This window comes from Phoca vitulina, unplaced genomic scaffold, assembly GCF_004348235.1.
Source record: "Phoca vitulina isolate PV1807 unplaced genomic scaffold, GSC_HSeal_1.0 scaffold15, whole genome shotgun sequence".
In the NCBI taxonomy this organism is placed as follows: Eukaryota; Metazoa; Chordata; class Mammalia; order Carnivora; family Phocidae; genus Phoca; species Phoca vitulina.
Genome location: NW_022589718.1, coordinates 13,514,812 through 13,586,900, shown reverse-complemented (window position 1 = coordinate 13,586,900; position 72,089 = coordinate 13,514,812). Strand labels below are relative to the sequence as shown.

General features: G+C 39.7%; 2 protein-coding genes across 2 annotated transcripts; one reads left to right on the top strand and one right to left on the bottom strand.

Annotated features, from left to right (window-relative positions):
• Positions 1 to 23,933: 23,933 nt before the first annotated feature.
• Positions 23,934 to 41,917, bottom strand: SARAF (store-operated calcium entry associated regulatory factor). The gene is made up of 6 exons (XM_032413476.1): positions 41,632 to 41,917; positions 33,763 to 33,941; positions 31,014 to 31,431; positions 28,748 to 28,877; positions 27,967 to 28,115; positions 23,934 to 26,129 (listed from the first exon to the last, which is right to left on the bottom strand). Exons 1-6 carry the CDS (start codon positions 41,732 to 41,734, stop codon positions 26,104 to 26,106), a joined length of 1,005 nt encoding a protein of 334 aa, XP_032269367.1. The 5' UTR covers positions 41,735 to 41,917; the 3' UTR covers positions 23,934 to 26,103.
• Positions 41,918 to 47,334: 5,417 nt separating this feature from the next.
• LEPROTL1 (leptin receptor overlapping transcript like 1) lies at positions 47,335 to 65,343 on the top strand. The gene is made up of 4 exons (XM_032413475.1): positions 47,335 to 47,457; positions 52,908 to 52,983; positions 54,701 to 54,887; positions 55,699 to 65,343. The coding sequence occupies exons 1-4, from the start codon at positions 47,442 to 47,444 to the stop codon at positions 55,813 to 55,815; spliced, it is 396 nt and encodes a 131-aa protein (XP_032269366.1). The 5' UTR covers positions 47,335 to 47,441; the 3' UTR covers positions 55,816 to 65,343.
• The last annotated feature ends 6,746 nt before the right edge of the window (positions 65,344 to 72,089 follow it).

The window sequence follows — 72,089 nt, the reverse complement described above, 5'->3', positions numbered from 1 at the left end:
CCCTACACAGAGCCCAGAGCTAAAGGGCAAAGGGAAGGCACCATCCAAGCAAGGGAGCAGGCCAGGCTTTGGTTCAAGGTTTCCTTTCTGCAGACTGTAGGGAAGAGTAGCTCCCAGAAAAGAGGAGGGTTCGGGAATGCTCTGTCTACACCAACAAGGTCTGGCAGGGCCAAGTGCCTAAGCACACGGAAGAGCATCTCAGCAGCCCAGGCAAACCTAAAGTGGGTCTGGGCAGTCAAGTGCTGGCAGGGGCAGGACCAGGAGGTTGGCCTCCGGGTTCCAGTGCCAGAGGTGTGGGCAGACGAGGAAGGAGGAGGCTCTTTCCGCTGACTCACCTCCTCCCCCTGCAGCTGCTCTCCCTCTCCCACTCTGCCCGCTCCACTCCCACCTTTTCCCGGTTTGGGTTCAAACCTTAGCAACTAGCTCCAACAGCTAACAACACCTGCCCACTCAGAAACCTGGCGTGCCATCAAGGGACCGGCACAGAATCTACTATTTTGACACAGCACCTTCCGTTGAAGCCAAGATGTTTGAGAGAAAGAAAGAGCTCAGTGGGCTGGCTCCTGGCAACATGGTCACCTCATAAACCCGCATTTGCATTTGCCTTCCCGGGTCCCCACCCCCTGCCCCAGTCAGTGGAGCGCGCATGGACTCTGGCAGATGCACCAGGCGCCCACAGCAGATGCAACGTCACTCTCCTTGCAGGTTTCTTGGCACCTTCTGGCCCTTCATGAGCCAGCACCTCACAGGAGCTTGCTTCCTTGTGCGGGATCCAGCCCCTTCAGTATAATCATCCAGGACGTGTCACTCACCTCACGAGAACTGGGGGCCTGCGTTTCCTAGGTCACAGGAGCCTCTGCCTCACCGCCTACAGCTCCTGCCAGGTCACAGAGACATGAAGGACGACGAGACAGAGGCCGAGGTCATACAGGCCTTAAGGAGGAAAATGAACATCCCCAAACAATGGCAACAGCCAAAAAGAGGATCATTCACCCCTCTGAAAAAATAGGGCTTCAGAGCTAACCACTTACTTGTCCCACCCTGGACAAGCCAAATGATGCCCCATTTTCACACAGCTCTCCCCACACTCATCAGCTGTCTGGTTAAAAAAAAAAAAAAGATTTTGTTGTTGTTGTTTTTGTTGAAACGGCTATTGAATGTTAGATTTCAGGTCACTGGAACTTTCTGTGTATGAGGTCAAGTGCCTGACCTCAAGGCACCTATGGGTAGCTGGTTCATGAAGCTCCAGGACACTGGGCCTGTTTTTGTTTTAATTAAGAAATGCCTTTTTTTTTAAGTTAAATTAAATCTAATGAGACCCTATTTTCCAAAGGTGGTAAAAAGTCTAGTGTCTGTCATGTAAGAGCCCATGGAGCTTATAGGATCCAAAGAGATTCCTGATCATAACCCCAAGATGAAACACACTGCTTTTGCTCCTAATCCAGGATGTATACTTCGTGTATTCAGTGGCAGGCAGTTTTATTCCCTCCTCTATGCCAAGTTCAACCATGAGGGAGAATCCCTTAATAAACAGTATTCGGATAGTCAAGCAGCCATTGCCTTTGTATGTCTTTCCATCTCTGAGATGTTCAATTCAAGTGAGTTCAGCTCTTCCCTGTTTATGGAACTCACAATCCTCTTTCTAGCCCCAGGGGACTTAGCCACTGCGTCCCAAGCTTCCAGTCCTCGGCTCAAGTAGCACCTCCTGATGCTCAGCTCAGACAGAACCTCACTTCTATGTCTCACAGCCCTGTCATAGGTCTTCGTCATAGCACTGATGACTCTCTGAAACCAGTGGATTTATTGAGTCTGTGTTGGTTGTCTGTATTCTTCAGAAGAATATAAATTCTATGAGAGGAGGATCCCTGTCAATCATATTTGCTAATATATATCTAATACCTAGAAAAGTGCCTGGCACATGTCAGTGACAAGTATCTGTTGAATGAATAATTGAATATGTCAGATCTTCAACTTCTTCCTTTTCTTATACTACCCAATGTTCTTCTGCCAACAAACCCTATCCCTAATGGATCTAGATCTTCAAACACAGCATAACTCAAGGATGTAAAAAAAAATGGGAGTCTTTCCATTCTTTCAAAACAAGTCCATAGCAGGAGAAAACCCAATTGTTCTATCACTTATTAGACATATACATACAAATATATATATAATGTCAGGATTATTTTTAGGATTGATCAGGACTGAGCTGGACCACATCACAAAACTGATCTGAATTCAACGATCTGTAGAAAGATGATTCGGACTGGCCTTAACGTTGCTTTCCCATCGGTTTGTTACCCAACTAGCCAACGAGCAGTGAAAAGAATATACACGAGAATAAAGATACAGATGAGTAGAATACTTCCTGTTGCCTTCCTAATTCCTCACACTGAAGGCCCCAGAATTGAGTGGTTTCATCAGGTCAAGTAGAGTAAGGAATCCACCAAGACAGAAGAACCCAAAATCATTCACTGACTTTCACAGGAACTTCCTAAACCATATGGGGAAACTTCTGCTGCATGGTTATATTCATCTGCACTTTATTTCCCACAGTACCCATGGGCCAGCTTCAGGTGTGGGCCACTAGGCCTGGCCACAACCCACTGTAGGGATTATAGTAGAGAATAGCTTGGTATCTATTTAACTATCAGATTATTCTTTGAGTCTTGATCTATGGTTTAAGCAAGGAAAGTAATGTGCTATGGAATATAGGAAGAAAAAGATGTTTTCAAACTTAAGAAGTGGTTTTGTTTAAAAACTTGGAGAAGATGGGGCCCCTGGCTGGCTCAGTCAGTAGAGCATGTGATTTTGATCTTGAGATTGGAATTTGGAGCCCCACACTGGGTGTAGAGATTACTTAAAAATAAAAAATAAATGTTAAAAAAAAAAAAAAAACTTGGAGAAGAATAGAAATTGAGTGTGCAGAGAAGAATAACTCACAAAAGCAAGCCTGGCTCAAAAGGAGGCTGTGGATAGGAGTTTACATTGAGAGACTAGAGCCATCTGGTGGAGAATATTGAAAGCAACTAAGAATAATAATCAGTGAAAATCTGCTAATGAAAGCAAATCCCAGAAATGGTGACTGGAAGAGACCCTTAATTTTCACATATGATGAAATTGAGACCCAGCAAATTTAAGTGCCTTGCCTAAGCTGAAAGAATTAGATAGTGGCATTATCAAACTGGTCATCCTTGGATATGATTTAAGCCCAGTATGAACCAAAAAGTGGAGAAACTGGTTTTGAAGAGGCTCAATTATCAAGGGATTTGTACATGACCCTAAAACTTTTCAACTCTTGCCTCTCCCTTAAGCCAGGAATCTATAAAGGAACAATCATGATCACTTAGTCGATCTTGATTCTCCACCTGGTTGATCTCCAAGATCACATAGCCAGATTCCCAGCTATGTGTCTCAGCCTCACTGCCCACTCCCCCTCCTTCCCCAACAGGGAGGGAAACAGAAGTGGCAGCACCCCATCTAGGGTTAGGTTTGCACCCTCCAGACCACCTCTTGTCATTAGTGGCAATGACGAGATTCCAAATGAGGCAGTCCTACCTCAACTTCAGAAGAATTATGAATATTTACCTTGTTCTCGTTTAGTTTAGGAAGGTTCTCATTTAGTTTAGTTTAGATGTCTTTGGGCCTGACACTTGCAAAATGGGTCCATTGTGAACATGCTTTTGTACACATGTGGCCTTAGGTTTGTTGTTAACATAAGTAGGGCATACAGATCTCTGTGCAGAAAGGGGTAAACACTATTACTTATTTCAGTAGAGATAGTCTCTGAGGCCCAGTCCCAAAGACAAATACGAATAAGCAAAAGAAAAAGACAATTAAGAAACTAAAACACTCAGGATTCTTAGCTACAACCCATGAAATGCTCTCAGGCTCATCTAAGCAGTAAAGGAACTTGCTGAAGGATATTAGACAGCCAGCGGAATTACTGGGAGGGCTGGAAGGCCAAGCACTGAGGCTCCATGAGCAGGAACAACACACAACTACGTTGTGGAGGCTTCAACGAAGTACCTTTGTCACACCGCTCTGAGATTTAAAAACTCCACTATCACATTCCCTAGGGAACCAGCCAACTGTCACCACACTAGCTAAAAGATCATTATACCGTGTAGCAGAGCTACTATGCATTTATCAAAAACTCATGACTAGATTATATTTCTGATACTGTTAGGTGTGGCATGTGCCTGAGTTCTGGCCAATAGAATGTAGGCAGACAAGAAGTGTACTGCTTCCAGGAAAATCCTGTAAAAACCTCCTACCAATGGTCCTCTCTTTCCTCTTCCATTGCCCAAGTCCCTGAGAGACCACATGGAAGGCTGCTCCACCAAGAAGTCCCACATCAGACATTGATATGAGTGAGAAGTAAATGTATATTGTTTCGGTGCTGAGAATAAGATTTATCTGTTATAGCAGCTAGCGTTGCCCTAAAGATACCACTCACATTGCTCACTTCTAAAGTAAGTCTTACATCAGCCCCTCTGATTGGAAGAATCTAGGTTATGTGCTATACCCTAGCTGCAAAAGAGCCTGGGGTTGCAAGTTTTCTGACATCATTCTTGTGAAAGCAGGATTCTGAATGTGCACAGTTACCAAGATGTAGAGAGATTACTTAGAGAAATTATAAATGAAGCATGACCCCTATAGAAAGGAACAAACATTCCACAGAAAATGAAGCCCAAATGGCCAGTAAATATATGAAAGGATTGTCAATTTCACTAGTCATTGTGGAAATCCATTTTACACCAAAAATAGACCATTGTATAACCATTAGGTTACAAAACTTTTTAAATTATTTACAAATTGGGTAATGATGTGGAGAAATGGGTTCTTTCTTATCACCTTGGTCAAAGTGTCAATTATCAAGCAAAGCTGACATTATATAATATAGTTGAAGATGTACATAACAACACAACCCAGTAAGTCTGCTTCTAGACATATATCTTAGCAATGGAGAGTCTCACATCAACAGATAAGTGCTTCAGCTCAGAAATGACACACATATTGCTTTTACTCATATCCCATTGGCCAGAACTAGTCACATGCAAGGGGCAAGGAAAAGTATTCCTCCTACATGTCAGAGGGGGAAGAAAACTGGAGATCACTCAGTACTAGAAATCTCTACCTGACTTTTCAAAGAACATCAATGTTGAAGCCTTTCTTGCATGCATCAGCAAAGAAAGCCTAACGACAAGACCTTCTCACAATGCTGAGACTTGTGGTTATTGAAGGGTTGCAAGAACTTTTTACTGAAACTGAATCCATAGTTGATGAAAAGGAAATTTTTGTAGAGTTAAATTTAAGAAAGGTAAAAAGTAAATTCCAGTGATGAGATCAGAGGGATTCATCCCTTGCCCATCCTATAAACCCAGTCTGTGATGACACCCTGCCATCTGTTGCATCTGAGTGTCCCAGTAACCTACATGTAAAACCGATTCTCAAGAACTCTTGATCAATAGTAACAGTGTCTTGTTTATTTAGTGTGATCCATTCCAGGAAGGCATCTTGATATCCCTATGTTGAAAAGCAGCCAACTGGTAGCAGCGATTAGGCCTATGAAGGATATAGATACAATCATCTAGATAGTCCAAGTTCAGACAGGTCTGTCCTATTGAATCCACACAATCTCCTAGACAATTTAAGCAAACAAACCAGCAAAATCGACGGCCTTCTACCTCAATTACAATTCAAATTAAGGTGATGTTTTCATACTTGGTTCTCACAACAGCACCTAGCTTAATACCCACCTGGCACACAGATAGTTTGTTAAATGAATGGATCAATCCATCAATCAACCTGGATAATCATATGCATACCATCGGTATCTGCTTTACAAGCTAAATTCCAGGATAAACGAACAGCCAATAAATTCACTACCAGAGCTAAATGGTTGTATATGTACAAAGATTTTTGTCCAAATGCCAAGGGGAGATGGAGGAGGAAGATGGGAAACATCCCAGCTGGCAGAGCTCAACATATCCCATTGCCAAAGGAAGCACAGAGGCAGAAATTAATCTTGGTGCCAATCTGGTGAATTCAGAGGCTGAAAGATTTCATCCCAACTCTCCTCATGAATGACTGAGGTGAATCATTTATTCTTTGTTCCTGTTTTGCCATCTTTAACAAGCAGTGTGAGACAGAGGGAACTAAAGTTCTCATCAGCTTCCAAGGCACGCAGGAAGGAAGAGCTTATCTGGCTGAATAGTAAGATCCCAGCTTTAAAAGCTCAATTTTCCTGCTTGAGGTAAAAATCCATGCAGATAAGAAATTACAAATTTACCTGTGTAAAGCATATATTACCCCCCTCCCAGGCCTCAGTGATTTAAGTCCAAATCCATCTTGATCTTTGCGGGCAGTGGTCTCTGAACAAAGTTTCCACAAGACCGTGGAAGGATTACAGCCAAGCAGAACTACCTAGATATTAATGAGTCATTGCCCTAGGAGAATGCAGGCAAGAAAAGAGATGCTGTTCCTATGATAAACAGCAAAGGGAGGATCCTGGGAACATCCTTACTCAATTCAGATGGCACCTACCCAAGTGTCTGAGTAACTCAAATTTCTTCTCAGACGCCTTCTTCTCACCTTTTCCCCTCTCTTAATTTAGTTTGCTACTTCTCATGGCTCCAGATTTTATGCTATTAGAGTTTTCCTCACTCGAAGTCAGCTAAAAACAACTCATATTATTATAGTTACCACCTACGAAGGACTTACCATGTGCCAGGCCCTGTGCTAGTGCTTTACATTACATCTCTCTCTTCACACACACCCCCATTCCAAGAGAAGCGTCATTATTCCCTTGTAACAAATGAGGGAGCTGAGGCTCAAAGATGTTTACTGGAGGATTCGAGGATTCGAGGATTCGAGCTCACAGGGCCAGGGAGGTGTATAGCTACACCTCAGCTGTTCTCTTTTAAAGGTCATATCAGATACTCTCTTCATTCTCATTCCTGAGTTCAGGAATTGACTATTATCCTTCCCGAGTGCATTTGCACTCTGAAAGACTTCCACCCCATGTTAGGGGTTTTGTTTTCTAAAATGAGTTTTTGTCTTTTAGGGACATCCACTAAAATATTTCCAGATGAAATAATATGATGCCTACATAATCTTGAGGTGGTAACAGATGAAGCAGCATTGGCCAAAGTAGATACAACTACGTAAGTTGGGGGGTTATAGGATTTTAAAACATATTGCTTTATAATATATTGGAATTCTTCCAAAATGCTGAAAGAGAGAAAGAAGAATGAAGCTGAGTTGAAACGACCAGCACACAAAATTTAAAACAGAATCAGAGAACATTGTGTTCTGAAAATTGAGCTAGCAAACATTCACCAAAAAATGGATGATAGTAGTTATCAACTGAAATACCCCAAGCTTTTAGATTGCAAAAACATTTTTTCCCTGGCCCATAAAAGGACATCATACAAAGATAACTGAAGTATTCATCACATACAAATGATACACATTTATCACTGGTTGGTTGTGGTCCGCAGAACATTTAGAAAAGGGGTTGAAACATTAAGAATGTGTCCATCCTATCTTCAAGGAATAGTGGTTCTTTCCGGAACTGGGGTCTGTATAATAAAGGAATGACCAAGTTCTCACAGTTCAGTGACAGAATCCCCCAAGTTTTTCGAATCCTGACTCTGACTCTATAGATCAAGTAACCATCTGGTATTAATTTAGTTTCATGAAAGAGGCAATATACCATAAGATTCAATTACTGAGTGACATCAGTGAAAATGGCAAAGAAGGGAAATCTAAAAGTCCATCTCTCCATACAAGCAAAGAATAAACTGGCGAAATTTGTCAGAATCAACTTTTTCAGAATACTGGAATTTAATCAGCACACAGCAAATAGGGGGTGTTTAATCGAGGAAAAAAACAGCTGAGTCTTGGGAAGAGCAAGTTGCGGCATTTGTAACTTACCCTGGCCCCATCCTCCACCCCAGCTTGGCAGTGGTCTTGAAGACAACAGCCCACATTCCCAGTGTTGTCACCTAGTACTGGAGGGAGCGGGGCAGATCTTAAAGATGGTTGTTTATTTTGACTAGTCTGGTGGTGCCCTGAAGGACTAGCTTAAAGGGCTTGCCACTATTTCACAGAAGTCAGAACTTTCCCAGAACTGAGATAGCTACCTAGAGGGAGAAGGTTTGGGGGGCGGCGGAGCATGTTTGTTAAAAATATTTAAAGGAAAACATATTAGCTGATGCCATCTAGAGTAAAGGATAAAATTTGGAATGAACAAGAGACAAACTGAAAAGCTTGGGAGCAAAGGCTAGGATACAAAATGCTTTGGAGAATAAGGGCTTTGAAAAGGTCCCATGGGGGCGCCTGGGTGGCTCAGTCAGTTAAGTGTCCCTCTTGATTTCGGCTCAGGTCATAATCTCAGGGCTATGAGATTGAGCTCCATGATGGGCTCCACCCTCAGCAGGGAGTCGGCTTGAGATTCTTTCTCTCCCTCTCCCTCTTGTTCTGCCCCTGCCCCTACTCATACTCTCTCTCTCAAATAAATTAATAAATCTTGAAAGAAAGAAAAGAAAGAAGAAAGAAAGAAAGAAAGAAAGAAAGAAAGAAAGAAAGAAAGAAAGAAAGAAAGAAAGAAAGAAAGAAAGAAAGAGAAAGAAAGAAAGAAAGAGAAGGAAGGAAAAGAAAAGAAAAGAGGAAAGGAGAGGAGAGAGGAGAGGAGAGGAGAGAAGAGAGGAGAGGAGAGAAGAGAAGAGGAGAAAAGGTCCCACATATTCCTTGGAATCTAGAAGGACACACAAATGTGTAGGGCTGAACACATGCTCACAAAAGACCGGAGAAAGCTCCAAGCTCTCACTTCTGGCTGATTTTCAGGCTCTGCACAAGCAGGAAACAAAGGCTAAAGCAGAGTTATAAACTGTCTGGCTGAGTGTTGAAGGTATGCCCAACACATGCAGAGCCCATCTCCAAAGAATGGGAGATTTTTGTTCGGATTCTAAGCGTTTAAAGACATCTTTGTAGAATCACTAAACTAACAGAATAGAGATTTCAGTAGCCATGCATGACAAAGAATACAGACTCTACAAAATAAGTTCAGGAAAGTCACTAAGCAAATAACAACTACTACAACAAGCAGCAACAAGATACTGTAGGGGAGAATAGGAAGAAGAGTGGGGAGAATCTGCTGAGTAGAATTGCCATGTTTGAATATTCAACACATTCAGCTTTCAACAAAAAATTACAAGGCATGAAAAGAAGTAAGAGGGGTGCCTGGGTGGCTCAGTCGTTAGGCGTCTGCCTTCAGCTCAGGTCATGATCCTGGGGTCCTGGGATTGAGCCCCACATTGGGCTCCCTGCTCGGCAGGAAGCCTGCTTCTCCCTCTCCCACTCCCCCTGCTTGTGTTCCCTCTCTTGCTGTGTCTCTCTCTGGCAAATAAATAAATAAAATCTTTAAAAAAAAAAAAAAAGAAAGAAAGAAAAGAAGTAAGAAAGTCAAAAAATAGGATATAAAGAAAGTAATAGAAACTGTCCCTGGGGAAGCCCAGGCATTGGACTTACTAGACAGAAACTTTAGATTAACCATTTTAAATATACTTAAACAGGCAAAGGAAATAATGTACAAAGAAGTGAAGGAAACCATGAGAATGATATCTTACCAAATAGAAAATATCAATAAACAGCCAGAAATTATTTTTTTAATATTTATTCATTTATTTGAGAGAGAGAGAGTGCACAAGTTGGGAGGAGGGGCAGAGAGAGAGAGAGAATCCTCAAGCAGACTCCCCACTGAGCATGGAGCCCCAACATGTGGGGGCTCAATCCCAGGACCCTGAGATCATGACCTGAGCTGAAACCAAGAGTTGGACTCTTAATCAACTGAGCCACCCAGGTGTCCCAGTAAGCAGCCAGAAATTATAAAAAGGAGCTGAATAGAAATTCTGGAGTTAAAAAATAAAGTGCGATAATGAAATGAAAAATCAGTGTCATTACTAAGGAAATGCAAATCAAAACCACAATGAGATACTATTTATACCCACGAGGATAGCGTGATTTTTTTTAAAAAATGGAAAATGGCAAGTTTTGGCAAGAATGTAGAGGAACTGAGGGGCACCTGGGTGGCTCAGTCGTTAAGCGTCTGCCTTCAGCTCAGGTCGTGATCTCAGGGTCCTGGGATCGAGCCCCGCATCGGGCTCCCTGCTCCCCAGGAAGCCTGCTTCTCCCTCTCCCACTCCCCCTGCTTGTGTTCCCTCTCTCACTGTGTCTCTCTGTCAAATAAATAAATAAATTCTTAAAAAAAAAAAAAGAATGTAGAGGAAGTGGAACCCTCATACATTGCTGGTAGAAATGTAAAATGGGGGTGCCTGGGTGGCTCAGTCGGTTAAATGTAGCTAAATCTTGGCCTCAGCTCATGGTCATGATCTCAGGGTCATGAGATCGAGTCCCACGTTGGGCTCCACACTCAGCATGGAGTGTGCTTGAGATTCTCTCTCTCCCTCTCCCTCTGCCCCTCCCCCTGCTCATGCTCTCTCTCTCTCTCTAAAATAAATATTTTTTAAAAAGAAATGTAAAATGGTGCAGCCACTGTGTATAAGTTTGACAGTTCTTCACAATTACCATACAACCCAACAATTCCTCCCCTAGGTATATACCTAAAAGAATTAAAAATGTATGTTGAAATAAAAATTGTACACAAGTGTTCATAGCAGCATTATTCATAATAGCCAAAAGGTGGAAACAATTCAAATGTCATTAATTAATGAATGGATAAACAAAATGTGGTATATCCATACAATGGAATATTATTTAGCCATATGAAGGTATGAAGTACTGATGCATGCTACAATATAAGCCTTGAAAACTAATGAGAGAAGCCAGACGTAAAAGATCACATATTACATGATTCCATTTATATGAAATGTCCAGAATAGGGAAATCCACAGAGACAGAAAGCCAATTAGTGGTTACCAGAGACTGGTGGGAAGGGAAAGTGGGAAGTAACTCCTTAATGGGTGTAGAGGGCTTTTCTGGAGTGATGAAAATGTTCAGAATTAGATCGTGGTGATGGTTGCCCCACCTTGTAGATATGCTCAAAGCCACTGAACTGTATAATTGAAAATGGTTAAAATGGTGAATTTATGTTGTATGAATTTTACCTCAATTTTTAAAGAGTGTGTGTGTGTGTACCTAGTATTAAGCTATCGAAGCTATGGTCAGTCCATTGACTGGATGTGAAGCCCAGCTCCACCAGCTAGGTGAATAAGGGAAAAAACTTAACCTCTCTAAGTCTCAGTTTCCTATGTAAAAAATGGGATAATAATAATAATGCCTGTCTCATAGAGCTGTTTGGAGCCTTTAATGAGCTAATGAAAGTAAAGAACATGTCAGGGGCCCTAGAACATAGTAAGCACTCAAGAAATAGTGCAAAACATAAATAAATGCTCAGATATCAGATACCTAGGTAGGTAGAGGCAGTGAGAGAGAAGGCAGGTAAACAGACTCCTAGTGGGAAGAATGTGCTCATCAACCCACAGGAACTTTCTTGTCTTGAAACTTAACTAGTAGGAATTTGTAATTTTTCAATCATTCTTTTATATTTGCCTAGAATGACTCAGCCCCCTAAAGGCATAACACCTGATAAAAATGACAAAATTAAATCATGGAATTAAAATGTTGAGAGCCTGTACACACACACACACACACACACACACACACACACACACACACGAGAGCCTCCCTGACATAACATACTAGTTCATCTTTAATTAAACAGCATCAGCAATGACTGAGGAAAACTATTCATTGCAAGGCAAGAGAAGTGTTGTGAATTTCCATTTTGTGCAATTCACCAAAATTACAGCTCCACATAACTTTCAGCCTCTTTGCCCATACAAATCTTTCCAATGGCCAACTCAAGTCCCACCTCAGGTGAGCCTTTCCAATCACCCCAGCTTTAAGATACGACCTCTTCCACTGAGCTTCGCAGGAAAAGAAGGGAGGGAAGAAGGAAAAGGCAACTAATTCAAAAATCCCAATCTCCTATCATAACCCTTCCTTTCACATTCACTTTCTCAAGTTCCTCCCATCCCAGTTGTCTTCAATGTCCCCAGTACATTGACACTTCCGTCACTGTATCCAGCGCATCCCTCCTCATCCAACTTCAATTCTAGTGTCTAACACTGCATTTCTCTCTTGCAAATACCTTTAATTCCTTGACTTTCTCCTTCCAAATTAAAACCCTAACTGTGCATGGATCTAATATCACTTACCTTCTCTGTACCGCAACCTGAAACATTAGTTGCTGCTGGAGAAAAGCACCCAACTAGGCAGAATGGTAACAAGTCAAATTCATAGTGACCAACTTCAGATTTGCTCCACCATGCCAAAAATCTTCCTAATTTTCTCTACTAAAGCCCTCTCCTGTTTTCCATTACTATTTCATACCTTTCCACTCCACTAAAACTCTGACTTCCTCCTTGCCTTCTGCCCTCAGCTGGCGATCATTCCTCATACCCCATGCCAAGCCTTGTGTTTCAACCACCAATCCTCCATTTGCAACTACTATCTTCTTTTTCCTTCTATTACACAAAGGAAGTGCCTTTCCCTTGATGAAATGCCTATTTCTCCATATCTGCTCTGGACTGAATCTTCTCTCCACTCGGAGCCTTACTCTATACTCGGATGTTAATAGAGCTAGTTCTGAGTGATCCTGGGTGATCTGATTTCGTTGTTTTTTTTTTCTTTTGTTTATCTTTATTACATCCGTTTCACAGATGACTTATATAATATTTTTAAGAAGAATTTCAGAGAAATTGTCATCTAAAAGTTCTGACAGGCTTGGAGATGTGGTAATGCCCCCTTTGTGCTTGGAGTCAGCTTTCAGCCACCATTCAGTGTAGGAACAGAAAGTAAATCCCACCAGCCAAGAAGGTAGATGAGCCAGTCTTGAGATCATATTAAGTGCTACAGAATGTAATAACTATGTCTTGACAGGCCATATATTTCAAGCCCCTCCCATAGCCGATTTAATTGTCACTAATTTTCTAACTTACCTTAATCATAAAAACTGAGTCAGAGAGGTTACCTAATCACTGATCTCTGAGAGAGGAGTGAATTTAAAAGGAGGCAGACAGCATTTGAGAGGCTGTGGTGTGGGAGGGTTTACCTCCGCAGAGCCGCTTTTCTTGTCAGTGAATCACACAGCCAAATCACAGGAGAAAGTGACAGAAACTAGGTTAAATTCCAACTCCCAGTGTCAGGAGGTTATTCATCAACCCTACAGCATCAGCTCTCCGTTTGGCAAGGGATGCTGCTTCTAATTATGCATTACTCCCTGTGGGCCACCCAACAGGACCTTTATTTTCTCCACAGTTACTAATCAGCTATCCACAGTTAACAAGAAGATCAGATCTAGAAGTATGTAAATTCATTCTCAATTCTTTCTCCTAATCACTCAGCGGGACACCTTAGGAGCTCTCTAACGAGGTGCCGGGCGAACTAACAAGCTGGCTAGCTGCTATTCTTAATGATCACTTCCAAAATGGCATTTTTTTTTTTTATTTCGGATACATAGGGCCAGTTCAATACACTGAAATGTATAACTTTCCTGCAACTTTCTGGTAAAACTTTAACTAAATTAGGCAAAGTTAAAATCGAGTGACTAAACTAAAAAAAAAAAAAAAAAATTGAAGAAGTGCCCAGTCAATGGGGAATTCATATGGGCACAATTCAACACCTGGGGACTTTTAGGATTGTCCCCAGAGAATGAGCCCTCATCTGTATTTCTGTCTCTAAAATGCCTTCCTTCTGACCGTTCTTCCTCTAACAACTGCAGATTAGTATTCATACTCTAAAACGAACCGTATGAAGTTACCGATCTTTGATGATTTTTGACCTAAAATCATGGCAATTTCATATAGTTCAGCCTCATGCAGAGGCCCTCAGAGGCTTTTTGGAGGTGGTTGAGTTTTTTCAAGCATAAAGGTAAATAATGATAATAATAATTGTAATAACTAACGTATTCTTGAGATCTTTCTATATGCCAAGCACTATGCTGATATATATACTCACTCATTCAGTGCTCACAACATTTGAACACTCTCATCTCACAGATGTGAAGACTGAAGCATAAAGAGATCAAGTAAGTTGCTCAGTGTCAGAGACTGGCAAAAGCTAGATCCAAACACAGGCTTTCTGACTGCGCAGGTATTAACCACCGCACAGTCTTCCTGCAAAGTTTCTATTGATAAATGGGGAAATAAAGTAAGAAGCTCCCACTGGTTCCATATACTTTGCTAGCCATTCAAAGATCTCCTTTTTCACTTAGACCCTCTAAAGGATAAAGTGACACATAGATGCTAATGGTGAGTCTATCGCTTGTAACAGACTTCTTAAGCTCGGATTTGTAGATTTGATAAGCTGAGTTATGTGGTATTGCTTATAATTAAGAATCTACTGAGCTCTCCATTTGGTTAAGAGACCAGAAAATAAAAGACAGAGAGAAAGAGAGAGCACATGTGTAAGTACATGTGTCATGCACCATGCATCTGTGTGAGTGTGTGCTATTGATGTAAATTAGTCTGCGATAAATGGTATAAAGTCCTTTGACAGATTAAATAGAACACTGAAAATTTCTAGTCTTATTAGTAGGACAGACTTAATATTCTGAAAACACCTCCCACCATTAACACAGGGGAATACCAGGTGAAACATCCTTTTAAATGTATAGCTAAGCTCACGGAAAAGTAATAGAAATTCCCAAAGGCCAGAAAGGAAGAGGTTACTAAAAACCAGAGCAGTATATGATTGAGCTGATGTGGCAGCTCATCTGGATTGGTGAGCTTTATCTCCACTTTGACTAATCTAGAGAACTGGGTCTTAATGTGCACTTGGTGGCAAATCAAAGGGTCTGAAGACTCTCAAATAGGGAGTTGAAACTGGGGTCCTGCCTACTCTCCCTCCCTTAAGAGTGGACTAGAAAATCTCTTTCTACCAGCATAAGGAGATGGTGCGGAAGCTTGTCTCTTTTAACCTAGATTCTAAGTAGGGGGGGACAAAAGGAGTTTCCTTTTGTCCAATTATGGATCAATGCTACATGAGAGTCCGGGAATTCTCAAGCCAAAAATAACGCATAAATAAATCCCCGGATAGACAAGTATGTAATATGTATGTATGTATGTATGTATGTAACAAGTATGTAATAAAGTTCAGGTGGAAGGAAATCAGGCCCTCAGAACTTCAGATACTTAAATAATTGATAAAATGAAGACTATAAAATGATTAATGACATTTCAGAAAGGAATTAAAACATGAGAAGATAAGACTATGGAAAAAAACTTCTAGAAATGAAAATGTAATCGTTGAAACTAAAAACCCATTAGTCAAATTAGGCAGCATATTAGACACAGATGAAGAAGGAAACAGAACTAAGAAAATTACTCAAAATGTAACAGAGATAGAAGAAGGAAAATATTAGAGTTTAAGAGACACAGAGGATAAAATGAGAAGATAAATATATGTCTAACAGGAATTCCAGAAAAAAATAGATGTGAGAAATAATATTCAGATACATATGGCTGAGAATTTTCTAAAATTAATGAAACACATGAATCCTCAGACTGAGGAACCACAAAAAAGTACAAAGCAATTAATACGGAAATAAATCTTTTTTTTTTTAAGATTATTTATTTATTTATTTGAGAGAGACACAGTGAGAAAGGGAACACAAGCAGGGGGAGTGGGAGAGGGAAAAGCAGGCTTCCCCCCGAGCGGGTAGCCCAATGTGGGGCTCGATCCTGATCCCAAGACCCTGGGATCATGACCTGAGCCGAAGGCAGATAGATGCTTAACGACTGAGCCACCCAGGCACCCCGGAAATAAATCTTAATACCTCCTCACGTTATAGTAAACTGCAAAACACCAAAACAAAGAAAATATTTTAAACACCAAGAAAAAGAATAGAATACCTTTTCCAGCCCTCAGACTGAGATTTAAACCATCTGCTCCCTTGGCTCTCAGGCCTTCAGATCCAGACTGAATTACACAAATGGCTTCTCTGGGTCTCCAGCTTGCAGACAGATCTTGGGACTTCTCAGCGTCCATAACTGTGTGGGCCAATTCCTCATAATTGTGTGAGCCAGTTCTTCATAAGGAGCCAATTCCTCAATTCCTCAATTTTTCAAGCAGGAAAAAAAATGCTTAAGCCCCCAAAACTGGAAACTGAGAAATCTGTGTCCTCAAAACATATGCAATAGTGAAAGATATATAGATATAGATAGATACAGGCACACATATATACATATATTTATGTGTGTGTATATATTATATATTTACACTTATATATATCCTATGTATATTTACATATATATATATATCCTACTGGTTCTGTTTCTCTGGAGAAATTGGACTAAGTAATCTACCATTTAAAACAATAATAAAAAGTGGTAAATTTGCAGGGGAACAAAACATTGTAGAACTAGAATACTAAGTACAATTATTGGGAGTAATTTAAGATTAAAGGTTTTTTGCATACACAGTTCTGGAGGAGGTTGATTTTATTAATTTCCAACTTTCTTTTTTTTTTAAGTTTTATTTATTTAAGTAATCTCTACACCCAGCATGCAGCTCAAACTCACAACCCTGAGATCAAGAGTCATATGGTCTTCCGACTGAGCCAGCCAGGGGCCCCAACTTCAGACTTTCTGAAATCAAGATGCAAGTTAAATGTTAGGAGATACTGAATGCATAACTTCTAGTTTGCTAAGAAGAAAAATCTGAATGCCTACTATAAGACTGTCACCATTCTAAGTAATGTGGATATAGTATAGAACAATATAGACAAAAATAGAAAATGTATAATAGAAAAAAATAATAATAAGGTAAATTAATTAATAACTTAGAAAATAATACATGCTCTGGGGGAAAAAAAATGCAACAGAGTAAGGAAGATGCAAAGTCCTAGGGCAAAAATAGGGACTTAAAATTTTTAAATGGAGGGGAGCCTGGGTGGCTCAGTCGTTAAGCATCTGCCTTTGGCTCAGGTCATGATCCTGGGGCCCTGGGATCTGAGCCCCACGTCGGGCTCCCTGCTCCACAGGAAGCCTGCTTCTCCTTCTCCCACTCCCCCTACTTGTGTTCTCTCTCTCGCTGTGTCTCTCTCTGTCAAATAAATAAATAAAATCTCTTAAAAAAATTTTTTAAATAGAGTAGTTTGGCTTCATTATTATTGATCAACAAATATATTTAGTTTTCCATTTCCAGACCCATGCTAGGATTGTACTTCCCTACCATTTACACATTAGGTATAGCCACGTGACTCGCTTTGGCCAATGAAGAGCCGAAATGGCACGTGTCATTCCTAGACAGAAGCTTTAAGAATAGTGCATGATTCCCCCACATGCCTTTCCCTCTGCTACAGCAATTGCAGAAGAACATGCCAAATGGAAGCTCCCATCAGCCAGAATGCCTGAGGAACTGTGATGAGCGGAAGCCCTGCCAACCTGTGTAAGACGCTCGGAGTGAGCTATGTGTTGATTAAGCAAATGAGACGTGGGGATTGTTTGTTACTGCAGAACATGCTAGCCTAACCGATGCAAGTAGTTAGCATAGACCTCACTGAGGTAACAGACCTTGGTAGCTTGAACCTGAGTTGCAATAGTGGAAAAGATGAGAAGTCATCAGAATCTGGATATGTTTTTATACAGAGAAAAGAGTGAAGTCCTCTGTGACTGAAAATGTGAGACCAGTGACAGCAGACCACATGGGTTCTAATAGTATGTCAGAGACATCATGTGTGAAAAACCCATTCTAATGTAAGCAACCCTTATATTCTGGTAACAGTCTGGGAGGAAATAAATAATATCTCTAGCAGGTCTGCAACAGCACAAACAACCCGCTAAATATTAAAAGTTAAAAAGAGAGATTTCACCACCCACTATACTTTGATTAGTGGAGCATTATTGCCCTCTAGTGATGAAAGAAAAAAATGAACTTAGAAAAAACCAGACAGTGACAACCAATGCTGTTGAGTTGAAATTATGGGCCCTCTTTGTGCCATGACAGGCTACTTTATAACAACTTTTAGTTAGGAAATACCATGAGCAATTCTATATCAGGGAAGATAAAATCTGGCATTGCTTTGCAAAGTTATCCATAATTTTCAAGAAAGCAAGAATCCTGAAACCCATTAGTTAAAGTACAGGACTACTGTGGGGATACAAAGTAGTAGTATTCATAGTGATAACAACCATACAAATCTTTTCTTGTCTTCCATAAAGAAAGATTATGAGGTTTAATGAGTATAGCTGGAAATTCCCGAATTTAGTTTTTTGGTTTTTGTTTTTTTAGTCAATCTCATAAGTGCAAAATGGTGACAAACTTCTTGCAGGCAGTTCATGTGAAGCAGAGTGGCATTTTTTTCTTATCCTCCTCATAAGCTGAATATGAAATAGTAGAGAGCTGTAGCTACCAAAAAGGCTGCAAAAACAAAATGTTCATTCACATTAAAGAGGTAGCATATCCACTTAATTTTATACTGGTATAACCAGCATGATTTATTTAATCCACTTGAGGAACAAATATGGTTGCATCTCTTATTTTTCCTAACTAAACTGGACTGGAACCCCGGTAGTTTAGATTATTTTTAAAGTAATCTCTATGCCCGATGTGGGACTCAAACTCATGACTCCAAGATCAAGAGTCACGTGCTCTACTGAGCCAGCCAGGAGTCCCTCCAATATTTTAGATTAGCAGGAGGCATAATACCTTTTGAGGGACCTCACTTCCTCCCCCACTGCTCATTCAAGAATCCCAAGGACATTGCCCAGAGTGGCTGAACATATTTCTCAGATGCCTTCTGGAGAGCAATCTGGAGAATCTGATCCATCCACCAGCCGACCAGATTTTACCGTCATTGGTGCCACATTCTGAAAACCACCCAGTCTAATGTATTCTTTTCCACTGCTCTTTTCAGTCCCTATTCCTGTGGAGGCCACAGTGGCGCCCTACTCGTAGATTTCCCAGGTTACAGCTCTCGTTTAGACCTGCACCTTCAGCCGTTTTTCCAAAGCACACTCATTGTGCCCTGGTGTAAGTAAGATCTGGGGCAATTCTAGTTCCAGGCATAGCCACAAGTTAATTCAGAACCCGATTTCCCCCCAAGACCATCTAGAATTTCGTAATAAGCCAGAATCCCTAGTCTAAAGTCATTCTTCTCTACCTCAGTAAGAGCTATCTCTAATCATCCAGGAGGTATGATCCATGAGGAACTCCAAAAGAGAGGGGTGAAAAATACGGCTACATTCTTTTCGAATAGTCACCTTGGTCTCCAAGAAAATTACTTCCTCTTAAGCAAACTTTGATCTCTACATATTAAAAAATATTAAAAGAAGTAGCCTTCATCAAGCCATTTTTTCAGCAGTGACTGTAGCCAGATGAATTTTGGTGAGTGGACTCCTCTGTTGCTGGAGATATAGCTGTAACAAAATAGGAAAAAAAAAAAACCCTCCCAAAAAAATTCCTGCCCTCATAGAGCCAACAATCAAATGAAGGAGACCAACCGGCAGCTTTCCACACCAGTGGACCCCCAGAAACTTCACTGTCAGATTTATTTCCCACCCTCTGACACACACCTCTTACTAAAACATCTAGAATAGTCTCTACTTCTTATTTACCAGGTCCAATCAGCGTAACATCATCATCATCATGGACTAATGTGATATCTTACGGAAGGGAAAAGTGATCAGGGATCCTGCAGACTAAACTATGACATGGGGCTGGAGCGTTGATATACCTCTGAGGTAGGACGGCGCAAGTGTATGGCTGGCTTTGCAAACTGCTTCCGGTGGTCACTATCAAGGTATGAAGGAGAAGTATTTGTGGGATCCAGTGCTGCGCATCAGGTACCAGGAAATGCAGTAATGTACTCAGGGAATGGAACCACATCTGGAGCAGTGGTTGCAATGGCGTCACCACCTAATGATAAGTATGGAAATTCACTATTATTCTCCAAGAGCCATCTGTTTTCTGCACAGGCCAAATATGCACGTTGAATGGGAATGTGGTAGGAATCACCAGACCCGCATCCTTCAAGTCCTTGATGGTGGCACTCATCTCTGCAGTCCTCCAGAAGTGCCATATTTCTTTGTTTTTTGTTTTTTTTTTTTTTTTTTTCTTGAACAATAGGAATTTGTTTCACAGTTCTCAAGGCTACGGGCCTGAGATCAAGGGGTTGGCAGGGCCGAGCCGCCTCCACAAGTGTGAGGAAGAGTGATTCTTTGGCTTCCCTCCTCGCTTCTGGTGCTTTGGTGGCAATCTCTGGTGTTCCTTGGCCTATGGCAGCACGACTCCAGTCTTCACTGGAGTCTCCCTGGGTGCACGATTCTGTGTCCACATTTCTCCTTTTTATGATGACATGGTCATATTAGATTAGGGGCTCACCTAATCCAGTAGAACCTCATTTTAATTTAACTAACTACATCTGCAACAACACTATTTCCAATTAAGGTCACGTTCTGAGGTACTGGGGGTTAGGGTTTCAACCTATGAAATTTGGGGAAACACAATTCCACTCATAACACATGTTAAATGCATTTTTCTAGCTTTCTGTGTCCCTCCATTTCATCTCCCCATTCCCACTCTATTCCTAGCCACTATCATTTCTCACTTAGATGTTTTTCCTTCCCACTAGGGTCCCCACAAACCCTCTCGGGCCCTTTAATCCAGTGTCCATATTGCACACCTTTGGTTTTCCATTTTGGAGGTAGAGGCAGTTCTATTAACTTCCATTTGGGTCTTTCTTACAATAACATTCCTCACTCTCCAGGTCAGGGAATCGATGTGGAGATTCTGGTAGCTACTGTGTATTCCAGAGTTGGGTAAATGGTCACAGGATACACTTGGGGACCCAGTGGACTCACTGAGAGATCTAAGCTAAAACTCCATTAATTACCTGCTCTGGTGGGTGACCACAGTAGCATTTTGGACCTCCTCGAATTAGTGTCAACTCAGAGACAGTGTCCAGTAATCCCCAAAATATCTGATTATTTCCCTTTCCACGGTGCACAGTCTCCCTAGTAAGTAGCCATAGGTCCTTTGGCGGAAGGTTGGGGAAAAGATTAACAATATAAATTTTGGCAGTGTGGTAGAGTTAGGCTTCTGTTCACTCAGCCTAGAACTCTTCCACTTACACAGATCAAGCAAGAATTTGGTAGACTGCCCACCTATTTCTTCTCTAGGTACACCAAAAACCACACCAATGCCCTAAATCTCTGTGAGTTAGATAACTCTGTTACTCTGTTTATTACTGTAACCAGGCCATGTTGTCTTTGGCAACCAAGTGTCACCACTTAGCCCCTGCTACCCCGGGATCACATTAACCTCACTTCATTTAGGGATCCCAGTTTGATGGAAGCAGTCCCCACTGTATTTTCTGACCTACAAAGAGCAACCACTGAGCTCAAGGATGCTGGAGCCCCACACCCAAATTTATTTCTGGAAGTTAAATTCTGAAAGGTGCCTTCCTCTGGACTCTCCCAGAGTGGGTGAGTAGGTCTGACATGATAAATCCACCCCAACATTCCAATCCCGTTAAGCTTTTGGATCCCTTCCTCTACGATATACCCTCCAAGGCAGTTGTGGCATTCTGACTTTAGTGTGGGCCACCTTTGAGTCCATGGTCAGCCAACTAACCAAACTGTTAGAGCCCTTTCAAATCCCTGGAGCTAAGATACTGAATCCAGAATTTGCTTAGTGGGCCCATATCAATAAATTTGGCCTGACTCAACTTCCTATTTTTCCACAATTATCTTACACCCTTAAGATCCATTCCCACATAGTCCCCAGATTTCTATCTGTATAGATTTGAAGAATTATGCCGTTCTTTTGGTATGCAATGCACCTCATGGGTTAAACTTTGTACTTCACACTTTGGTACCTGCGGGGACATGAGTCTATGTACAGTTGAAGAAGCAAAGTAGGGTGGTGAGGAGAATCAGTAATGCCTTGCAAGGAACACCTCAAGAGAGATCATAACAGGTGTTTCAGGCAAAGTCGGATTAACATTCTCAGGGGTGGAAGGGCTACTTCTACTGGCAAGAAAGACTCAGCAGAACTTAGGGATTTGATGGCCCGAACTTTATTGGGATCTTCCCACATGTCCCCATTCCACTTTTTAGGTTCCCATTCTTTCCCACTCAATGCCCCCACTTTAACAGTAGACACTGCTTGAGGTTGGAAATTCATTTGTGTTGTAATTCAGCCACTTATGGGATAAGACTAGGTTTGGTTTTCAGAAGTCTCAGTCCTGTGGCTAAGGAGGTTAAGGGTTTCTTTCAGAGAAAATTTAAAAGGCTTTCAGGTCATTAATGTGAAGCTTCAGCTGGGAATTTGAAGCACTGAACTCATCCTTTTCTTTTTTCTACTTTGTCCATCTCAGGAGCAACCATTACACTCATTTGACTAAAATGTAATAAGGTCAGATTCGAAGGGGTACATGCACCCAGATGTTTATAGCAGCATTATCAACAATAACCAAACTATGGAAAAAGAGCCCAAATGTCCATTGACCGATGAACGGATAAAGAAGATGTGGTATATTGGGGGCACCTGGGTGGCTCAGTCAGTTAATCATCTGACTTGATTTTGGCTCAGGTCGTGATCTCAGGGTCATGGGATTGAGCCCCACATTGGGTTCTGTGCTCAGCGGGGAGTCTGCTTATCCCTCTCCCCCTGCTCATGCTTTCTCTCTCTCTAAAATAAATAATTTTTTTAAATGTGGTGTGTATATATATACAATGGAATATTACTCAGCCATCAAAAAATGAAATCTTGGGGCACCTGGGTGGCTCAGTCGTTAAGCGTCTGCCTTCGGCTCAGGTCATGATCCCGGGGTCCTGGGATCGAGCCCCACATTGGGCTCCCTGCTCAGCAGGAAGCCTGCTTCTCCCTCTCCCACTCCCCCTGCTTGTGTTCCCTCTCTCGCTGTGTCTCTTTCTGTCAAATAAATAAAATCTTTAAAAAAAAAAAAAATGAAATCTTGCCATTGGCAACAACGTAGATGGAACTAAAGTATACTATGCTAAGTGAAATAAGTCAATCAGAGAAAGACAAATATCATGTGATCTCAGTTTTATGTGGAATTTAAGAAAGAAAACAGATGAACATACAGGAAGGGGGGTGGGGGAGGGAAGGAAAGAGAGAAACCAGCCATAAGCGACCTAAAGATAGAGAACAAACTGAGGGTTGATGGAGGGTGGTGGGATGGGCTACATGGGTGATGGGTATTAAAGAGGGCATTTGTTGTGATGAGCACTGGATGTTGTAAATGATGAATCACTGAATTCTACTCCAGAAACCAATATTGCACTGTATGTTAAATAAAATTTAAATAAAAATATAAAATGTTCTAAGTTATCATATGCATGGTCACCCAGAATCTTGCTTTTCATGTTATCAAAATGTGGTACTTTGTCTATCTCCACTGCCACGACACACCATGGACTACCAGCATCCTCTTTACCACTGGCCAACAGTCATCAGTGTCTTTTAATTTAATCAGATTAGAAAAAATAATCCAGAAAACCCAGAACCAGCCAACACATACCACAGCAATCATCCTGTTAATATGTCTCCCCAGGAAGTACCACCAGACACTCACCAATACCCCAGCTAGTCTCTGACTACTCTCTCACTGCTGGGGATAATCTCTTAACTGTCCTGAGGTCCTTGTGCCATGGTCTCCATAGACCTGGAGGGAACATCTGACAGAAATATTGGCAGAATTCAGTCACATGACCATGCCCTAGCTGCAAGGGGCAGGAAGAAGTAATATTTGGCCTCCTTCTCTAAAGAGCTCAGAGTCGTAAGAAAGATCTACACTTAAGAAATAATTACAGCGGAATGTACTAAGTACAACAGTAAAAGTGTGTACAATGTGTTATGGAAAAACAGTAGATAAACTTGAGCCAGTCTTGGAGGACAGGGGTCAGAATCCAAGAGATCAAGGAGCTTCAGAGAGAAGCATTCATGAAACTACAAAAACACACCTAACTGGTTAAATTACCAGCAATCCCATCCTAACATCTGAAGTTCTGCTGAACCCTCATGTGAGTAAAACTATAAAGGCCCCTCTCACCTCTCCTTTCTCCTTTTCATGCCCACCCAGCCAGGTCCATGAACCTCCCAACTTCAGGACCTAATTTCCCCTGGTGCCATCCCCTTTTGGGGGCCATCACCCCACTAATAAGACCCAGTTGTACTGTCCTTCTGAGTCTTAGATTTTGAAGATGATACCTCAGAATCTTTTCCACAAATAACAAGGAAATGTAAACATACAACAATAGAGGAGGAGCACCCTAGTGGAGGTTGGGGGCAGAGGATCTTGAGCCTTATGCGCCAGTTTCTTTCCCTTCCTTCCCTCCAGGCAGTCTTTCAAAGAGCCTCAAAGAACACCCCTAGTGCTCCTGAGAGTAATCTAAAGCCACCAGTTTAGTCAACTCTATATTCACTCATTATTTTCTTAAAATTCCAATGACCTGAAATAATGCATTCAAAAACAGAAATCGGACCTGAAACTAATGTTAACATTGTGTGGCAACTATACTTCAATTTAAAAAAAAAAAAAATCACTTCACTAAAAAAAGAACAGCAAATTTTATATGCAGATCACTATCACTGGCACGATCTACAGCAGTTTTAAATAAACAATTTTTTTTTTTACTTTGCTCTCCAAGTAAAACATACTCAGTTCAAGATTATCAACTCCTATAGCAAAAAGTAAATTAAAACCCAAAACACTAAGTAGATGGGGGAAAAGGCAATAAACTGGATTTTCTTTTATTCCATCTCCTTTTACTAAGGAGAAATGGGGTAAGGATTTAGTGCAACATATTAAAGAAAAACTCTTTCCTCTGTGACATAAATTTTCTACCAAGTTTTACTGATGAGAGAAAAGGGGAGCTGTGTTCACAATATTCCTTCAACTAGTCCCTAAACCACATTTTAAAGAATAAACAAAGGTTTGTTTTTAAATGATTCCTAAAAGGTAAAAATGAGACTCTCGGGTTGCAGAGCTTAACTAAGACAGATGGTGCAATCTTTGAGAGTTGGGAGGCTTGGAGATTTCATTATTTTTTTTTAAAAGCCATTTTTTAGCAGAGGCTTCCTTCCACACCATTTCTGAATTAGTTTTTTGAAAACAATTACCAAGAGACTGGTAGCTAAGGCAACTACCATGGGAAATTAGGGAGACAGAGCTTCTGCATGCACCCCTTTTCCTTTGGGAAAAAGGGTCAAAAAAGTAACACCAATTTGTGTCAAAGCTGGTAGAAAGAATAAGAATGAAACCCCTTGTTTTTATTTTTCCTGTCATTTTAACGTAAGACTGAAACAGATTGCTACAACAACACTGGAGATCCCACAGAGAACTGCATGCTTTTGCTAGTAAAACACCTTTGCTGAAGCATTTAAACCTTACTTAAGAAATGAATATGGAGGTTTCAAGCCATCTTTGTCAGCACAGAAATCATTCGCAACAACTTTCTAGATATTTTCTACCTTTTCCCAAAAAAGGTCATTCTCACTTAATTGAACCCCACTGCCACTGAAGGATTCAAAGCTCATGAGCTCAAAAGTGATCAGAACATACAGATAAGTATAATTGGTAGTCCAAAGCTTGGTTTAAATGTTTGAAGAACAGTAAACACAACACAGTAAATGCCAAATAGATTATTATCATTTTTATAAGGTAATGACTCATCAACTAAAACCACGTAAGATTGACATTTTCTGTACCCAGTGTCTAATGGTCATAAAGCCTTCATTCTTAATGACGTCATAGGTTTTAGAAATTAACGCATTTTCAGCTTTTCACAGTAATCATCACTTTCAGAAACTGTAAAACACAACTGCACATTACACTAACATACAATTCTCTACAGAAGCATTTTCTCATATATCAACTGTTAGTCTCAAGTAATAGAGCACAAAAAGCAATACAGGACCAAAAAAACCACACAGCTTTTACATATTCCCCAGTTGTTAGCAGGTAGCACTTTTTTTTTTTTTTTTAATTCACACCAGTACTTTAAAATCAGAAATTTTGCATCCAGTGTTTGACTTCAACTTTTTAGTGTCTTATCGTCTTCTGGTACCACCATATCCTAAAATGAGAAGAGTAAAATTTATATTGGCTTTTAAAGATGCACTGGCATTGCTTATAAAACTACAACAGGAACACGTTTATTGTTAACAAATGAATAAAGAGACACGAGGGAAGGAGGAAGACAGTGCTTGGCCACCCGCAACAGCCCTCCCCGTCACCCAGGCATCAAGTTGACTAGACGCAGACATGCTGCTTAGGAATCACTTGTAGTCAGGAAACCAAAGAACACGTGTTCTATGGTGGGGCCAACGTGGTACGGGCAATACTCAAAGACTGAGCCAAAAAGCAGAGAGGCCAATGGAGCCAGCCATGCCCTGCTACCGGTCGCAACTCCAGCGGCAACCAAACTACTGTAGGAGCAAGTTTCAGGCTTTCAATGGTAAATGTTACTCAGTCAACCTCCCCCTCCACACACACACACACACACACACACACACACGAAAATGCACTAATAGTTTACAAGATGACAAGTGTTCCCATCAGGTTTTCCTTTAGGTTATTCGGTAACGTTTAATGATTTTCTTCATTTAAGTCCCAAAGATTTCTAGTTGATATTTATGGGGTTTTTTACAATTTTTGTTTCCACTGAGAATGAGTTTTCCTGTTGTGTTATGTCCTACGTAGCTATATTTTTATATATCCTCCCAATCACTACCTCCCCTCTTCCTCCCAAAAAGTAACCACCTCCTTACATCTAACACCACAGGTTAGCTTTGCTTGTTTTTAAACATGCATATTTATAAAATATGAATGTTGTAATCGTATTTGTATATATTCCTTTGTGTCTGGCTTCTTTCTTTTCTTTTTATACTTGGTAGATCTACCCACATTATTGCATACAGCTGTTTATTCTCTCTCTCTGTTGCACAGCATTCCACTGTATGGCCATAACTCAATTTATTCATCTCGTTTACTACTGCTGGATATATGGTTTTTTCCAGTTGGAGGCTATTAGGAATAAAGATGCCATGAACGTTCTCATACTTATCTTTCAGTGTACAAGTATATGCATTTCTGTTGCTATATATCTTGAGAGTGAAATTGCTGGGTCTTGAGGATGTTTGTGCTTAATTTTAGTCGGTAATGCCAATCTTGCAAAGTGATCATGTCAATTTATATTCACACCAGTACTATGAGAAATTCACTCTTACACTTCAAAACATATTTATTTTTTTTTCAAAACATATTTAAACAAGTCTTCTGTCAATATCAAGAATTAACCTCTGTTCCATAACTTCCCCCTGCTGAAGATGACGAATCCAATCCACAGCAATCTATACTACTTCATTATCCATGTCCTCCCATCCTCTGCTAATTAGCTGGATGTTTTAAAACAAATAGCTTTTTAATTTTTTATATTATATCTTTGCTTTTTACAAAATTTCCTCTTAACAATAGCAATAAATATAACCACCATATTTTTGATAATTATTTAAAGTATGGATTTACTGAGTTATTTACTGAGTCTTACTGAATTTTAAAAGTTCAAACTTCTACCTAGAAAATTCCATTTTAAATAAGCTTAAAAGAAGCCTAGAGGTCACAGAATTAAACGTATGGTGAAACCAATGTTTAGGAAGGTTTAAGGTAAAACCCTGGTTAGTGGTAGAAGTGAGTCTAAACCAAATCCCTGTTTGATTTTTAAAGAATGTTGAGAAAAGAATGAATCTGAACTATATTTTAATCTGAGTTAATTATGCTATTAATATTTCTGATGGGTATGCCAAATAAAATTATGATTGCTAATATATAGTTAATAACTATCTTCTTAAGTTCCAAACCTATTTCTGTACTTCACTGCTACGTAATAGGAACTTCTATGCTTTCACTCTTACCTGATGCTGTTCTGGTTCTCGTCTCTGAGCTTGAATATGCCGAATAGCTACCTGAGGCTCCACGAAGGGGTGAGTAAGCACGACTATTCCATGTGCTAGAGTATGAAGGAGACGGGTAGTACCATGAGTCTGAAAAGGGTGTTGCTGCTCTATTAAAGACACAAAAGCATAACAGGCATTTTTCTTATGACTTTTAAATATGCTCCTATCCCTATGCTCTCAGAAAAAAAATACCTTTATCAAGTGTTTTTCCTCAGTGATCTGGTATAACATGAAATAAATACTGTTTTGTATTTCTGATATTGTATAGTCACTGCCATGGGGGGCAGAGTGACAGGAAGAAGAGACTCTTTCTTCCAGAACTCATACTCAGATAAAATCTAAAATTAAACTACCAATAATAAGAAGACATCCCAAAATCTGGCTCTAAGCCCTTTTCAGCCTTGCTTCTCTATCACTCTCCTACGAAACCAGACTGCTAACTGTTCCTCAAATGCCATGTTCTTTCCTGTCTTCTCATTTTCTCAGATGTTAAGTAAAGAGTCTTTTTCCTATCTCATGATCTCTATAAGGATGACACTGGAAGAAGAAACACAATGAAAGAAAACAACATATACAATATTGATGAAAGCCCATATAGCAGAGAATCTGATTTAATAGGGTAATGTCACCATAATTTATTTTCCTAACAACACCACATCCAATAAAACTGCAAAGCAAACAAAGAAGCCTCTAAAGAAATGTGGAATTAAAGGGCAAGGGAGATCAGTGCAAAGCCTACCTGTTACTGCCAAACAAATATCCTAATATTCCTCCAGTTCCCAAGCCAGTCCAGAACCCTGGTCCTGAATTGTCATATCCCTGTTGTCCTGTGAAAGCACTGCCGAAACCAGAAGCTGCACCGTGTGGTCCTAGAAATAAAAATGATTTATTATGTATCCTCACTTAAAACAGCCCACCAAACCAAAAATAATATGGCATTTCAATTACTTCATTTGTCCTATTTATTACTAATACTCAACCCTCGACTCATAAACAAGTTGTATTCAAAAAGTGTATACTAAAAAAAGCAGGGGGCAGGGGGGGCGCCTGGGTGGCTCAGTCGGCTGAGCGTCCCACTCTTGATTTTGGCCCAGGTCATGATCTCAGGGTTGTGGCATCGAGCCCCACGTCAGGCTCCCCGCTCAGCAGGGAGTCTGCTTCAAGCTCTCTCTCCCTCTCCCTCTGTTCCTCCACCCCCACCACACACTCTCTCTCTCTCTCTGAAATAAATAAATCTTTTTTAAAAAAGTGTATTCATAAAATACTGATTTATAACTAAGGAGCAGCTTTCCCACGGACATGAAAAAAGAGATATATTTTAGAAGGGGGGTTAATGTCCTCCTGTAAAGTCACATCTGCCCTGCTCAGGATCAGCTACTGGAAGATGACCCCCCCCCCGGGAGTTCCTTCTGTTGTATTATGAACATCTGTAAGAGCTTCAGGTGATAGCTGTATTTGAGTGTCTAATGGAGGAATCCAAGTGGAGGCAGCAGCCAAATATTTGTATCAACTGGGAAGTCAGATCTTTAAGAGACCAAAAAAGTATCTTCAGCTCAGAGGAAGTTGTTTTTTTTTAATTGATGTATAGCACACATAAAGGAAAGTGTGCTAATCTCACGTGAAACAACATAATAAATTTGTACATATGTACTCGTGCATGTAACCACTACGCACATCAATAAAACATTTCTAGCACCCCGGAAGGCTCCCTCATGACAATTCCCAATAGACACCCACCCACACCAGAGATAAGCATTACCCTGACTTCTCTCACTATACTTTAGTTTTACCCATTCCTGAACTTTGTATAAACATAATCACACACTAGGTACTCTTCCGTGTCCGGCACATCATTGTGTCTATGAGAGTCAACCCCCATTATTGCATTGTATCAGTTTTTGGGTTTGTTTTTTTAAACTGATCTATAGTATTCCATTGTGTGAAAAAAATCACAATTTGTCCCATTCTTATGTTTACGTACATTCTATTTCCAGTTTTTTCCTGTTATGAATAAAACTGTAAAAATGCTCTGTGCGTGTCTTTTTGTGTACAAATGCATGCACTTCTCGTAGGTATGTATTGAGGAACGGAACTGCTGGGTCATAGGGGAGGCGGTGCCAGTTTTCAAAGTGTTTTCTACTGTAACTCCTACCGTCAAGTTGCAGTTGACTACATCCTTACCCTTACCTGGTACTCTCCCTTTTTAATGGTAGCCGTTATGGTGGTTATATAGTGGTTAATAATGAACTCAGTGTGGTTTTAATTTGCATTTTCCTGAAAACTAATGATGCTAGGCACCTTTTCATACTGTTACTGGACATCTGGATATCTTCTATTATAAAAGGCTGTTCAAGTCTCTGTCCATTTTAAAAACTGGGTTGTGTGTCTTCCCTCAGATTTGTGGGAGAGTTCTTTATATATTCTAGGGCTCGCTTGGGCAGCACATACATATATATTCTAGATACATACCCTGTGTTGGAAATAACGTTTTACAAATATTTTCTCCCAGTCTGTGGCTTGCCTTTCCACTCTGTTAATGTGGTCTTTTGATGGCTAAACATTCTTAATTTAAATAAAGTCAAATTTATCCATCCGTTCTTTATGGCTGGAACTTTTTATAGTCTAAGTAATTTTTACCTACCGCATGATCATGACAAATATCTTCCTATGTTTTCTGGAAACCTGTTTTACCTTTTATGCTGAGATCTATAATATTTAATGAATAAATTTTTGTGTATGGTATGAGAGTTCAAGGTAAATGCTTATTACCAAATCTGATCAAGTTTTTCTGATTAAGGTGATTTATAATTTAATCATGCCACCTTCAAATAATAATCACAATTACCCTTACATAGAATAAGAGGTAAAGAAGTTGAAAAAGTAAAATATAAGATGAGAAGACAAATCTGCTTTGGTTTCCCAATCTGACCACATTCTATTTCAGAAACCAGCACAAGATTCACTACCTGGCATCTACCCTACTTATTGCCATTAGGGAAACATACCTGTGAATTCAGACTTAAAGCCTGCAGGAGGGGGTCCTGCTGAGTTGGTGAATCTCTGATAACGATGGGAATTTGGAGGATACTCAGAATATGGTGGAGGAGAATCTTGACCATCACTAAGGAACAATTTATAAACTCCAAAAGCAATAGCAAGTAGTACTACGATGGTAATCAATCCACTGATGCCACTAGAATCTGGGGAGTACAGCTTATTATAATAATCAGAGAAAGAGTTAAAGCCATGGTTTTTTCCAGACTCTCTCAATTTCTTCAGGCCAAGTTCTGTATAATCTAAGTTATACTCCAAGCCACAGGAACCTCTTAGTATATACTGGTCTTCAGAGGATTCATAGCCTTCACAGCTTACCACAGTTTTTCCAAATTTATACGCAATATCTAAATCGGTCTTACATTCCCACTGTGAAGAAAAATAGAAATACGCTATTAGAATCAAAAATTGTTTTTCATCTAATATGTACTATCTGGGCAGTCATAAAACTGCAAAATGAAGTCAGGGAATGATAAAATTCACAACAATGAGTACTTCTGTGTTGGGGGAAGGTAACCCAGGGACTTCAAAGCTAGGTACTAGGTACCTGAGTGTCTGTTTTATTACTATTCCTTATTCCTTACATACACATGTAAGCAAATCTTTTGTACATATTAAATATTCCACAATTGTAAATGTTAAGCAAAATTTGTAAATGTCAACTTTTTGCCACTCTTGTTCAAGATGTTTTAAAAATAAGAGGTTTTGGGGGGCACCGAGGTGGCAGAGTCAGTTAAGCGACCGACTCTCGGTTCCGGCTCAGGTCGTGATGTCGGGGTGGTGAGATGGAGCCCCGCCACAGGCTCCACACTCGGCACAGAGTCCGCCTAAGAGTCTCTCCCGCTCCCTCTGCCCAACCACCCATCCCCCATGACAGCATGTGCTCACTCTTTCTCTCTCTAAAATAAATAAATCTTTTAAAAATAAATAATAAAAATAGAGTTGGTTTTTTTTTAAGCTAAGGCTCAAACATCAGCATCATACAGGAGTATCTGGTAACTACATATAGCATCAGAGATAGTATAACCTTCTGAGAAAAACTTTCTGCACAAATTTTATAATACTATGGACTGACTTTCCAAGGGTCCAATCCTCTAAGTAATTCTCTTAAAAAAATTTTTAAAGTAATCTCTACACCCAGCATGGGGCCTGAACTCACAACCCCAAGATCAAGAATCACATATTCCACTGACTGAGCCAGCCAGGCGCCCCATCTCTTAAAAAATTTTTTGAAGATATTTAGAAAAATGCAAAAAGAATTCACGCTAGCCTCAAAAATTTCCACCTTAAAAAAAAAGTCCACTCCCCCCACCTACACATGCTCTCTCGCTCTTGCTCTCCCAAATAAATAAAATAAAATCTTTTTTTAAAAAGTCTGAGTTTAAATTTCATAACTATATTTTGAGCAAAATAGGTAATATGCTTCTTTAACAGCATTTAAAGAGACACAAGCTAAAATAGATCTGATTTGTTCTTCTGCGTTTCTGTAAGTTTTTGGCCAAATTATCTTCCTCTCCCAAATTTCAGATATGTTATTTTATTTTTTATAACAGCTTTATTGAAATATGATTCACTGACCATACATTCACCCATTTTGATGGTTTTTAGTATATTCACAGTTGTGCAACCATCACCACAATCAATTTTAGCATATTTTCATCACCCCAAAAAGAAATCTCATATCCATTAGCAGTCATTCACTTCCTCCCAAATCTCCCAGCCCTGGGCAACTACCAATCTGCCTTTATGGATTTCCCTATCCTGAACATTTCATACAACATGTGACTGACTTCTTTGACTTAGCATAATGTTTTCACACATGTTGTAGCATGTATCTGTTCTTCATTCTTTTTTATAGCGAAATAATATTCCATTGTATGGATATACCACATTTTGTTTATTCATTCATCAATAATAGACATTTAGGATGTTTCTACTTTTTGGCTATTATGAATAATGCTGCTACAAACATTTATGTACAAATTTTTGTGTGGACATATATTTTTAATTCTCCTGGGTATAGACCTAGTAGTGGAATGACTGGGGCATATAGTAACTCTATGTTTAACCTTTTGAGGAACAGCCAGGCAGTTTTCCAAAGCAGCTGCACCATTTTACATTTCCTAACAGCCTATGATTCCTGATCACGTTAACATTATTTCTCAAGCGCAGGTTGGTATTCTTTGAGGAGTGACAGTAAAATGACAACGAGAAGAGAACCTCTACCCCTACCCTCAAGTATATAAAGTTTTGAAATTTTACTAATGTGTTAGAAGAAAATAACAGTGAATATTTCCAGGCCTTATTTTTATTTATTTATTTTTAAAGATTTTATTTATTTATTTGACAGAGAGAGCAGGAGAGCATAGGCAGCAGGAGAGGCAGAGGGAGAGGTAGAAGCAGGCCCCCCACTGAGCAGGGAGCCCAATGTGGGGCTCGATCCCAGGACCCTGGGATCATGATCTGAGCTGAAGGCAGATGCTTAACCAACTGAGCCACCCAGCACCCCTATTTCCAGGCTTTAAAATCAGCTCATTTCTTTTGGAGGATGTTCTTCCAGAAAATGAATAACTGATTTATATTTATATATTTAACTTGAGATTTTCTATATGTCTTTCCAAAAATACTGAATAATATCCCAATAAACACTTTATTGAATAAAAATTCCAGTTAGACTGTCATCAACATAATGAATATTACCTGTACATCATAACCATCCCAACCTTTGTTCTGACATTGTATGACTTTTGGGGTATAAGAATCACAACCAGCTGTGCCTCCAACACATTTCAATTGTGGGATCGGATCCAGCCTACGAGAGGTGGTATAGCGGTCATGGTAGAGGGTAAGAGCTTTTACATCCCGCAACAATATTCTGTCTAAAACAAGAACACAGATGAACAGGTAGTAAATATATTGTCAAACAGAGTCATCCTAATAAAACTCTTGTCATAGAAAATACTTTCAAAAGTAAGTGGATGTAGAATTCTATATTGTCACTCAAGCAAGAGAGTAGATTTTTCAGACATCTGAAAGGTTTCAAAATATTTACCTCCCAGGTATCAATTCTCAGTAAGATAAAGAAGGATATTCACAAGAGAAAAACATAAAAACCAGAGGCCTAAAGAAAGAGTAGTGGCATACAGAGGGACAAAGTTAATCCCAAAGAGAATGGTAAGTGAAGATAGCAGGATGATAACCATGGGTCAGGCAGAGGGTAACAAGTCCACACTGCAAGCGTACTGCTCAAAAGGGCTACCAGCAAAATTCCCTGCTGTTACCTTACCTTACCTTTTTTAAACCTAAGGACAGAATGTCCAGGTGACCCTGGCTTTGGTTTTTATCTGTATTTGGTCTGTCTTGACCTTGAGCTGATGGAAGTTCCTCCTCTTCCCCCCATGTCCTGCTACCTGGGATCAGCTGAGGACACTCATGTCACCCCATCGTTTTATTCTTCTTTAAACTATTCATGTATGTTTATGATATATTTCATGATTTTTTTAAATAGTGAAACCCACTGTTCCTCCAATTTCACATTTCTGTAATAACCCAAATTAACGACCTGGTAAGTACCTTTTTCTTGCTTACCCAGACACAGATACAGGAGTTGTTTTGGGTTTTGTTAATCTGTGGTTATAAAAACTGAATATACAGTCCACATTATTCTTCACATGGTTTTTCTACTTAATTATACATCATAGACATTCCCTCATATCAGCAGATACAGATCATATTTATACTTATTTACCAAAAAAAGAACTTAATAAATGTGACTAAGCTGAGATTTATCAGCCACACTCACCAGAATGCAATAAAACTAGAAATATAACATCAAACGTATAATAATATATAAAATCAGTAATGGAAAGACAGCTGAAAACCAGTAACAACAAAGAAAGTAAATGTGGACTACATATATCAAAATATATTATTAAACCTATAGTAGTATAAACAGTGTAATATTGGCAGAGGATTAGAAAAATTGATCATCATACACCATGTACAAAAATTAATCCATGATGGCTAAAAACTTACCATAAAACATACAACAAATAAAAAATACTAGAAGAAAGCACAACAGAATGTTTATAATCCTGGTATGGAGAATTCTTAAGATACCAAAAGAAAAAGACTGACCAGCAAGATAAAGACTGTAATTGATCAAATTATGTTCAATCTATGAATCAGAGTCTATAATGATACTCAAAGAGAATGCCAAAAACTCATTTGTCACTAAAAGTTGCTACCTACCTCCTTACTCCGAAAATTGGTAATTAAAGATTAAAAATTAAATTTATATTCTGACTTTCCACCAGGAACTGTAATCTGAAATAGCCTCAGGTGATAATGGAAATCTCAACTTTACTGAAGAATGACAGCTAATAAATGCAGAAGAAATGACAGAATTAGAAAAAAATCATCATTTCATAATGCCCAAAGAAACCGATGCAGACAAGGATTTACTGGTTTTAAAATCATTAAGAGACTGGATATTGGTATGGTGCCAACTAACATTACACAGAGTGCTTTCTGGAAAAATGTAACTTCACAAGGGTTATAAAGCCACTTTTAATCTACTAGTTAATCTTAACATCAATAATGGTAGAACAAATCTACATCTACTATGATGTAATCCCCAAAAGTATTTAACATGAATTTTATCAAACCTTTGGACTTAACATCCAGTCTACGAGAAAAACAGGGAAGAAAAAAAGCAAGCTAAAACACCATGAGAAAACAGAATCCAGAAGGTAGGATACTCTAAAGGACAACAGGCCCAAACCCTTCAGCAAAGCAGTAGCATAAATAAAGGACTCTTTGTTCTACATTTAAGAAGACTTAAGGGAGAATACAATCAGATGGGATGCACAGACCTGGATTTGGTCGGGTTTTGAACCAACTAGTTTAGACATTTCAGGCATAATTGTGATATCTGAATATGGAATGGATAATTAGTTGATATTAAGAAATTAAGATTAATTTTGTCAGGGGTAATGTTATTTTTACCTTGTGGGTAAAAGTTCCTTTTTAAAAAAGGAAGGGGGGCATATTGAAGGATTTAATGATGGCCTGTCATGATGCCTAAAATTACATTGACATATTTCAACCCTAAATACAGAGTTGAAAGAAAACAGGAATATGTAAAGATTGATAACTTTCCACCAAAATTTAAAATATCTTTCCCAGAATTCCTCTGGTAGACTGACTAGAATGACTTAGGATCCAGTAATTCTAGTAAAATGAGTATTTGGCTTTCCCAGTATCTACATGGAGGTAGACAAGGAGAAGAAGGTAGACGACGGCTTCTGAGTAATCCTCCAGCAGTATCTGTCACATGTGGTACCAACAGAAGAAATAACATTTTATTCAGAGTTTCTGGACCTACAAAATCCAAGAGAACTTCCCAAAAGACAACCATGGCATAATAAGAGAATTTGATAAAACAGCTAGATATTTTATCAATTACCAAAGGTCAACAGTTTTTTCTATACCTGTATCCAATTAAAAATGAAAATAGGAAGCCTATCTCAAATTAGTGCCAAACTACATAAAACATAAAAACATACATAAAATATCTGGAAATAAACTTAGGATCAATATGTGATCTATATTTTAAAAATACGTATATAATAAGATCTAAATAAATGTAATGCACTTCCCACCAGGAACCAAATTGGGATTTTTGGAACCAGGAAGAAATTATGTTAAAGGTCCTGTGGAAAAACTAATGTCTATAAATAGCCAAAAATTTTTTGAAAAAGAATTGCTTTACCAGACAATAAAACTTACCATAAAATAACTATAATGAAGATAGTATGGAATTAGAACAGAAATAGGCAAAGGGGGAGGGGATGGAGTAATTGGGTGATGGGCATTAAGGAGGTCACTTGATGTAACGAGCACTGGATGTTATATGCAACTCTTGAATCACTAAATTCTACCCCTGAAACTAATAATATACTATATGTTAACTAACTTGAATTTAATCTTTTTTAATTAAAAAAAAATAGGCAAGGGAACTATGAAACAAAAGAAAGCCCAGAATAAATCCAGATATATGTAGGAATCCAATAGAAGATAAAGTGGACTTTTTGGGGCACCTGGGTGGCTCAATCAGATGAGTATCTGACTCTTAATTTTAGCTTAGGTCATGATCTCTGGGTGGTGGGATCAAGCCCCTCGCTGGGCTCCCGAGTGGGGCTCCACGCTCAGCTGGAGTCAGCCTGAGATTCTCTCTCTCTCCCTCTTCCTCTGCCCCTTCCCCTGCTTGTGCTTGTGTGCACACCCGCACTATCTCTCAAATAAGTAAAAAAAAAAAAAACGTAAGGGGCGCCTGGGTGGCTCAGTCGTTAAGAGTCTGCCTTCAGCTCAGGTCACGATCCCGGGGTCCTGGGATTGAGCCCCGCATCGGGCTCCCTGCTCGGTGGGAAGCCTGCTTCTCCCTCTCCCAATCCCCCTGCTTGTGTTCCCTCTCTCGCTGTGTCTCTCTCTGTCAAATAAATAAATAAAAATATTTTTAAAAAATAAATAAATAAAAAACTTAAAAAAGAAAAGATAAAGTGGACTTTTTAATTTAGAAAAAAAAAAGAGTGCCTTCTTTAATACATGACACCAACATAATTGACTATGCAGCTAGAAGAAAATCCACAGCAATATAAAAACTTAATTCCACATGGGCTGAAGACCTAAAATTTCCAAAAACTATATTAAAATAAAATATGGTATATTAACCCCAAACGACCACCTCATACATAAAAAACTGTAACAATGAAAATATTGAAAGGTTTAAAGTCATAAGGTATTATTAAACTAAGTAACAGGAATAATAATAACTTGAAATTATTGTAGCAGGGTTGAGATAATGCAAAGAACACTGAACTAAATTCCCATCACCAACTTGCTATATGACTTTGGCCAAGTCACTTAATTTATCTGCATAGAAGTTTCCTCACTTGTAAAATTAAGAAGATAATATCAACTTTAAAACTGGTCATGAAGCTTTGATTTATCAACCTTAAAATAGGTTGTGAGGTTTAGGTATGATTTACTAGAACTGTCCTGCAGAGTACTTGACACATAATAAATGATCAAGTACAATATATATTACTGAGAATGTTGAAGGAGCTATATACACACTGGGTTTCATTAACATAACCCTACAGCACTTTTCTTCCCTAGATCTCCTAAAGGTCGCTGTTTTGTGGCCTTAAAAATTCCTATGTTGAAGCCCTAATCCCAATGTCAGTATATCTGGAGGCAAGGACTTTGGGAAGTGATTAGTTTTAGATGAGGGCTTGAGGATGAAGCCCCTATGATAGCATTAGACCTTTATAAGAAGAGGAAAAGACCAGAGCCTTCTCTTTCTCTGCCATGTGAGGACATAACAAGACAATCATCTGCAAATGAGGAAGAGGGTCCTCACCTGACAACAAACATGCTAGCACCCTGATCTTGGACTTCCCAGCCTCCAGAATATGAGAAATAAATGCTTGTTGTTTAAGCCAACCAATCATGGTATTTTGTGGGCACCTGGGTGACTCAGCTGGTTAGGCGACTGCCTTGGGCTCAGGTCATGATCCTGGAGTCCCAGGATTGAGTCCTGCATCAGGCTCCCTGCTCAGCAGGGAGTCTGCTTCTCCCTCCGACCCTCCCCCCTCTCAGGCTCTCTCTCTCATTCTCTCTCTCTCAAATAAATAAAATCTTTAAAAAAAAAAACAAAACAAAACATGGTATTTTGTTATTGCAGCCCAAAGTGAGACGAGGTCTAAGAACAAAGTGCTCATACCCATCCACCACTAGTTGTATCAGTCAAGGATCACAGGGAGCTCCCATAAGTCCAGACTCACAAATGGAAATCCATTTACAGGTCTCAAACTTAAGATGAACAAAACCAAACATGCTTCTCTCACAATCTTCCACATCTCTCAGGTAATGGTCACTCCACACTTCTAGTCACTCAGGCCAAAAACCTTGGATCACCTTTGTCCTCTCCTCTCACCCCTACATCTAATCCATCAGAATAGCATGTCAGCTCCACCTTCTAAACAGGTGAGAATCCAATCACTCTCACCAACTCCACTGCTTCTCCGCTGGCCACACCATCCCTACTCTTGGAACTCACTGTACCAGCAGCCTCTTCACTGGCCTCCCTGCTTCCCCGGACCTCCTACAGTCTGTTCTCCACAGAGAGGACAGAATGAGCCTTTAAAATGCAAGTCATGGTTATCCCTCCTCGACCCTCAGGTTTCTGATCAAATGTCACCTTAACAGTGACTTCTTCCCTGACCAATGTATATTTTGAAAGTTCCACTTCTACCTGCACACCCTGTCTTCCTTCCCCTGCGTTATCATTGCCCATACCACTTTTCATGATATGACATGCTACTTACCAATTTGTGTATTGTTTATTTCTCCTCAATAGATGTGAACTCTCTGGGGGCAAAATGCTCACTTTTGTTCACTGCTATATTGCCAACACCCAGAAAAGTGACTTAAATATAAAATAATTCCATAAAGAATTTTGAAAAGTCCGGTAATCTCTTTAGAACTGGTACAATTTTTTTCCAGACAAGTTATCACTCTATGTTAGCTAAAGACAAAGTGCATCCAAAGTAAAAAAAAAACTAGGGAGTGATTATTGTTTTATTACAAGGCTTGATAAAACTTGACCCAATAAAACTTTTATAGAACAGTTCCTCAAAGTAAATTTAAGGTAAAGTAGAATTTATAAAAATCGATTGTGTTTACTCTACAAAATATTTTGGTGCTTTTTGTTCCAGAACAATAGTTTATACATTAGATAGACTAAGAGCTACCAAGAAGTGGTTCACCATTCATTTAAATTTGGTTCCTTTTTTTAATTTCCCTGACTCTTCATCTGTAAACTTCCTTTTTTTTTTTTTTTTTTATTAAGAATTGAGGGTTCGGGGCACCTGGGTAGCTCAGTTGGTTAAGCATAGGACTCTTGATTTCAGCTCAGGTCATGATCTCATGGTGGTGGGATAAAGCCTCAGGCTGGGCTCGCCGCTCAGCCGGAGTCAGCTTGAGATTCTCTCCCTCTCTCTCCCTTCGCTCCTCCCCCTGCACATGCGTTCACCCCAGCACACACGCACACTCTCTCTCTCAAATAAATAAGTCTTCAAAAAAAAAAAAAAAAAAGAGAATTGATGGTTCAACTGTTTCAGTCCTGTTTTTAAATTATAATTCTGATCAAAATGTCCTCTTTATATACAACTTTCTAGGAATACATAAATAAATGGACATTTAAAGCCAACCTGTCTTTTATTACTAATAAAACATCCACATCAAATCAGTTACTCAAAGCCAAGTATTTGCAAACAGCACCTTCTCTCTCATTTCAGCGTTTAGGAATAAAATAGGATATTACAGAAGTAAATCTCTTGCTTAAGAAACATGGGCATTTCCTATCACCCAAGTCACAAATGCAATGTTGATACCTTTCATGCTTTAACATCTTCATTCTCCAAACAAAAAATGTTCTAACTATTTAAAAGTCATTTCTTGGGGCGCCTGGGTGGCTCAGTCGTTAAGCGTCTGCCTTCGGCTCAGGTCATGATCCCAGGGTCCTGGGATCGAGCCCCGTATCAGGCTCCCTGCTCTGTGGGAAGCCTGCTTCTCCCTCTCTCTCTCCCTCTCCCCCTGCTTGTGTTCCCTCTCTCACTGTGTCTCTGTCAAATAAATAAAATCTTAAAAAAAAAAAATTAAAAATAAATAAATAAATAAAAGTCATTTCTTACATCACTCCAATTTAACAACATGCATCATTAAATGGAAACCTGTATGTTTGTGTATATATACACATATTAATTACACGGAATATTATTTATCCCATAAAAATTCTTCAGAATATTCTAATAACATAGTAATAAAAAAAAATCTCTTCTCCAGAAATCACTTATCATGTATCATCGCACACAAAAAAATAACAATAAAATGTTTTTTAAATTCTAGTGTGCGGTGAAAAAGAAGAAAAGCTGACGTAACGAGATGAACTTCACTGTAGTGGTCAGAATAAGAAGCATGGGTTCTGCTCATGTAAGTAGTACAGTCTACGACTCTGCTAACCTACCTACAAGGTTTACATCGCTGCCCACTAAGTGTGACTCACAGACTGCCGGTGCTGTGGCAACTGTCAGCTATAGCAACAGGCAGCCATGACAACAGGCAGGGAAGATGACTTCAGACAGTCATGACAACAAAGCAAGAGGAGCAGGTGAGAGCCGAGCTTTCCAGTTATTCTTAGGGATGAGGATTGTAGTCCGAGAAAGGAGAAGGTAGACAAATTCTGGGAGTCCAGGGAAGGGAGAAAGGGGACCGTAAGAATACAGAGTCGTCCCGCCCCGCCGACTTCCCAACAGTCCCCACTTGTCCCGTAGGACGTCTGAGAAGAGCAAAAGGAACAGGCAGGACGCAGGTGAAGAGGGAAGAAGATGGAAATGAGAAATCAGCGCTGAAAGGCCCAAGCGGAGGCGAACGGAAATGTCGCCCGCTGGGCCTCTGAGCGCTAGCTGTACGCGACAGAAAGGGACGGGTGACGACAGCACTCACCAGGGTCTTCCCAGCCGAGGGCAGGGCCCGCGATCAGCAGAAGCAAAAGGAGGCTGAGAAGGGGGCAGCGTCCAGCAGCTTCCGGCCCACCGGCTGCGGCCATGGCTCTGGGTGAGCGGGCGGTTGCCAGGCGGCTGCCAGGCCGGAATCCTCTTGCGGAAATCTGTCCGCGCGCGGCCGCACCGCAACGCCAGGAGCTCAGGCCGCGGCGCAGGGATGTCCGCCCGCAGCGCCGCAGCGAAGGTCCGTGCGCGAGTGTTACGTCATTGTCACTGCGTCGCGCGGGAGAACACGAGTGGACACTGCAGGCCCCGCCCCTGGGGCCTAGAGCGCCTGGGGGCGTGGCCAAGGGCAGGACGCTTCCGCTGGGGGCGGATCCATGAGCGGGGCGCAGGGTGCTGGGGCTGGGAGCGAAATGACGCAACCCTGTTGCGTTTGGTCTGCGGCTCAGAAAGCGAAGGGACAAGGGTTAGAGAGATTGAAACCAACGTAAAATCTAAGAAATGTACTTGGGTTATGTATTTCCGAAACCTCCGTAACCTTTCTGAGGAAAGTGTGCATTATAAAACTTTCTGTCTTCAGCACCTAACATAGAGCCTGGTACATGATTCGTGTTCCACTATTGTTTGCTAAGAAGATTTGGGTGAAAGGTAGCAAGGGAATATGTCGTCTGGTTTCAGAAGTTCAGAGCCTTTATATTTCCTTGTACGTGGAGGCAGTAAGAACTTACAAAATATCAGGAGAAGAAACTACTACTTAACCAGTCAGAGAAAACAGTTCTAAGAGTGCACGAGCATTACCTTTGAGGCCTGACGGCCCTGGGTTTCTCTCATTCATTCATTCATTCATTCATTCAACAAATGCAGGTTGAATGCCTAATACGTGTCAGGCGCTGCTTTAGGCATGGAAGATACAGACAAATTCCCGGTACTCGTGGACCTTACACTAAAGCCGGATAGGAAAAACAACATTAAATAATTAGTAAGCAAAGATAATAGGCAGTGATAAATGCATTGATGAAAATAAAACACGGTGTTACAAATAGAGACTGGGAGGCAACTTCAGGGAGGCATTTCCTTGCTGAGGAAGTGATTTTGAAGTTTGAGACCTGAATGAGAAAGAACCAGCCATACAACAGTCCGGGGAAGATCCTCCACAGCTTGGGGAACAGTGGGTGCACAAGCCGTTGCCATGTGTTTTGAGGAACAATCATTCATCGATTCAGCCAATAACTTTACATATCGAGCATCCACCAGTACCTAACAGTACCTGCCAGGCACTGTTCTAGGCACTGGGGATACAGTAGTGAATAAAACAAAATTAAGGGGTTGGGAGAGGCAAACAAGTCCAATACAACTGAAGCAAAGTAATTTAGGGGAAGAGCGGAACAAGAGGAAGCTGAGCAGTGGGGGCTTGGAGTGGGACCAATCAAGATTGTAAGAAAGATAATAGAAAATTCTGTTCTCAACATGTTAAGTTCGCAGTGACTATTAAGCATCCAGATAGACATGTCAAACAGACACTTGGATGTGTAAGTCTGTATTTCAAAGTTAAGGTAAACTTGGTTGATGTTATCAAAATGAAGATGGTATTTAATGCCACAGAAAAAGGTACAATGCATAGGAAGAGAATTTAGATATGGCAAAGAAGGAGGCCCAGGACTAAACTAAGAGAACACTATTATTTGAATTCTGGGCAGAAGAAGATCCTAGAAAGAGTCTGAAAAGTAACCTCTGGCGAGGTCTGAGGAAAGCCAGGAAGGAAGCAATATGGTAGTTGAGAGAAAGACAATGGTCCACAGTGTCCACTGTTGTTGAAAGGTTGAATCCAAAAGCCACCTTTGGATTTTGCAATGTAGAGGGCATTAATTACCTTAACAAGAGAACTGCTGTTATTTGAGATCACATCATTTGCCATGTATAGTTCTGGATAGTGGTGAATACAACACTAAAGGTTATCCTAACTTACATTCTGGAGGGAGAGACAGCCAACAAATAATATAGTTCAGATAAATAATAAGCACATTCAAGAACAAAAGAGAGTAATACACACACACACAAAACCAGATTCTTAAATACAGAGAACAAACTGATGGTTGCCAGAGGGGAGGTCACTAGGGGGATGGGTGAAATAAAGGGGATTGAGGGGTTTCCATTTATAAAATAAATAAGTCACAGAGATGAAAAGTACAGCATAGGGAATATAGTCAATATTGTAATAATGTTGTTTGGTGGCAGAGAGTCACTACATTCATCATGGTGAGCACTGACTAACGTATAGAATTGTTGAATCAATATGTTGTATGTCTGAAACTAATACAACACTGTATGTTAATTATGTTTCAATTTTTAAAGATCTCATTTATTTATGAAAGAGAGGGTGGGATGGTGATGGGGGGTGGGGGGGGTGGGGAGAAGCAGAGGGAGAGCCCATGCAGGGGGCTCTGTCCCATGACCCCAAGATCATGACCTGAGCCAAAACCAAGAGTCGGTCACTTAACTGACTGAGCCACCCAGGTGCCCCTATACTTCGATTTTTAAAAAAGAAGAAGAAAACAGCATAATATACAGTGAAGTTCTGTAATACATGGGATGTCCAGGAAGGGTTCTGAGAAGCTACCATTTGAGCTGAGATCTAAATAATAAGACGCAGCTTCTTAAATCATCTCTGAGACACATCAATAGGAATGTGTGGACCTGATTTGGGTCCTGATTCAAACAAACTAGAAAATAAATGACATTTATGAGACAATTAGAAATTTGAACACTGACTAGATATATGATGTTAAAGAATTGTTTTTTAGGTTTCATAAATGTACTATGGCTATGTTATTTTTAATGGTTCTTTTAGAAATATACTAAAATATTAGAGAGGAAATTATGTCCGGAATTTTCTTCAAAATAATTTGGGGAAAAATAATATGGGGGGTAGGGGAAAGAGGATGGGAAGTATAGACAAAACAACATTGAACATGTGTTAAGTTTTGAAGGTAGTTCATTCATTATACTATCCTGACTCCTTTTTATATATTTACTTTTTCCATAATAACATTTTTTAAACCAAAACTAAAAGCTTCCCTGAAGTTTGTCTGACTTTATCTGTAAGAGTTAGTAATTCCAAATGTACAAAATTGTGGAGTGGATGAAATCAGATGTTTAAAGCACCAGACACATATCAGCTGCTCAATAAACATCAGCTCTCTTCCTCTCACCCCCATCCCCATCTTTGTGAGTTAACTTTGGAGGATAAGAAGCCATCTGAGTAAGTTTTGAAACTATGTAGGGTAACACTGATTAACTATTTTGTAAGAATACTTAGAGAACGTTTAAAGGATACAACATTAACTAACGATTAGGATTTACTTGGCAAACTAATGAAGGAAATTCCTGACATTCTACCTTTTTCAGACAATTATTTTCAAGCTTTCGTTTGCATAGGAAGTCTTCAGGGTGCTTGATAAAATTTCGGATTCCTGGGCTCTGCCCTCAAAAGTTCTGATTCGGAACTTCTGGGTCCAGAGTGGGACCCAGGAATTTGTATTTTTGGGAAGCATCCTAAAGAATTCTATTGTAGGTAGTTGAAATACGTTTGGAAACACTGTTTTTAAGGTCTCAAGTGTCTCCAGACAACATCTGTAGACCAAAATTAGTACTTAGGATGGTGAGTGTTTTCTTGCTAGTAACACTGTGGATCTCATGGAAAAGTCAAAGGAGCATAATCTCATTGGATTCTGTGACCATGGAAGCAAAAGAACATAGATCCTTCTAACCTGAAGAACAATCCCAGTTGCCTGTTAATGTTATCAAGGATGAATATCTGCAATGCCCAACCCATTTGTATTCACAAGAGGAAATTAGGGGACTAGCACTTACCTCAGCTACAGGGACTTGTGGAAGCCCCAAAAGGCTTCCTAAAATGTGATCTTTCCCCCAGGAGCCAAGCTATGAGTCTATGAGATAAGAACCTATCACTTTCACCACCACCAATACCACCACCACTGATCAGCTATCTCTATTATGTTCCCTCAACCATCCTGCTTTCAAGGATGAATACTGTGGAACAAAACAAGAAAGGTGTTAGTGGTGACTATTTGGAGTCACAGAATCATTTATGTCTCCAAGAATTTCACCTACTCCTTTCAAGGTGGTTGGGGAGTAGGATGCATACACCTGCTTCAGTTTAGAGAAAGGAGCTGGTGGCTCACAGACTGTCTTAAACAGCAACATTTCTATAGCATATGTTCAAGTTCGCCTTGTGTTTTCACTACTACAGTCCTTAAATGGAAACTCTTCATGATTCAGAAGATGCCAGAATTTTTTGCACTAACTTGAATAGAAAAAAATTCTACTCCTCCACAAGATATCTATAGATTTATTGGGGACATTAAGCCTCAAGTGACCTGGTTTTTAAAAAATTATAATTCAACCCTGAAAGTAGTGGAGAGAAGCAGGGTAGGACAATACCTTTAGCTCTCAGTACCTCCCATTTTAAAGCATTTTGGAAACATCTCTTCTAACCATTCACTCAACAACGTTTTACATGCCAGTTTATCTTAGTCTGGTGACTGAAAAGATTGAAAAATTCAAATCTTATGTCAAGCATCTCCACCTGTATCTTTTTAAAACCCTTGGAAAGATTCTCATTGCTCAGGAGGGGGAAAAAATCTAATATAGGACTCTGCTGTCCTACCCTAGCAAGGAGCAATCCCACTCGCCTTCTCTCCTCTCTCCAACACACCAAGTTCCTGGGCCCCAGTTTGCCTCCCAAGCTCACCATCCAACCACTTCTCCCACCTCCGCCCCCAACACCATCTCTCTTCCCCATAACGGTTTTTCCCTTTTGTCTTCTAGTTACACACCCGCTCATCCTTCCGTTGTCCCTCCCTCGGGGAAATCTCTCTGATCTAAATCAAAGACTGTCAAGGACTATCTACCCGTCTTCCTAACAATTATCACTGTTACAATTTTACATTTGTGTGTGTGTGTGCCTGTGTCTCACCAAACTGCAAGCTCCTTCAGGGCAGAAACCGCACCTAGTTTAGCTCACCCCAGTACCTAGCCCTGTTCCCCAAACATAGTATATGTTGAATGCATTTGAAGGATGACTTAAGTAAGTGTATTTGTCCCTCTGCTTTCTCCTTTTTATTCCCCTAGCCCTGCTACTACTAAAAACAAAAAAACAACAAATAAACAGCGATTCTCACAGACTCCCAAGAGATCGGATTTGCATTAAAATGTGTATTTGTATTTTCTGGTCCCGCTGCTCCTTATCTGTGGAGGTGGGGCTCACCAGCACTCTATTTGGGTCGGAAACCAAGGAGCCAAGTGCCAACGACCTAACTGGACTGACTTCTATTACAAGGCTGGGGAGGAGAGAGCAAAGGGTGCGCTTTAAAGACCGTAACACCATCCTCCGAAGACATCACAGCATGCCTCCCAAAGGACGGCGGCTACTCGCGCTCCCTTATACCCTCCAAGAATGTGGGAGGTTGCAGGATCCGCGATGGGGGACTGGGAGTGGAGCTTCCCCGAGCCTGAGGGGAAAATAGGAACGGAACCCAGGCGAGAACGCCAAGCCTGCAAGGACGGCAATCCGCACAGCACCACGGCAGGGAAAGAAGGGGTCGGCCCCGCCGCCCCCAACCCGGCGCGCCCCCCGCGCCCCCGCGCGAGCGCGAGTCGCCGGCGGAAGTGCTGCGTCGCGCACTTCCGGGTGTTGTCTGGTTGCCGCCGTCGCGCGTCTCCGGTCTCCCGGCCGCCGCCGCCGCCGCTGACGCCTCGGGTCCCGGAGCCAGGAGCGACGTCACCGCCATGGCCGGCATCAAAGGTGGGCCTGGGGCGCAGGGCGCCGGAGGGCTGGGTGGCCGCCCGAGAGAGGGGGAGGGGTCCCTCGCGGCCCCCGCACGCCGCCTCCCCGGCCCGGGCGCGCGCCGCGGAGGTCCCTGCGCTGGCGGCCGCCTCCCGCCCCTCGACCCCCGCCTCCGCCTCCGCCCTCGCAGCCTGGGAGCCGAGCTGGGCGCGGCGCCCTCCGGGAAGGGCCGGCAGGGTCGGCGGCTCCTCCGTCAGCCCCTACTTTCTGCTGATCTCGGCAGCCTCTCTCCCACCCATCGGCACCCGTACAAAGAATGAAGTGGTCCTTGGTCTGCGAGAGTCCCGCAGCACCTCGGGCCATCACACACGTTTTGCAGGAGTTTGCATCCGGAGAGAGAGGCGAGCGGAGAGTGGTTTTGAGGGGCTTGAGGCCCCTAGAGATGCCAGTTACGGGAAATCAGTGTCATTTCCCTCTTAAAGGCACAAGTGCGATCTTCGGGTGCTGAGCCAAACCGAGTCCCTCCGGAACGCCCTGGAAGGACTTAGGGACGGTTCTTTCCGAAACCTTGGCCATCACATCCACTCCCAGGACCTGTCCTCGAAGCTTTACAGGCTTCAGAAACTGATGCGTTTTGATTTGTAGTGTTTGTCAGATAGGGTTAGACCCTGTAAGCGACCCCGAAGTGCCCCTGTTCTCCACAGTTGGGTTCGTTAAAGAAATAAAATAGTGTTAAAACTTAATGAAAAATTACTCGTTTATTCGTCTGTTTTCTTTAGAAATAAGGAAGGTTGCATTCTTTCAAATTGTTTGGTAGTTTTGTTAATGTGATTAGAAGGAAACACCGTTGACAGCGTTTTCAACTTTTTGACCACGAATTGCATTGATTTCCTGACCTGCGGCTTTGTAGAAGGGACAGGCAAGCAGGAGGTGAAGAACTTTGATAGCAGTGTTTTTTTCTGTGTAATTTATTTCCTTTAGGACAACTTTTATTGAGCTTCTTTCCCAGAGTCACATTTTTACTGTTTCTGGCTTAATGTCTGAAAACATTTCATTTCTGATGTAAAACTTTGTCAATAGATAAGCAACAAAGTTCATTTTCAATATTTTTTTGAACTGTGATAGACCTTCTTAAATCCTTGTGTGGAAAGGCAGTGTAGAATGCTGTGGTTTTTAAGGATGTTGCCAGTTTCCCAGTCCTTTCTCATTTCTTCAGTGTCATCAACGGAAATCTCCCTCTTAAAAAAAATAACTTTGTAATTTCCTTCTCCAAATTTAGGAAAATATTAACCAGGTGAAATTATCTCCGATGGAATTGTACTTACACTTTTGGTTTCAATAAGATTTTCTGATTGTTATGACTGTTTATCAGGACATTTTCTTTCTTTGGCCTATCTTTGTGTTAGAAGTGTTGCTATAATTGGAGACCATTACTTAATTCTTAAGCCATTTGCCTATTATTTGGCTATATATTAGATTTTTCTGATAACTCCCAGGTTAGGGAACTGGTCCCTGCTATGCTAATTTCTTTGTAGTCACAGAATCAGCACCCTGTCTCTAGAGAGTTTAGATAATTGGGCTGTTCCATCCCTAGCCTACAGGCTTTGGGAGTAGAAAGCAGACTCATCTTAAGTTTTGCCCTCCAAATGTTTCATCACTCAATTAGGGTATAAATTCTTGCCTTGTTGATGTGTCATCTGGGACAACCATTTATACACAAATGATGAAATTTGTGCATAAATCAGCCTAGTTGCTGATTTCATAAACCTGGAGAAACTTTACAAGTTTTGAGAACACTTTTGAGCAATGTATTTAACACCATTGGGGTTAATCCAGTGTGATTAGAGGTGAGATGTCACATAAAATTATTTTTTGATACTTAAATCTTACCTTGTTTTCATTTTTAAATTTTCAAAAAAGAGATCTTCTTTTATTAACTTTCTAAGAGTGTACTCAAAGAATTTAGACTTTCTTTTTTGATAAGAACATAAATAACTGTTCTCTGTCATGAAAGAGTTGCCTGCAGAGGCCATCAAGCCCTAAAGCTACTTGCCTTTTGGCCAAGATTACCACAAACAGGTATGCTTTTTGAAATTTTTCTGTCTGATTTAAGGTTTTTTTGTTTTTTTTTCCAGTCTCCTTTCTCTTGTCAGAGGGCAGAGCTTGCTTAGGTGCAGTTCTACCTCCTATTTCTCATTTGTTTCAATGTGGGAAGCAAGATCTTCAAACTTACAAAATTTTATGTTACAAGTTACAGGTAATAGTGATCATTTCTGGGTAGGGAAAGTTACTTCTCACTTAATTTTGTTCTGGCTACATGAATTGCTATTGAAAAAAATGTATAAATGAATATAGATGACTCTTTTTTTTTTATTCTGCTGAAATTCACATACAACAATTGTATCCAAAAAAATGAATAAATAACGACTAAATAAGAGCTTAAGGGTCTGTTTATAAAGAATGGTAGCTTTAATGTATGGGCTCTGTGACATCTGTTTTACTCTTTAGTGACCCTTGTTTCCTCCAGGATTCTAAACTATATTCTGGATAAATGGCTTCTGAATAAATAAGTTGTTACTATATAGTATTTATAGTGGTGAATTTAGCTGTTTTGCAACTACATTCAAAAAGTGGAGATGGTTCCCCGAAGCTAATTTAACACTGTATGTTAATTATACAGTTACATAAAAAAAATTTTAAGTGGAGATGGCTTTTTATTTCTTCAGCATGTCTTATAACAAGTACCTTTAGTGTTCAGAGAATTATTTGCATTTTAGTTCTAATCCAAGTCTCATTTTATAGAAGAAAGAACAGATATGATTATGTGGACAGCTAGTTAAGTGGCTAGTAGGGACTAGGGACCCACTGTCTCCTGACTTTTCATTTATGTGCTGTTTTTACTCTGCTGCTTTGGCATGATCTTCCCCTCCTCTTCCGTTCTGTCCCTTTCTTTTTTCCCTTGGGTTCTTTTTACTCATTCTACAGATATTTATTATTCAGTGTTAAGAGCTGGGGTGTGAGTATCAACAACAGAAAAACTTTTTCCCTGCTGTGGTGGACCAGACAGCTCATGAGGAAAAACAGATACAGGGGCGCCTGGGTGGCTCAGTTGGCTAAGCATCTGACTCTTGATTTTGCTTCAGGTCATGATCTCAGGGTCATGGAATTGAGCCCCATGTTGGGCTCTGTGCTCAGCACAGAGTCTGAGTGTCCCTCTCCCTCTGCTCCTTACCCCCTTCATGTGCACTCTTTCTCTCTCTCTCTCTAAAATAAATAAAGTATTTAAAAGAGGAAAAACAGTTACAAATCATTATAAAATTACAGCTGTGATAACTGAGCAAAGGGGATGTATACGGTACAGGGGGTGGGGGGCCTCTGCACATGCATGGCCCTCTGCTGGAATGCTCCCCTCAGATATCCACATGATTCACTCCCTCTTTTCATATAAATCTCTGCTCAGATGTCACCTTATCAGAGATGCCTCCCCAGGCCACTCTGTCCAGAATAGCACTCCCATCCTCTTAATTCTACCTGATTTTTTTCATAACTCTTAACATTCATTTGCTAACTTAGTTTTCTTTTTTTTTTAATCATTTTGTTCTCCTGCTAGAATATACGCCTCATGAGAGCAAGAGCTTCGATTTTTTTTTTCATTGCTTTATCTCCAGTATCAAGAACAATGTGTGACATGTATTAGGTGATCAATAGATATTTGTTGAATGAATGAATTGAGGGAATTGGTCTAGCAGGAGGTTTGAAAAAACTTCAGTGAGGAAGAAATGATTGAGCTGAGATCTGAAGGACATGGAGGAGTTCACTTGGAAGAAAGAGGAAGGGAATGGAACAAGAATGCAAGCTTCATGCGTGTAGAAGGGCCTTGTCTGGTTTATTAACATATCTGCAGCACCTGTTATGTATTTGGTTCTCAGTAAATATTTCGAATAAGTATTTCTTGAATGAAATGAATGAATGAAAAAGTGTCTGAGGTAGAAGGGACAACATGTACAAGGGCCATGTGGGTGAGGGAGCCTGCTGATTTCCAGGAGAGGAAAGGCCAGTGTGACTGAAGTGCAGAGAGCAAGGGGTAATAGGCTGGTGTGAGTGTGTCAGGAGAGTAAGCAGGGCCAGATTTTGAGGGCCTGTGAACAAAACAAATGATAAACTCAGTATTTTCTTCACAGTTGACATTGCATTCCATTGTAAACTTGAGGTTATCTGCTATAAAATAAAAGTGCAATTCTTTTTCTTTCTTTTTTCTGTAACTGAAAATGTAATGGCATTAAGGATTAAATAAATGTGTTCAAGGTTGACATGACCTACATCCGTGATCTAAGTGAAAACCAAACTTGCCAACCTACCATGTGAATGGGTATCCTTGATTATCACCATTTTAATACACAGAAGTCTGTCAGTAGTACTGGGCAGCATTTAACCCCTTTACTATTAATTTTGGTTTGTGTGTGTTAGTTTTTCTCCCAATAACTTTTAGACCTTCTACAACTCTTTTGAATTTTAATATTTCTCTTAAGGTTAATGGACTGCATCCTTTAAGACAAAAAACATCTAAGTTATTCTCTTAACCAATGTAGTTGAGGAAATACAGGTTATATAGAACTCAAAATAAATAAATCGATCATTTATATCTTTGCTTAATTCTAGGCCATTGATTAACTATGCCTATTGAAGAAAGTTGTTTCTACTCACTACTCACTATAAAGTGAAAACACTTTATAAAATATAATGCTTTGTATATGTGTGTATATAACTTTAGAAATTATGTTTCACCTGTAGAATGCATCTGTTGCTTGTGATAATATCATAAAATAGTGATACCAAAGAAGGATTTGTACCTATTATCCTGCACATTTTCCAATGTGTAGAAGAAACCCAACTATAGTTTTGTAAACTATTCAAAGATCTATATCAAAATTAGTTGATTAAAATTATTAACTCCAGATGTCGTTGGACACTCTTACCAGTTTTGAGCACATTGGGGGTGTATGTGCAATAAGCAGGAGCTGATCATGAGAGACTTTCCCATAGGATAAGGTTCTAAAGTCCAGTAAAGCTGAGAATGCAGTTTCTCCACATCCTGCTTTTCAAACTGTAATGATCTGTGGAGTAAATATAACACTAATGACTGGAAGAGCATTGATCTGGCGGGCTAGGATACTCATTAGAAATGGAGCCAGTAACGAGGGAATGTGGTGGTGTGCTCACGATGGGTCAGGGCTTTGAAAATCAGTGTTGCTTTATTTTGCCTTGAAGATGACACAAAAAACTTATTTTGAGACTATAGATAACTTACACTCTTGAAGATAACTCACTTTTAATGCATTTGTTTTTTGTGTTGTGTTTTGCTTTTTGCTTCTGGGGTCACACGTAATATTCAGACTGCTAATACTAATATTAATAAAAATAATACTTAGTTTAATTAATATTTGTATTTGACTCTATTTACTTTGCAGCTTTGATTAGTTTGTCCTTTGGAGGAGCAATTGGGCTGATGTTTTTGATGCTTGGATGTGCCCTTCCAATATACAAGTATGTAAAATTTTTGTCTTTTTGAGTGTTTAAGGGTAAAATTTTTCTACTTTTAAAGCTTTATAAATTTTTTGAATGAAATCTTCAACGTTCATTTACCAAGGACAAACCTTTTTTGAAGTGCAAAAAACACTTTTGGTTATTGCACTACTGCTCAGTTTTGAGTGCCTATTGATAAAATTAAACACAAGAAAGTATAAAATGTCTTTTCAGCAAAAAATACCAGAAGCAGAATCAAGAGACAGTTGACTATGAAAAAAAGTCACATAAGCAATTACTTTCCATAGGATAGAAAATTTAAAAATTTAAATTAAATTAAAATTAAAATTTAAAAATTAAGAGGATAGATTAGTAAGAAAAATATAGACAATTAAATAGAAAAATTTGCACAAATATGAAAAAAGAACTACAAATTACTAATAAGCACATGAAATTATACTCAGCCTCTCTCAAAATTAAATAAGATCCTTTGGCAGAGATAAAAACTATGGGCAGACAGGCACTGTCCTGTGCAGTGGGGTGGAGGAATAGCTACGGGCAGTCATCTTGGAGGCCAGTTTGCTTGTAGCTCTCGAAATGTGTATATTCCTTGAACTAGTCTTTCCACTTAGAATTTCGCATATAAATCTACTGGCAGGTGTTTGCCAAGATATGTGTAGTGAGGGGAGAGTATGGATACTCATGGCAGCCTTGTTTATAATAACAACCAAAAAAAAAAACAAAAAACCTGGAGGCATCCTGAAGGCCTGACAAAGGAGAAATGGTTAAACTCTGATATGTCGATCAATGGAAGTAGTAGGCAGTCTTAAAAAGAATGAGGAGGAGCTGTAAGTGCTAATATGTCAAGGTGTTCAAGATACATTGTTAAATGGAAAAGTACAATGATTCATGTTGTTAAAATTTATCTGTATGGAAATATGGAAGGATCCACAAGAAGGTCATTAGGAGAGTGGAAGGAGAAAGCAGGAGAGATATGGGCAGCTTGGAGTTTTCACTTTTTGTGGCTTTTGTGTTTTTTCAACTTTTTATGTTGAAATGATTACATACTATCAAGAAGCTGCAAAAATAGTACGGAGAGGTCCCCTGTACCCTTCACACAGGCTTCCCCCAGTGGCCCTGTCTTACATAACTGTAGCTGTATCATCCAGCCAGGAAGTGACATTGGCACAATACAATAGCTAGACTGTACATTAAAAGCCATCTATTTTCTATATTCTGACTGAAAGTCTTCAGTATTACTTTCAGTTTGTTTTCTACATTTTGACTTCAGTATTTGGGGAGCTCACAGTGACCTAACGAGAGTTTGGGGATGTTCCAGCTTTACCCTAAGAAGGCTGTCATTCATTAGGAGTCAAGGGCATGAATCTTGAATTTTAAAAATGACTGTGTTAATATTTCTCTTTTCCATATGCCTCTTTATTTATAACCTAAAATAAAAAAGATTTTAATTTTGGGCCTTGATTCCAACTGCTTTAATTTATAAAGCATTTTCTTTTAGTATAAGAAATATTTAATCACTGTGTCATAATTGACTGTAGAAATACTGTGACTCTAAATGTTTCTCTTTTCAGTGTTCAGGTTATTGTTTATTTTTAAACTGTATCATGTTTTGTACCTTGCAATATTTCTTTGGTCCTTATTTTTAAAAAGCGTATATTGTTGTGTAGGAAAATGACATAGATAGCAAAAACTACATTAACTTATTTTTTTTTTCTAGCCAATACTGGCCTCTCTTTGTTCTGTTTTTTTACATCCTTTCACCTATCCCATACTGCATAGCGAGAAGATTAGTGGATGATACAGATGCTATGAGTAACGCTTGTAAGGAACTTGCCATATTTCTTACAACAGGCATTGTTGTCTCAGCTTTTGGGCTCCCTATTGTGTTTGCCAGAGCACATCTGGTAAGTGAATGTATTCTTCAATTAACGATTTCACATTAGACTGTGTTAAAATTGTCTTAGGAAAAAGATTCTGTGAAATGACATGAAAAAGAGGTGAGGGACATAAGATCCTAGAGAAAAGAGATAATCTTACTTTTGTTGTTGTTAACTGATAAAAATGATATTGGGGAGCATGGCTGGGGTCTGTACTTCACTCTCAGAACTGGGCACATCAACTCACCCGGGGCTTACCAACCACAGGCCACAGGCCTGAGGAGATCTTGTGTTCTTGGCAGGTGGGAAAGGGTGGAAGAGGAGAAGGGGTGCTGGGCTCCATATACTTGTCTTCCTCTCAGACTCACCAGTCACATTCACTCCTCTGTCTCTGAGGAGGTGGAGAAGCCAGGGGCCGGCCACCCTTCCATATGGGGAAGGCGGTTATTCCCTCTATTCCTTTAAAAGAATGCACATGAGTGTGTTTTCATCTTTGGTACTTTAATCTGCTCTCTAGACACAATTTTAGATTCACTGAAGAAGAGTTGGAGCGAATTTCTTTATAAACAGAAAGTTGTAGAAGTCTGTGCTGCCTCCTCAGAGTCCAGAAGTCTAGCTGTTGAATAATTACCATCTTCGTGACTTTCTGTCTTTTTAAGGAAGCAAATTAAAAACAGCAATATAGAAAGACCATTAAGTGTTAGTAGAGTGAAAGTTATTATTACAAATTGTATTTGTTTTAGATCGTGATTGGCTTACAACTAGAGTGTGATTTGCTTTTCATTCTCCTTTTGTTTTTCATGTGTCTATTAACTAAGTGTTTATTTTATTTCCCTAGATTGAGTGGGGAGCTTGTGCACTTGTTCTCACAGGAAACACAGTCATCTTTGCAACTATACTGGGCTTTTTCTTGGTCTTTGGAAGCAATGATGACTTCAGCTGGCAGCAGTGGTGAGAGGAATTACTGCACTATTGTCAAGTGGACTTCTTGTCATTTGTTGGCCATCCACGCACACAGGAGCTGGGGCAGGGAAGCTGAGTGGCACAGCAAGCCTCTTGGGGGTATTCTAGGTGCTCCCTTCTCACTTTTATTGTAAGCATACTATTTTCACAGAGACTTGCTGAAGGATTAAAAGGATTTTCTCTTTGGAAAAGCTTGACTGATTTCACACTTATCTCTAGTATGCTTTTTGTGGTGTCCTGCTGAATTTAAATATTTATGTGTCCCTGTTTAGTTACTTTTTTAAATCAGTATGCAATGTTAAGCATTTTAAAAATGTAATAACCATTTGCATTGGTTAGAAGTTAGATTTCTGCTGGCTATTACTGGGCTAAAGGACATCTTTTGTCTTAAAATTATTTAACCTCCATTGCAAAAGTTCAAAGAAGTTTTCAATCAGTCAGGATGACATCACTCCCAATTTTATGCAAACATACAGACTGTTGGCATACCTTATAGACTGGACACTCAGCGCAAATATAGCTGCATTTATACCTCAGAGGGGCCAAGTGTTAATGCCCGTGCCCTCCTAAGGGTTGCTGGTTTTGCCAGGAAGCAGGTGTTTTGTGAATTGAAAATTATTTTATGGGATTGCTGCAAAGGAGTGCTTTTCTTCTCAATTGTTAGAAGAATTTATTGTTAAAGGTAAGCGTGTAAAAGCAGATTTTTGAGATGGTTTTTATTTATGTTTATTATAGTTAAAGTAGAGTGAGTTGCATTGTGGGAAGAAACGACATTGAAATTCCACTTTTTGAATCCTCTTTCTATCTCTGAGTGAAATGTTTGATCTTCTATCAGCCTTCCATATTTTACCATGGGTGAAACGGACATCCGTGGAACTATACTACTGATAAGGGAAAGTTGTATGTTTGCGTCATCTAGACCAGAAAACCTTTCCCTGCTTCCTCCTTTTAACTTATTTTATACATTGTATATATTAAGTAAAATAACTTTTCAAACATAGTTTAATAACACTTTAAATTAGAGGTGTTTATCTCACCTGGAAAGTAATCGCTATGCCATACAAGCCGAGCGCCCCCTGCCCCGCAAGGCCTTGACATGATTAACAAGTGACTTGTTAGTCTTGCAGAGAAGTGATGCATTAACAATTTAAGATTTAGACCATGGTAATTGTAGTTCTTATTCTCTAAGGTTATATCATATGTAATTTAAAAATATTTAAGACAAGTTTCCTGTATACCTCTCAACTTTCTTGATTTTTATTTCATCATGATAGATACGCTGTTCCTTTTAAATGGCATTTATTGTGTGAATTAATGCAAAGTAGCCAAATCCAGCTGTATAGCAGCTTCAAACACAGACCTGACCAAAAAATTCCCGGTAACCAGGCATGATCAAATGGTAGTGGTCATTTGCATCTCAACAATTATCAGTACCTTTTTCTAGAGCTAGTTAGGAAAGTGTTTGAGTTGGTCTGACAGTATGTTGTTGAGGATATTTGTGTGTTTAGTCAGTATACTTACAGGAAAATTATTTTGCCTTCAGACAAAACTGAGTGATCATGACAGCTACCTTTTGTTGTTTTATAGAGTTTATTTCTCAAGAAAATGGAAACAGATTTTGGGTTTGTTCAGCTTTTTACTGAAGATGCGTAAAGGCCACAGGTTTTATTGCTGAACCCATGTTGTGACTTTAGCTGTGAGATGGGCAGCAGAACAAAAGATCTGCATGTGGCCGTCCCACTTAGACAGTAGGCTGGACATGACTTGCGGTGTTATAATGACGGAGACCTAAAGAGGAAGGTACAGGTACGCATGAAGTAGCTGGCCATGCAGTTGGGAACTCAGTGCCTGTGATCTACTTGATTTTTTTTTTTTTTTTGCAGGCAGTACATCCTCTGGCCCTTCCCCATTTTCTGTTCTAGAATATCAGTGCAGTGCACTGCTACTGTTTTATTCACTTGGCCATAGACTCTTTTTCTAACAGCTGCATATTCTTTCTGTGTACTGATTGCATTGGCAGCATTGTGTCTTTCGTCTTGCACACTAGCTTGACATAGTGCTGTCTCTGATTTCTAGGCTAGTTATTTGAGGTATGAATTTTCCATAGAATATGCACTGATCCTGCATTGCCATTCTTCTATGGAAAGAAAACTTTTGATGATGAAACAATAAAGATTTTAAATATCTATTTTAGTTGTGGATGTTTTTGAAATGAAAATATACTATGCACCTCAGGAACTGAAGTGCATTACTCGTTTTAATAATGTGATATAAAACAAGTATGGCATTAATCATTAATGTTGGACTTGCTGGAGTTTCACTCCCAAAATAGAATTGAAACCATAGTAATAAATGTTAACAGTGAAGCCCTATGATTTTGTGCTATGGTGAAAGGATTGGTAACCTAGGGAAGTAGAATTTTTACCTAACCCTTTATAAAAAAGCCATAGATGATTTTGTTGATAAAAAAAGATCGTTGATAATCTAAAGTCAAGGTTGTACCTGTTCTTAAATTTTCAGATCTTTTTTATGACTGTATGTTTTATTGTGTATTATCACCATTCATCATTAGAGCATTTTGCTTTTTGCAAACATTTCAAATAGTTAATGGTAAAAAATCTGTGTGGTACAGTGTGAATGGAGAAAAATACTGTTCTCTTTTATCAAACATGAATCTTGTCCCAAATTGTCCTAATTATATAACCTCATTATATACTTTAAAAAGTTTAGATCATAGTTTCTGAGTGTTTGCTCTAATACAATTTTTGGGTGTTTTGTCAAAATAATCCAGATTTCTAGAGTAAACCCTGGAGTATGTATATTGAATGTGACAAGATTCATTCCTAAGTTTCAGGTAACTTTAAATCAGCACATCAGATTTAACAAGCAGCCATGCAACAACAGTACCGTCAAGTGATATGTATGTTTTACATCTCGGGATGCTTTATGGTTTGTAAAACTGGTGGGAAATTCAAAATCATGTTTCTTCCATATAAGCCTATGTTATCCTTTCTCTGGGTGAAGATTAGGGAGCTCTTATTTTATTACGGGCCTCCTAATTTTCTGGCGTTCCCAGAGAAGAGAACATATCCTATAAAATAAATATCCCAGATAACTGAAGTTTATCTCAAAGAGAACTGACATTTGTTTTATTTATTTTGGTGAAGTATTAAATGAGTCCTACACTTTTGTACTTTCTTAGAATATATTAAGACATTTTGCGTTTTCCTTGGTAATTTAGGATTATCATAAATTATTTCCCCCTTTTTCAAATGGCCCCAGACCTGTATTTTTCTGGAATTGTGTTTTTGCTGGCTTTTCTTACAGCTGAATTTGTTCCTAGCATGCCTTAACTTCTTTTGTTTCTAATTTTCTAAACTATAGTATTTTAGGGGACGTCTGGGTGGCTCAGTCAGTTAGGTGTCCAGCTCCTTGGTTTCGGCTCCATACTCAGCGGGAAGTCTGCTGGAGGTTCTCTCTCCCTTTCCATCTCCTTTTGTCCTTCCCCCCACTGGTGTGCATGGGCGTGTGCATGTGCTCTCTCTTGCTTGCTTGCTGTCTCTAAAATGGGTGGATAAACCTTTTTAAAAAATAAATAAATAGACTATACTACATTAGGAGGAATAGAAAGTTGCCAGGGGAAAAATGAGGTAACCAAGTGGACTGAATCAATTATGTAACATTTCTATACACAGTTACCTCAGTGGGCCTAACCAGGTGCTCCCACCTCTTGTACAAAGGAAATGCTCTGTGATGAATCCTCTTCCTGCTGCAAAGGCCTTTTTAAAAAACTGTACACCAGCCAGTGGGGTTGTGAGAGGGAGCACAGACAGGGAGGTGTGACTGCAGCAGGAGCTGCCTCCGAGGTCCCCTTGCTATTGAGGACTTACCCCGAGCTTAGATACCCATAGGCCTCTAACTGATTTCTGAGAGCCTCTCTCTCTTCACCGTTTGTCTTCAGTTGCAGAAAGTCTACATATGAAGACAGTTTTACAGTTCATTTTTACTGGACACTCTGTACTGAATATTTTGCTTCCAGTCTCTTGAAGATTATTTGAATCCATCTTTGGGTTTAGGACCATACACTGTAGTCACAACAATTCAGATATTAATTGTTAAGCTTGTAAATTCCTATCAGAGGGAATAAAACAGTCAAACTCAAAAATGTTTTCACAAGTGAGAAATTACGACCATGAAACATTCCTTTTTCAGTTGCAGTTGTTTTCTTGTTTGTATTTAGAGGCAGTACTCACAGGGGGCAATCAGGAACTTTTGTTTCAGAAGCCAGTAGAATGGCTAATACTGTGAGAGAGAAACTTTGTGGCAGCTTACAGCCATAGAAACCATCAAAAAGAATAATATAGAATGAGACTGAGTATTTTCATATCTCTTTGTAAGAGCATTACTGTTTAATAGTTTAGTTATCTTGACTTATACTGTGTTGCCATTTAATATCAGAAGTATTTTTTTCTCTTTCGGCTGATCAATGTATTATGTAATATGTAAATATAGTTATGACATAAAAGTGAGTGAACTCGTGTATATATGTGAACCTCCAAAATAGAACAGATGTTTTCCTCAAAGCTTGGTATACGTCATAGAATATTTGGGGACTGTCTCTAAAAGTGTTCACAATTGAACAACTTTCTAGGATTAAGTTAAGATGGATGGATTTTAATTCATTTTTTGTCATGTCTAAATCATCAACTTCCAAAATATGCAATCAGCTCTAATACCTAGTTAATGAGTATAGCAGTGAAGAAGAGGGTATTAGTCTCCCAAGGATTTACAAAAAAAAAAAATGGTTTTGAGCCATACTCCATACTAGAAGGGGCATTTGTCATTTACAAGTATAAATGGCTTAATTAATCTAGTGCTTAAAGGTGTCCTCAAAAAATATATTATTACAAGGGCGTCTGGCTGGCTCAGTTGATAGAGCATGTGACTCTTGATTTCAGGGTCACAAGTTTGAGTCCCATATTGGGCATAGAACCTACTTTAAACAAAATACGTACATATATATATAATATGTATACTTAAAAAAACACCTTCCAGACACTGAGAAGTATCCAACTAATTAGGTAGAAATGGTTTATATTTCACCTTGACTATGTCACTGAGATACTTACTCTGAAACACTACGTTTGGTTCAAACTTTTTATCTAGATAAGTTCTTTGTTCCCAATGGCAGTTATATTCTACATGACAACATTCTAGGTACTAATGGGGAATAGAAAAAAAATAGGAACACAGTCCCTCTCTGAACTAGAGATTCAAGAAGGTATCAAAGGAAGCTGATTCCTATATATGCCAAAAGGGAAGTGTGGGGATTTGCAGGAGGAAAAGATTTGGGAAGCAAAAGGGAGGTGGGGGGTAATTTCCTGTTCTGCTTTGGCCTGTCTCTTGCTGGCAGGCAGGGTCTTGGCATGAGCCTTTCTCTGGAGCAGCATTGTGTGTGGTGTTGGCTCTTAGGCTTCCTGGGACTCAGGGGGAAGTTGGGGCAGCAGAAATGGTGGTGGGCACTTCTTGATTATGACCCCCTCACTCTGGATCCCAGATACAGTGGAGATGTGAGAGGTGGGTGAGATTTATGTTGTGTTTTAAAGGAACGACCAAGCAGATTTGCTGAAGAACTGTGTGGGAAAAAGAGAGGAGTCAAGGGTGACTACCAAGTTTTTGATTGTCATGTCAGGGGGTGGGGGATGAAGAAGAAGTAGTGAGGGAGAGTTTGAAAACAATAAGGTCTAGACCATATGTCCAAACTACTGGTTCATCATATCTACTTGTTACGTGGAAGTGACATCATTTGCCTTGTTTCAAACCTTTACCCTACAAAACAATACTATGGACATTTCAACCTTGTAACTACTTTATAAACTCCTGAGGGTTGACATTGTAGCACACATCTTGGCATAGTGGTTACACAGTGAACTCTAGAGTCAGCCTACCTGTACCACTAGCTCTTCCTTATACTAGATGTGTAGCCTTAAGTGAGTTATTGAACCTCTCTGTGTCTCAATTCCACATCTTAAAATGAGGCTACTAATAGTACCTGCTTCATAAGGTGGCTGCGATGTTTAAATGTGACTTGCAGAGGGCTCACAGTGATTGAGATGGTTAAATGTTAGCTATCATTACTGTTTCTTACCAGTTCTCTCTACTGCTAAGCAGTTCCCTCTTCTCATGGAAGTAGACAAACTAAAAAAAATAAAACATTCTAGCAATCCAGTCTTAATATATTGCTGACAGGAGTCACCCCGTCAGCCTCATAGTATCTCTTGGAAATGCTCTACCTCCCTGGTCTTCAGTCATTCATTGCAGTACTTCAAGGTAATCAGGAAGACCTATTGATTATCTAATAAACACTGCCACGGTGTTCCGATGGGTTAAGTCTACAGGATCCTCTCTCCCCCCACTCCTGCACCAAACCTGAAAAATGATACGCCTTTTTTTTTTTTTAAGAATAGGGAAATATATTGCCAAACTTAAAACAAGAAGGGGAAGTCTTGGTAGATCAGAAACTAAGAAATCCCCTGAGAAAATGAAAACCAACATAATCAAATTGAAGAACAAAACTGTAGCCTAGAATGCTGGTGGCAAGCGCATGGGAGGATACAACCATAAAATATGGGAGCCATGCCAAGGAGGCCCTTTATCACCACAAGTGGTGGCATCCAGAGGCGGGAGGGGGCTCAGAGAGGCAACATACCGAGGCAATTTGCTGAGGGATTATTTAGGGTGCTGCAGTGGGAGCAGCAAAACCATCAGATCTTTATGCATCCCCATCTCACACTTCCCAGTTTAGGTTGGAGAACATGTTTCCTGAAGGAGCAAAAATGGGAACACCCAAGTCCAGAAGGCCAGCCACCAGAGTTACCCTGCTCAGTGGCGCATCTTTCTCCTCCCTAACTCACTGAAAACACCGCCCCTCCCTTTCCTCAGGCTGCGCAAGCAGGAGCAACAGGTGGTCTAGCCAAAAGTTCTCAGTAGCAAAGGTGAGTTCCCAGACAGGGATAACCAAACAGTTCAGGAGTGCCCATTGGAAGAAGACAAATTCACAGAATTTAGCACTGAGGAAACAGTTAACAGAACAAAAAGAAGCTCCATGTTTACAGTTTTGAGAATTGAAGCTGTCCAAAAGACCAGACCAACTGTGTACAAAATCAGGCTAATGAAGTTACAGAACATTTTACATATTTTGCACCCAAATCCAATTAGATTACCCAGGACCACTATTTTGCTTTTTCCTCAGAGCTTCTTTATCGTATTGCAATGGATTTAATTCAGAGACACATAGTATAATCTTACTACGGATAAACCTTATTCTCCCTGTAACATCCTGTCCTGTGAGCGTGGAACCCAGTATCTGCTTGGATGGGAAGGAAGGGAAAAGCTATACGTGCTATTACACATCTTACATGATGTTTTGGATTCCCACCTGAAACATTGCATAGCCCACCATAAGCATTTATTCATTCCACAGACATTTTTGGAATCAGACACCAGGGCTATGGAAATGGAAATAAAATGGAAAGTGAGATGAGAACAAAAGTATCTCAGACGTCCCCACTACATTATATCTACCAAGTAGCTTTGTGACTCTAGAGGAAATAGCAACAACAGCGAAGGGAGGATAGAGAGATGCTTCACAAAGAAAATGGTTGTTGGGGCGCCTGGCTGAATCAGTTGAGCCTGTGACTCTTGATCTCAGGGTCATGCATTTGAACCCCATGTTGGAGATTACTTAAAAAAAAGAAAAAGAAAATGGTGGTTGATCTTGGTCTAGGATGGTAATAAGGAACCATTCAAGCTCCCAACCAGTGTGACAGTTAATGTTCTTATGTTCATGTTTCTCTTCCAAAGTATTTCTGGGAATCCCAGGATTGTGTATGTTTCACAAACTGGTCATGGTTGTTGCTTGTCCCTCAGCCGGACTCTGGCACTGGACTGGCTTCCATTCTCTACAGCCACCTTTTCACCACTTTCTAATTGCTTTTTCCTTTCTCCCTATATCCTGCACCCCAACCATGGATAGGACCCTCTCTCTTGATCCCTGCAAAGCACATCTAAAATCAGGCTATAACTTCAAACAAATCTTTTACCAAAGGCCTGAGGAAAAGAGAGAGGAATTACTACACAACCCTCACCGCCCCCCCAAAAAAAACTGATCATTGTACTCACTGTCTTCTATAGTCTATTGGCTGTGTACTTGCTTGAAGGCTGCCCCAGGTCTGTCCATAGCTCTGACTTGTGCCAGGTTGCAGGTAGCATTTACTTCCCCTAGAAGGGAGAGATTCTCAAATCCCTCGTGAAGGGACTCATGAGGTCCCCTTACATGAGTCCAGGCCTCCTGCCCACAGAAGACAGGGTTCTTCATAATGAAGCATGTTATCCTTTCAAACATTTTCATCTAGAAGGAAGATTTTTTTTTTTTTGATCTTTGTCTCCCTTGAATCATGAGAAAACATCAGGTAAACCCACTTTGAGAGACATTCTGCGAAACAACTGGTACTCATCAAAGGTCATGAAAGACAAGAGTCACCGAGGTCATGAAAGATGGAAAAACTGAGGAACTGTCACAGATGGGAAGGAGACACAACAATTAAATGGAAATGGGATGCCCCATTGGATCTGGATCTGGAGCAGAACAATGACATTGGGGGAGAATTGGTGAAATTTGAGAAAGGTCAGTAGTTTAGTAGTTAATAAGGTACTGATACTAATTTCTTGGTTTTATAATTGTGCTATGGTTATGTAAGTTGATAACTTTAAGAGAAGTTGGGTAAAAGATAAATGAATTCTCTGTACTATTTTTTGCAACTTTCTGTAAGTCTAAAACTATTTCAAAATAAAAAGTTTTTTTAAGTACCACTAGCACCCATCAGATCAGCAAAATTGTGAGTCTTGACAATATCAATAACTGGAAAGGACATGTAGCAAATTAAACTTACCACAAATACTGCTAGTGTAAGTGTCCATTGGTACAACCACTTTGGAGAGTATATAGGAATATTTGACAACATCTAGCAAAATTGGAGATATGTAAGCATTATAACCAAGTGACTCCATGAGTAGGAGCATGTCCTATGGAAACCGTCATACAGGCACTCAAGGAAACATGTTTAAGAGTGTCCATCACTGATTATTTTAATAACAAATACTTGGGGGGGAAAGGAGACTGGATAAATAAATTGTGGTACATTCACACAGTGGAACACTATACAGCAGTGAAAATGAAGGGACTAGGGCCTATATGCACCAGCATGGATGAACCTAACAAGGAATTGTGAGTGAAAATTCAAGTCACAAAAGGATACTAGACAATAATACCATTTATATAAAGCTTTAAAACATGCCCAAAATACTATATATTGTTTTGGGATAAATAAACTATGACATTAAAACATAAAATACAATCTCTTCTGAAGTGATAAAGTGGGGATACATAATCAAGGAAGGATTCAAAAAGGACTTCAATTGTATTCTCAATGTTTTATTTTTTAACTTCATGGTACATACACAGACATTTATTATATTTTACTTTACTTTTTTTTTTTAAGATTTTATTTATTTGACAGAGAGAGAGTGCACAAGCAGGGGGAGCAGCAGAGGGAGAGGGAGAAGCAGGCTGCCCGCCTAGCAAGGAGCCTGATGCAGGACTCGATCCCAGGACCCCAGGATCATGAACTGAGCCGAAGGCAGATGCTTAACCGACTAAGCCACCCAGGCGCCCTATACTTTAACTCTTTAAGATAATTACTGTTAAAGATAGAAGAATGTCCTACAGGGAAGTCTTACAAATAGATTAGTGAAAAAATTTAAAAAGAAATAGCGAAATATATGAGCACACAATTTCTGAATAAAAATTTATAAATAGATGGTCAATAAGGAGTGTATGGAGGGGGCGTTATTCTTGTTAGTAATCAAGTCAATGAAATGTAAACATCAATATGACACTTTATACCACTTACAAATATGGCAGAGACTTTTTTGAAATTATAATATTCAAGTAGGGCACATGAAACGATCACTCTCACAGATTTTAGTAAGAGTGTAAATTGGTATAAACATCCTCAAATGTGGGGCACCTGGCTGGCTCAGTCAGTGGAGCGTGTGGCTCTTGATCTCGGTGTCGTGAGCCCAAGTCCCATGTTGGGCATAGAGCTTACGTTTAAAAAAAAAAAAAAAATACGACAACAACAACAAAAGAAACCCAAAAATTTCTCAAATGTAATTTGGTGATAAATATTAAAAGCCTCTACGTATGCATACTATTTAACCTATTAACTACCTGAATAGTAATCCTAGGGAATTAATCAGAAGATAGTCATCACCTTATTAATTATAGCAGTGAAAAATTAAAACAATGTTAAAGTCACATAGCAGTTTGATTAAATAAGTCATGAATGTTTTAGGCAGTTACTAAAAATCACATTGTAAAAATGCAGACATAACACTTTAATGTTAAGTTTAATAAGCAGGCTAGAAAATACAAATGAGTATAATCCTAATTTTTGAGAATATTTAAGTACACATATATAATACATAGGAATGTATATGTAGAGAAAGTTGGAAGATTTTTGTAGTAGTCTGCTTAGGCTGCCATAACTACCACAAACTGGGAGGCTTAACCAACAGAAACTTCAGGGCACCTGGCTGGCTCGGTCAGCAGAGCATGCAGCTCTTGAACTTGGAGTCATGAGTTCAAGCCCCATTGGGCATAGAGCTTACTTAAAAAAAATAAAACAGGGGTGCCTGGGTGGCTCAGTCGTTAAGCGTCTGCCTTCGGCTCAGGTCATGATCCCAGGGTCCTGGGATCGAGCCCCGCATCGGGCTTCCTGCTCAGCGGGAAGTCTGCTTCTCCCTCTCCCACTCCCCCTGCTTGTGTTCCCTCTCTTGCTGTGTCTCTCTCTGTCAAATAAATAAATAAAATATTTAAAAAAATAAATAAATAAAATAAAACAAGAGGAGTTTATTTTCTCATTGTTCTGGAGGCTGGTCCAAGATCACAGTGTCAGCAGGGTTGGTTTCTTCTGAGGCCTCTCCTTGACTTGCAGAAGGCTACCTTCTTCCTCACTGTGTCATCCCTCAGTCTGTTTTGTTTGTGTCCCAATCACCTCTTAAAAGGATACCAGTCGTATTGGACTAGGACCTATCCTATGACTTCACTTAACCTTTATTACTTCTGTAAGGGCCCCATCTCCAAATACAGTTACATTCTGAGGTGCTGGGAGTTAGGAGTTCAACATCTGAATTTTGATGGAACATAATTCCGCCCATAATACCTATATGTCAAAATATTAACTAGATATGTCTAAGTAATTTTAAAAATGCTTTTTTATTAAAATGAGATCTTACTATACTAATGATAAATAGGACTCTTTCAATCTCAGTTGAGGTCCCCCAAACCAAGAATAATACAGAGATGCCAATTTCTATCTCTTTGTCCTTAAATGTGGTGCTAAGTCACAACTATTGAGCACGCACCCACTTCCTACCTGTAGAAGTAAAATGTGGAGGATGGAGGAGTAGAGAAGGTAACCCTTTGAAGAGAGTCACTGGAGCACTTCAGCATTTCCTCCCTCCAAGGGTCTGAAGAGAAACTGCTTCTTCCTCCCTCAAGAGAACTAGGGCAGTTGCCAGAGTCTGTGGAATGGATGCTGATGTTCAGATAAATAAGCCCCAGGTATTTGTCATTCTGTTGTTATGCTCAAGATTTAAATTCTTAGCTTAAAAAAAAAATTTTTTTTTAACACTGAAGACAAACTTGGGACTCCTGGGTGGCTCAGTCAGTTAAGCGTCTGCCTTCAGCTCAGGTCATGATCCCAGAGTTGTGGGATCGAGTCCCGCATCAGGCTCCTTGCTCAGCGGGGACCCTGCTTCTCCCTCTGCCTCTTTCTCTCCCCCTGCTCGTGCCTGTGCTCATGCTCTCTCGTTCTCTCTCTCTCTCTCTCTCTCTGACAAAACAAAAACAAAAACCAATGAAGACAAACTACAGGAGGCAGACACTGTTGTTTGTTTACCCCATGGCTGTTTCTCTTAATTATTGCCACAGAAACACATTTTGCTTGGGGGGCTATGTGGGGAGTTACAGGGAATGAATCATGGTGGTTTAGAGAATGACTTGCTAATTTTACCTAAATGCCTTAAAAAGATCTTTCATTTTCCTTGCAGATTAATAATTCCAGGGTAAGATTGGTTGAAGAGATCTTTGTCAAATCACCCAATATGAGACTAAAGCCCCTAGTATTCACCATACCTTTCATTATTTTTTTCTCTCAGGATAAAGATTAAAATAAATAATTTAAGAACTATAATTAAACAAACAGCCCAATTTGAAAATGGGCAAAAGACTTAAACAGACTTTTTCCCGAAGAAGATAAACAAAAATTCCATAAGCATATTGAAAGATGCTCAACATCAATAATCAGAAGGGAATGCAAATCAAAACCACAGTGAGGGGCACCTGGCTGGCTCAGTTGATGGAGCATGCAGCTCTTGTCTCCGGGTTGTGGGTTTGAGCCCCACATTGAGTGTAGAGATTACTTAAAAATAAAATCTTTAGAAAAAACACAATGAAATACCATCTCACACCTGGTAGAATGACATATATATACACATATGTATATATGTGTATATATATGCGTATATATATCCTTTTTTTTTTTTTTAGTAGGCTTCTTGCCCAACATGGGGCTTGAACTCACAACTCTGAGATTAAGAGTCACATGCTCTACCAACTGAGCCAGCCAGGCACCCCCAGAATGACTATTATATTTAAACAACACCAGAAAAAAACAAGTGTTGACAAGGATGTGAAGATTGAAATGCTTGTGCACTGTTGGTGGGAATGTGAAATGGTACAGCCACTGTGGAAAATGGATTGGTAGTTCCTCAAAAAATTAAGCATAGAATTACCATGTGATCCAGAAATTCACTTCTAGCTATATGACCAAAAGAACTGAAAGGAGGAACTCAAAACAGATATTTTTTTTATACCAACATTCATAGTACCACTGTTCACAGTAGTCGAAAGGTGGAAACAACCCAAATGTTCAACTTTAAAAAAGGATGAACTTCTAATGCATGCTACAGCATGGATGAACCTTGACGACGTTATGCTCAGCGAAATAAGCCAGACACAAACGGCAAATATTATATGAAGTACCTGGAATAGGGAAATTCACAGAGACAAAAGATAGAACAGTGGTTACCAGGAACTGGGGGGGTGGGAAATGGGGAGTTGCTATCTAGTGAGTACAGGGTTTTCATTTAGAATGATGGAAACATTCTGGAGATGGATGGTGGTGATGGTTCCACCACTATGTGAATGTTCTTAATACCACTGAAGTGTACACTTAAAAATGGTGAAAATGGTAACTTTTACGTTATATTTTACCACAACAAAAGCAGTCTTAAAAAGTGATGACAGTTAATTGTTTTTTATAAGTAAGATATGTGTGCAACTTTTTCAGAAAATTAAACTTTGCATTGTTGCAAATATGTACTACTTGCAATTTCTTGAGGCAATTATGCCAATTTACTTTTAATGTTGCATATGAAGCCATTTCAAATGAAATGATAAAATTATAAATAATTGTCATTATTAAACCAATTGTTTTTGTCCCAGGCAGGGCTATAAAAAGGGTCCAAATAGTTCACCCCTTTGAAGCAGATTCTAAGTGAGGGTAAATCTCTTAGTTGATGCCCACTCCATGACAAATAAAAAAAAATAGGGTGGATCCAGATCTCCCCAGACATTTGGGAAAAAATAGAAGAATGAGAAATATCATAAGACTGCAACAGGGGTTATGTGATATTATTTTGGTTGTAGAATATAAAGAGGGCAAAATAACCCTTTGAATGATTTTTCTATAAGATAGATAGATGTAAAAAAAACAAACAAACATGAGATTTACTGTCTTCATGAATTTTAAGCGTGCAGTATAGTATTGTTAGCTATATGCACATTGTTGTACAGCAACTGCTAGAACTTTTTCATCTTGCATAACTGAAACTCTATACCCATTCAGTAGCAACTCCTCGTTTCCCCCTCTTTTCTAGCCACTGGCAACCACCATTCTGCTTTCTGTCTCTATGAATTTGACTACTTTAGAACCTCATATAAGTGGAATCATGCAGGGGTGCCTGGTGGCTCGGTGAGTTAAGCGTCTGCCTTCAGGTCAGGTCACGATCCCAGGGTCCTGGGATTGAGCCCCACGTTGGGCTCCCTGCTCAGCGGGAGCCTGCTTCTCCCTCTGCCTCTCCCCCTGCTAGTGCGCGCTCTCTCTCTCTCTCACTCTTTCTCTCAAATAAATAAGTAAAATCTTTAAAAAAAAAAAAAAAAGTGGAATCATGCAGTATTTGTCCATGACTGGTTGATAAGCTGTATATTTATTGTTCAGTGACAACCAGCATTCATTCCCACCACCTCTATTACAAGGGTCTTGAAACTCTATTTTCCAGATCCTCTTGCCTCCAGGGTCCTGTGTTTAATCTATATTTTGCTAATAAAATACACTCACCATGCTTTGGGAAACCTGAGGAGAGCGAAAGATGTTCTTCCTCTGCCAACAGTGGTATGCAGGCTTAAGCAGATGTGAGTTTTCTCAAGGGTTGACAAGACTGCATTCCACTGCTTTTAAGCAGATGCAAGGAATTTGTGACTTTGGCAGTGGTTTCCTGACTTGTGGGTGTTATCGGAAACTTTCTGACCTCTGGATTAAGGTATGTGATGACCTGAGCCGAAGACAGACGTTCAACCAACTGAGCCACCCAGGTGCCCTTTTCTGGTTCTTATTAAAAAAAAAAAGAAAATCAACTTTAGGGGCCAAGACAATTCAAAGGGGAAAGAGTAGTCTTTTTAGCAAGGGTGCTGGGACAACTGGATAAACACATGCAAAGGAATGAAATTGGACCCCTACCTCACTCTATCTTCAAAAGTTAAATCAAAATATATCATAGACCTAAATGTTAGAGCTAAACTATAAAAGTTTAAGATTTACATAAGTGTAAATCTTCATGACCTTGGACTAGGCAATGGTTTCATAGATATGACAAGCAACAAACAACCAAGGGAAAAATACAAATTGTGCTCATCAAAATTAAAAGCTTTTGTGCTTCAAAGGACACCATCAAGAAAGTGAAACTACAACCCACAGAATGGAAGAAAATATTTGCAAATTATATATCTGATAAGGATCAAGTATCCAAAATATTTAAATAACTCTTAACAACTCAACAGCAGAAAGACCCAAATAACCCAATTTTAAAATGGGCAAAAGCATCTGAATAGACATTTCCCTAAAAAAAAGATACAAATGCTAACAATCATATAAAAAGGTGCTCAACACTGTTAGTCATTAGGGAAATGCAAATCAAACCCACAATGAGAGGGGTGCCTGGGTGGCTTGAGTCGGTTGAGCGTCCAGCTCTTGGTTTTGGTTCAAGTCATGATCTCATGGGTCGTGGGTTGGAGCCCCACATCGGGCTCCCTGCTCAACGGGGAGTCTGCTTGAAGATTCTCTCCCTCTGACCCACCTCCCACTCTCTCTCTCAAATAAATAAATAAAATCTTTTTAAAAAAATGAGATACTATTTCAAACCCACTAGAATGGCTAGAATGAAAAAGGCAGATATAACAAGTGTTGACAAGGATGTGGAGAAACTGGAATCCTCATACATTGGAGTGAGAATGTAAAATGTACAGCTGATGTGGAAAAGTTAAACATAGTTACCATATGACCCAGCAATTCTGCTCATACATATATACCTAAGAGAATTGAAAACTTAGATCTACACAAAAAATTGCACACAAATGTTCATAATAGCATTATTTATAATAGCCAAAGAGTGAAGTACCTGTTTTTTTTGTGAGAAGTCTGTTCAATTTCTTGCAGATTTTTATTGTTTTGGAAATAGGTGTAGTTGACAAGGTTCACATAAAATATAACTACTAACCCTCCACCTCTCAGTGCTGAACCCTGGGATTACAGGGAGCCAAGTTTCCTGCACCATCTGCTATGTTAAAACATGTAGAGAAGAACCTGTTGGAAGTGACATGAATCTACAGTCTAATACCTGGCATTTTAATCAGGATTGTTACTAGTGATTGCTTTATTCTTTTATAGCAATTGGTCACTGTAATGCTCATAATCTGTTGGTCTCCATAGTGCTTGTATGAATACAGTGGTCAAATCTGTTCTTTCACACCACTGAACCTGCTTCACCATCAACCTGCTTCTCATTGTTTTATCCCTTCCCCTT

Excerpts from the sequence above, each read along its gene's own strand:
- SARAF (XM_032413476.1), bottom strand. The coding sequence starts at position 41,734 with ATGGCCGCAGCCGGTGGGCCGGAAGCTGCTGGACGCTGCCCCCTTCTC. Across the intron at positions 28,116-28,747 it reads TATTTGTTTGGCAGTAACAG|AGCAGCAACACCCTTTTCAG; the intron begins GTAGGCTTTGCA and ends TGTCTTTAATAG. Across the intron at positions 26,130-27,966 it reads GAGAACCAGAACAGCATCAG|GATATGGTGGTACCAGAAGA; the intron begins GTAAGAGTGAAA and ends TTCTCATTTTAG.
- LEPROTL1 (XM_032413475.1), top strand. Across the intron at positions 52,984-54,700 it reads TGTGCCCTTCCAATATACAA|CCAATACTGGCCTCTCTTTG; the intron begins GTATGTAAAATT and ends TTTTTTTTCTAG. Across the intron at positions 54,888-55,698 it reads TGTTTGCCAGAGCACATCTG|ATTGAGTGGGGAGCTTGTGC; the intron begins GTAAGTGAATGT and ends TTATTTCCCTAG.